This window comes from Durio zibethinus, chromosome 7, assembly GCF_047325235.1.
Source record: "Durio zibethinus cultivar Kanyao isolate XHJ-2024 chromosome 7, ASM4732523v1, whole genome shotgun sequence".
NCBI lineage: Eukaryota > Viridiplantae > Streptophyta > Magnoliopsida > Malvales > Malvaceae > Durio > Durio zibethinus.
Window position 1 is genome coordinate 17296944 of NC_143168.1, and position 62350 is coordinate 17359293.

The following is a 62350-nucleotide window of genomic DNA, read 5'->3' on the forward strand; positions in this document are numbered from 1 at the left end:
TTTTTAAAAATAATCTCCAATATGTTGGTAAAATTTTTTTTCAAAAAATATATTTCAATATGCTATTTTTATTTTTTATCATATGGTTTACTTATTAAGTTTTTTAATATAGATCTTGTTGAAATATTGAAACCACCTCCCTCTATGGTATAAGGTAGGTAATCGCATTTCAATATAAAAAAAAATAAAAATAAAAACCCAATAAAACTTAGTATGTTATTATTTTTTTATAAAGTATATAAATGAATATAGTTCTCCTTTTTTTTTTATAAAACATCATCTCATTTGAAAGTTTGAAAGGAAAAATTTCATTGTAAAATATGCTTTATGAATAAAATCTTAAAAATTAATTAGAAATTACTTTAGTAAAAATCTCATGTTACAAGTTCTAATGGTTGAGGAAAAAATATTTTAATTTTAAAATAACACTATTGTATGGTACAATTTTTTATATCTCATTAATTTTTTTTTAAATTAATAAAAATTTTAACATACAAAGATGAATTTTAATAAAAGAAGCTCTTATAGATCAATTGGTTACTGCACGCGTTTAATAAGTGAAATGTCTTGAATTTGACTCATTAATTCTGATCGATACTATTTTTTTTAATTCAATAAGTCTTTTTCTTTAAAACATTTACAATCTCAATCTTACCCCCCAACAACAAAAGAATCACGTAAAACACTTGATATATATTTTTTTGTTTAATCCTCAACGTGCACTCTCTTCTTCTTCTTCTTCTTCTTCTTCATGCCAATCCCATATCCATTCCAAGAAAATGATTCTTGCCCACCAAACTTCCCCTCTTTTTCTCCACAAATTCCATTCCAAAACTGCTTCTAAGTTAAGGTGTATGCCCAAGAAATTCACTGTTTCTGCTTCCCTTAACACCATAGCTGCTGCTGCTGCCTCTGGCCTTGGTGCCACTGTCCTTGGGACAGTCACTTCTGCTATTACCCAAGTGGCTGTTATTCAAGCATATCTAGTTGAAAATGAAGAAGAATTGCTAGCCGTTCTCATTACAAAGGATGATCAAAAGATTCATGTTTTAAAGTTGAACCTGATAAGTAAGATATGGAAACCAATACAAAGTTTGGGAAGGAACATGTTCATCAGTAAAGGTGCATCCTTCTCCAAAATTGTTGTCGTGAGAGGAACAAGTAACAAAATTTATGGTCCAAACTTTTGAGATAAAAATGGCTCATTTTGCTTCTACTCACTCACAACTGGAAAGTATCATTCTTTCTTTGATAATCCCTCTAGTAAAGATTCCTATAATGTTAAATTACTTCAACAAAGCTCTTGGTTTATATCTATGTAAGATTGTTTCACCTCCATATCTAATAGTTGTTTCTAATCTTTTAAAAGTATAAATAAATTATCTTGTACATTATATTAATCTTAATCTTTATAATATATTATCCAACTTAATTATTTTTTGTTCATAAAAAAATTACAACTTGAAGATAAGGAGAAATAATTACATGCCCTGAAATTTAATATGCATGTTGATTAATTATTAATTATTGTTATGTAAATGGTAAACTAATAGCAAGGCCATGGCAATATGCTTCTTCATATATTGAGTTCTAAACAGAAACCATGACATGAAGAAGATGAATGAGATTTAATATTAATATAGCCTAAAAATGGATGCATAATGAAATTTAGATTAACTAAATTCTATCTTACATCACTCTCGATTAGAGTTATCAAAGCAGATTTTAATTTGAAAAACTCGATCCAAATTCAACTCAATTCGATTTGTTAAAAAAAAAAAAAAGAAAGGTCTAACAATCCAAATCTAAAGAGAACTATGGCAAAGGGAGGGGGTTTGACTACATGTGGCTCTAACAACACGCACAACTATAATATTTTACAGCTAAGAAGCAAAGCATCCAAACGTTGATACACATACATTAAGTGTTACTCCTATCTTCCTGCACCTACAAGATATGACCAAACTAACAATAGTTGCTCTCACATGCACAGGAATTAAAACTAATAAATAAAACCAAAATAGTTTTATTAGAAATAAGCAACAGAAACTCATTATAAGTGAGAAAAACAAACGAAATTGATATGAACAGATCCCTCTCAAGTGCCTTCTTGCAAATAACAAGAGATGCCAGAGCAATTCCAGCATCCTGCACAACCTTCGGTTTTGGTTCCATCTCTGAACTTCTTCCAAGATTATTAAGAAACTATATTTTCTCCGATTAAATAAGATGTCAAAAGGAACCACTGCATCCAAAAGATCCTGCATGTATAAAACAACTGGAACTAGTTACTTAAATTTAATGTTTCTGTTGAATACTACATTTAAAACTCGTTTGTCTGCCTGCCGACCCAAAACCCTCTAACCCTTTTGTTCTTCAGCATATATACTTCCAGATATGCGCACCTATGTTGCCACAATTATTATAACATGGAGTAAAAAAGCTGGAATTATGTTTAGAGCTAATCAATGCATCTAACTGATAAGAAATTAAGACTGTCTGGTACTCTTCTGAAAAGGAAAATTCCTCAAAACTAATCTAATTTCATAATATAATATAATATGATATAATATAATGAAGACTGTTTGGTACTCTTTTGAAAAAGAAAATTCCTCAAAACTAATCTAATTTCATAATATAATATAATGAGAGTAAGGGGTGGATCCTACTCAGTTATGACCTTTTTGATTTGGAATTTCTTTCATTATTGTCCTATTATTTTCAAGAAGACAAAAGCACGAAAGCCAATTTGCTTCTTGAATTTTATTTGATGAAACAAAAGGTTTCAAAAATAGTCGAGGAAGAGCATGAACCTCTCCAAAATATACAGCAAAGCACAACCCAGAGCAATCTGACAGAAAATAACAGTAACTACAGATTGTAACCATCACATAGTATTCGACTAGCCTAGTTTGGATAGAAATTCATGACAACAGAATAAAGCTCTTGCACTAAATTCATCGACCAAATGTCTTTTACTAAAAAAATTGAAGCAAGCTATGCTGTTCAGTGGTCAAGATGCAGTCGTATATAATTACAATGTAAGTTGAGACATCTTCCAAGATCATGTGTTGAAGGTGCCCAATGACAGCATATTAAGTGTTTTTTATTAACACTATCCAAGGTTCACGAAGAAGAAAACTAGTATTTAGCATATCAAAGGCTAAAGCGACCTGTCTACCTGAAATTTTTCATCCTTTTCCAATTTTCTGGCAGGAAGACAGGATTTCTTAACATTATGCATTAAAACTTTCCGATGTAAGCATCTTATCATTAAAATTGGCAAAATCCTGATACATCAAAGCAAGCCTTAAACCAACCAAAAAGAAGATAACTAGAATATAGACACATCACCATTTCAGTCCTATATGCTTACCTTTATGCTAGCAATATCTTCATCACTCATAGAAGCTTCATCTTCATGCGTTGAACTGTTTTCCTGTATAGAGGACCCACTGGCTTTTGCAGACATTTGTCTAGGATATGCTCCTTTATTTCTGGGGCTCCACACTGAAGCCAGATAAGTTTGCAGCTTCCTAAATATTTGAGGCTGCACCAGTATCCTCAAAATTGAAACAAATGTGGTTACAAAATTTGTTTGACATACATAATCCAAAAGGATTCACATGTTTAGTTAGAAGCTATAGTATCTGTCAGAAAAGAATTTTGAGTCATGACATTGATTACCATAACACTATGGCATACAGGTTCCAACATAATCAAAGCTTGTCACTTTTTCTATATCTTTGACCATCATAAACATGCTATATGCAATATTTATAAGCTTAATGGCAAATTTTTCCGAAGTGTGCAGATAGCATGGACCTAAAAGTCAATGCAAAATATTGCTGTTCCTGCATGAATCTAAAAGGCAATAAAAGGCTATCTGATGCATAGCTGTCAAGAACTTTGTAACCACAGTTCATATAGCAATGCCCGATTATGAACATAGAACCCATAAAACCATACTCTAAGTGACCTTAAACTGCAAGTGTTAGGAACCAGAAGTAAATTTTTTTGGTACATTTGGAGAAAGAGAAATATATTTCTCATTGAACAAATCAAGTGAAAATTCCACAATTGATGTCCCAATTTAAAAACTCATGCACAATATCCCTCCCACTTTCCAATAAATTAGTTTAGGTACACAACTAAAAAAAAAAAAAAGAGAGAAGAAACAGAGAGAGAGAGAGAGAGAGAACAAGGGCTCTAGCATTTAGGGATTATGACTATAATACCACTAAATGCTCTAATATCATATTAAGCATTCCACTTAAATCCTCTTGACAATTAGTTGGGAAGACACAATACACCCTAAATTTAACTATAATACCACTGAAAAATAATACACCCTAAATTTAACTACAATACCACTTAAAAATAACATTACCAAACTCAATGGATAAAAGGTGCCTAAATGAAATATATGTCCCGATCAAATAGCATTAATAAAGCTCAAACTACATGATGAATAGAGTAAAGGACATACACAACTAATATCATTAATGATGTTATGATATATGCTCTTGCAACTTCCATGAACTCGAAACACACTCCTTTACCTGAAGAACAGCGAAGCAAAGATCTTCGAGGTTTGTTTTCAGTGCCCACAGACCCAATCTAGAAGCATGAACTCCAAATGCACTCATTTACCTGAAGAACAGTGAAGCAAAGATATTCCAGCTCTGCTTTCAGTGCCCACAAACCCAATCTAGAAGCTAGGGAACACCAAAAAAGTAACGTTTCTTGTGCAACAGCCTGAGACTTTGCTTGGGGCAGGGCATAACTGTAAAGAACGATCACACCTTCAAGTGCAATTCATACATCAATACCATAAAGATTAACCTTCAAACCATTGAACCATAAATTTTTAAGAATTATAGCACCACAGATTTTGTTATAAATTTCTCAGAGCTTGAAACACTGGAGCAATCTGTCCTTATACATATGTTCAAAGGATGGAGAAATATAGTGTGTCTATAATGCAAGATTCCTAAAGGGTTTAGAAATTTAGAATTCAAAAGATTCAATAAATGGAGTAATTATTTTTTCCATTTCAATGAATTAGTCATGTGATACATACAAGGAAGTCTAAGGGGGATAGTTAATCCAAACCTTGGACCTTGATCCTCTTATGGAGGGATCATAACAGCTAGGCCAAGCCTTGGGTGTCTATCCAATGAACTATGAAATAGAAAAACAAACAGAAATCTGTTTTCTGCATATATGATAATCTAATAAATAAATTTTGAGAGGCATTACAAGGTTCTCATATTCTGAATACAGTCTGCCAGCTTTATAAACACCACACATGCATCAACCATTCCCAAGAGCATGACTCGCAGATTATTTGCCTTAAAAGTAAAAGAAAAGAATATTAAATTAGAACACAACTACTTCTAATCAGTGTTCACATACGTACAATTAAACCTAATTAATTTATTTATCTATCCCCTATATTACAGTTTTCCACCCAGCTAGTTCTTTGAGAACATGTCATTCTCACCACCCATATGCATTGAGATAAATCTTGAAGATGACCACAAGAACAAGAAGAGTGCTTTGCACTATAGAACTTGACATGCCCTTAGGAAAGAATCAACACAAATGCTACCAAGACCCTTATATGATATCATAGTGACTTGTAACTACTATCACTTCAATCCCAGCAATATGCATTTCCTATATTTCTGTTTTTCCTTTCCTTTACGTATTAAAATTACATCTTGACCAATCCATTTTAAGTGTAAAACAATACGGATTTAAAAGTTAACTGCATGTCAGAGATTGCACTCAAAACCATTACAAATGACCTCCCAACCACAAGCACTAAAAAGAATTAATCATACATTGAATATACGATTTAATTATATCTTAAGGAACTATTCAATTGACATTTACCCTATGTAATGTGTACCCATATAAATCATGAAGTTTCACCTATTGTTTAGCTTACAAATTAGTTTCTAAATTACATCATCCACACCACATTTTTTTGTTGTAGTGCAAATTTTCTAACCATGTTCCTATTCATAACCAAGGGTACTCTGGTTAACATTTATCCTGCAATGTCTCTGTGGAGGCTACAAGACAATATATTAGATGAGTCACATGACAACATACAATATAGTGGGAGGGATTAAATATCACTATCAGAGGATCCAAAACTCCAGCACGATCATTGAAATTTAAAAAAATATTGTAAGACACAGGCATTCTAACAAGCTAACAAGGGTAACAACACCAAAGATGGCAAACATGACACCAAGATAGCATGAAAACCAATAAGAAGAAAGGGCAAGAATTTATAATTCCTACTTCTGACAGCAACATCATTATGGTTTCCCTATCATTGCCATCACTTGATGAGACAATATTTTTCCCACACAACATAATAGACATCAGAAGTAAAACCCTTTCTGTTTTTTTTTTCTTTTTTTTTGTAATAAGGGAAAAGAAATAAATAAGGATTACTTTAAAAACCTAAATCATAAGTTGTTTCTAGATATTTCTCTGAAGTTCGAAATTGAAATAAAAAAATCGATAGGAAGATAAACATGCCTAAGTGATATTTATGTTTTCTGGAGTTTTGAATATGGTGAACAAGTTGAATTACAAATCCTAGGAATTTCTCGTGAAAACCATCTCCAATTCCAGAAATAAAACAATTTTCCAAAAATTCATTCTTCAATGCAAGATGACTTATAACTGCAGAGTTGCTGGGCCTTTTCCAGCTCAATATAAGAATATTTCATTTAACAAAAGAAATTATATGCTATTTCCGTCAATATGAAACTTATTTTATTTACTTGTTTTGTTCTTTCTATGTTATTTTTTCTTTTACATTTTAAAACATGCGCAAATAACCAACTGTGGATTACACAACTGGAGTTAGCTTTCCCTAGACCAAGCATGTCACCAACGCAGGAAAAGGTGAAAGAAAAAAATCATCCTCCTTAAAGGGTTACAATACGAGTTAAACAAAATGTCGTTAAGCTTTCTGCTTACAAATATTTTTTTAATGAAAAACCAAGATTAAGGATGAGGACTCTACAGACAGAACCAATTAAAATGTAGACTTTACCTGATTTATATAACTTAATCTAGAAGCACCAGCTACCAACCTTACCACCTCATCACAAAACTCTGTTTCTATGCTGAGCAAACTTTCACATGTATCATCATCATGTCAATAGCCTACATCAAACTTTAAGACCTTAGTTAAAGAATTAACTGAAAGTGAAGCATGTTTTTGAGCAACACTGGCACTTTAGAGGGCTACCTTTTTTAGTAATAAGAAGATAGAATGCAATTGACTCAGCATAATATTACAAGAAAGTGAAAGAATGAACCAAGTTTCCAGACCATCAAGAATTGAGTTCAATTAACTATCTACCCATGTAAACATTGTTATCATAAGAACAAACCATTAACCATTACCATCAAAACACTAAAATGGCTACAGTTACTGTCTAAAACATCAAAATGTCTATTGCTTTTACTCTTAGATGTTTTCCTACCATATTATACGGCAATTATCCTTGTACCTGCATACTATCAGAATGGCTCACTAACTTCTATGAAAGATAGAAATAGTCATATTGTATAGGTCTACAAGTATAACCGAGACAGATTAAGAAAGTAAAACACTAGGCCAATATAGGAGCCCTACATGCAATTTGTGCACATGAGAAGCATCCACGGAAAAATAAATACTAGTAAGTTGTTAAAAAGATTATCAGAAGAACCAAGTATATAGACACAGCACAATGCAACAAACTTAATAGTTATACAGTTTCATACACTTAGGCCACTTGATGGAACCAACATAGCTAAGATTCTTCCTTCACAAATTCAGTGTTTTAGTGGCAGAATAGGACTACATGCAAGTTATGAGGCAACTAGAGATGGCAAACCTTTGCCTCGTAAAATATAGGATAGCCAGTCACACCTATTCCTTCCACTGTAAAAGAACCTGCACACATTGATTGACGTTGTTAACTTGAAAATTGAGAGCAGAAAGCACGAAGAAAATGATTCAGTAAGTATACAGTATATGGATTATTGATTGGACAAAGCAAGCAGTAGTTGTCATTATAAACTACAAAGAGCATAAATTATAGTCGCGCGCTTGCTAATGAGCTAACATCAAGAATTAATAATTGATGCAATAGGGAGGAACACAAGGTTTCTAATGAAAACTATATCCTTTTCATTATGTGTAACAATTATTCCATAATTTTGGGATCAAAAGCAGAGTCTTTTAGGCTCATAATACATAATACATCTGCGTGAGAGAGGGAGCTTCCACTAAGAAAGACACTGACTTTGGTTATTACAGGGCATGTAGCACAGGCTTCCATGGCATGGCATGCCATATGACCATCTAGAAAGCTCTTATTTTGTAATATATTTGTGCCATGTAAATGCTAATGTACTAAAGATAATGGATTTTAATGGTTTCCATCAAAATAAAGCTCATTTAAACAAAAATAACAATAGAAGGAAAGGGGCTTATTTAGGAAATTTGGAAAAGTAAAGTGCTTTTTTTTGGCATTTTAGCCTAAATGTTTTTGTTGTTGTATGCACTATTTTAAGAATTTGAAAACTGAAAAGCAGTGCCTGCAGAATAAAATGAACATCCAAAATAACTATACACCAATAAACAGGCTCGAAAATACGAATTAAATTTAAAACGAAAAAGATAACATAGTATGAGATTATGACGAGGATCTTAAAAGCCAGTCATGAACAAAGCACACATCTAGTATTCCCCTAATCTAGCACTGTAAAAATAACTCCTAGCGGGTTGCCTAAAACTGAATGTAACAAAACACTATTATTTCTATTTAAATTGTAAAAGTAAAAAATAGGCGAAAATTCCAATTCCAAAACAGCATAGAAATCCCAACAAATAAAAACCCGCAAAAGAAAAAGTTCCAAAAAAAAAAAAACAGAAACAAGTAACAAAAGGCACCTTGTTGCTCCTCGACTTTAGGCCACAAAAAGTCAACCTTAAGCAAAGGCCGTAACAGCCACTTGGGTAATAGCAGAAGTGACAGACCCATGGACAGTGGCACCAAAGCCAGAAGCAGTAGCAGCAACTATGGTGTTAAGGGAAGCAGAAACAATGAATTTCTTGGGAATACACCTCAACTTAGAAGCATTTTTGGGATGGAATTTGTGGAGAAAAAGAGGGCAAGTTTGGCGGGCAAGAAACATTTCTTGGAATGGATATGGGATTGGCAAGAAGAAGACGAATAAAACGAAAGTGCATGTTAAGGTTTAAACAAAAAAAAAAAAAATCAAATGCTTTACATGATTCTTTTGTTGTAGGACGGTAAGATTGAGATTGTAAATGTTTTAAAGAAAGAGATTTTGTATAAATTAAGAAAAACAGTGTCAACGAGAATCAATGAATCGAACTCAAGATATCACGCTTACTAAACATGTGCTACTATAACAGCTTGTTTTATTGAAATTCATCTTTTTACGTTAAAACTTTTACTAATTTTAAAAAGGTCAATAAGATATAAAAAAAAACTATACCGTTTCAATAGTGTTATTCTAAAATTAAAATATTTCCCCCCTCCCAACTATTATAACTTGTAACATGATTTTAAAGATAGTTTCTAATTTTTTTTTTTTTTTTGGGTTTAAAAGAGTGTAGCAGGAGATGACGAGGTTAGAATTCATGTTCATACGTCTTTTTTAAAGCCTTTTAACTACAAGACTAAGAGGTGAAAAATAAGATAATTTCTAATTAATTTTTAGAATTTTAATCATAAAACATATTTTATTGTAAAATTTTTCTATTCAAAGTTCTAATAAGATTATGTTTATAAAAAGAGATGAAAGAAGAACAATCTTCATTTATATGTTTTATCAAGAAATAATTATTGTAGACACCGGATTTTGTCCGGGTCTACATTTTTATAATCTAAAAAAAATTAATTAATTAAAAAAATTAATTAAAATTTTAAATCAAAAAATAAAAAAAAAAAGAAAAAGAAGACAAACAGAAAAGCCAAATAAAAGAAGAAACAAACTAAGGGCTGTTGCCAGTGGGTGCCGTGCACGGCACCGCTGGCCACCCACGCCTGCCACCACCTCAGCCATCATAACACCTCCTCGTCCAGTCTTTTCACTCCATTAACACACGCAACCACCGTTTCAACTATATAAAACACTAGCTTCTCCCTTATTTCAGAGGGAGCTAAAAAAAAAACTCTTGGATCCCCTCACCAGAACGGCAGAAAACACGCACCCCTACCAAAAATCTCTCAAACAAAAAAACTCACCCCCCCAAATACCTAAACAGATCTACGAAAATCAACAAAAAAAAATAAAACCATAAAACAAAACACAGTTCTCCCTGCAGGGAGGAACCCAGCGCCGAGCCACCTGTAACAAAAAGAAAGGTTATTAGTTTGAGTTAAAAAAAAGAAGAAAGAAAAGAACAAAAAACTTTAAACCCCGATCTACATCGATTGGGGTCGTTTCTGACGAAGAGGAGACCAGATCTGGATAGATCACGTCGAAAGCAGCTTCCTGGTAACTTTTGAGGTTTTCGACCATTGACGATGGTGGACCAGGCGGCGGTTGGTGCGGTGCTTCCGGCGGTCGGACGACGAGACGGTCGGAGAGAACCCAGAGCTCTAAGGAGATTTTTTTTGGAAGAAATGGTGAAATGAGCTGAAAAAAAAAAACCTGACTTTTATAGAAAATATAAAAGCAAAACCGACATCGTTTTGAGCATAGGCCCAAAACGACATCGTTTCAAGCGTAAGAAGGATCCACATGTGGACCAAACCCGACCTGAGATCCGTGCAAACCGACCCGTCGACCCGCCTCAGCCAACTTTTAGCCAGTTCAGACGAACCGCCAGCAAACTGATCAAATCGATCTGAACAGTTCCTCAACCGGCTCAACCAAACCGCGTGTCGAATCGACCCCTTTTCGGTCCAACCGAACTGTCGTTGACCGGATAGTTGACGGATCCGGTTCAGGTAAATTTTTTTTTTAAATTTTCTAATTTTTTTTATATATTTATATATTGGTATTTTAAGTATTTTTTTATATATTTATGCATGAAAAATGTTTAATTTTATTAGAATAAATATCTAATTGTTTTTAATAATAAAAAAATGAAAACAATATAGGATAATAATTAAACATATATATTAAAAATGCTTAAGATAATAATAATAATAATAGTAATAGAATAATTATTATTATTTTTCCTGCCTAGATGTTGGAGGGAATAAAAAAATATTTTCCTAAAGAAATAATTCCGTCTAGATGTTGGAGAATTATTATTAATAAATTTTCATAAAAATAAAAATATAAGAAATTTTTAATTAATTTTCAAAAATCATTAAAATCGAACTTGCTCCAAAAATCCACTTAGATGTTGGGGATTTTTAAAGATGTTCGTATTTTTTTAAAAACGAAATCTTAAACAATAATTCTTAATTTTCAAAATCTTAGGTTTCTAAAACCTTCTAAAATCCCCCTTAAAATCTAAAATCCCTAAAATCCAAAATCCCTAAAATTCAAACCCTTAAATCAAAACCTCAAACCACAAAACCCAAACCCTAAAATCTCTGAACTCTAAAATCAAAACCCTAAACCTTTCATATCCTAAGATTCAAGCTTTAAAACCCTCCAAACCTTAAAACCAAACCTTCAAAACCTCTACTTAAGCCCTTACTCAAAATATTTTCAAAATTTTAAGGATACGTGTAAAAATCTCATATGAAATGGTTTGTTCCCGAACGCTGCCTAAATGATGGGGTATTTAAGAAACTTCGTTCCATTAAGTTTTTCACACGAGTTCTTAATTCACATTAATAATAAAATTAATAAATAAAAAGTACAATAGTAAATTGTGATCTTAAATATAAACAGTCGCACCTAAGCTCTGCCTAGATGTTAGAGAGTCGGGGTGGTCTCATTATACTTAAAAGTCCAACTTTTAAATTGCATCTCATCCTACATAACATTCATTAGCGTACATACGTTAACATGTTATCATTGATAATTATCTGCATTATTCTCTCTTCAATTTACTGTTCGATGATAAAATTTTTATAATAAAAAAATAATAATACTTAAAAAAAAATTTTTTTTTTATAAAATAAAAATAACATTTAGAAAGAAATAATTCTTGGTACTCTGCCTAGATGTTGGAGAATCACTAATAATTATTTTCTATGAAGATTGTTATTTCATTTTAAGAATTATTGTGTTAAATCTTAAGCAAAAAGAGTTATTTTAAATTCTGCCTAGATATTGGAGAATTTTAAGATCATTCTTTAACTTAAAGATTTTCTCAATATTTCTAAATAAAAATTTTCAGCAAAATTTTATTTTTCCAAATGAAGGGAATTAGTGTTAAATTTTAAATTAAAACTATTTTTATCCAACATCGAAAATAGCGCGTAATTAAATGGTACCAATTTATAGGCGTTGTGGGGGTGCTAATCCTTCCCCACACGTAACTGATTCCCGGACCCAACCTGGTTTTTCGTAGACTAAAATTTATCTTTTTGATAAACTTTAAACCCGTTTTTATAGTTTTATTAAAAGGATAAACTTTTGGGTGGCCAATCACACCCTAACAAAGATTGGTGGCGACTCCCCTTCCATTTACTTTGATTTTAAAACTCATTTACGTCTGACGGTCCCAAAACCGTTACGACAGCTTGGCGACTCTGCTAGGGACTTTTGAGAGTCAGGCCAAATTTTAGTTATGCACTATTAATAGCTGTTGGATTTAATTAGTTTTATCTGATATTTAATCTAATTCTCTTTATTTTAATTTTTTAAAAATATATACATACAAGTTAATAAATAAAATAAATTACTTGTTAGCTATTACTTTATTTTGATTTTGTGTTTATGATTTATTCATGTTGTTTTGATTAATACATTACTTCGCATACACTTTGCATATTTACTCACATGCATGAGCTCTAGACCCGGGCTCTTTCCCTTTTAGGAGGAAGTGAAATAGCTACGCTCTCGTGAGGTGATAACCTCCACATTTACTAGCAAAATACTTTTACTCAGATTGAACCCTTTCCATTAGTAGCCTATAATGGCAGAGGATCGGGGAACCTTACTAGTCTATAATGGACGATAATGTGAGGAATAGTTTGGAAACCGTTAGACGCATAAACCTTAACCCAGCATATCGTGAGCCATATGAAGCTAGCCTAGGGTAGAACCTTGTCGATCTTTTTATAGAAATAACCAAAAATGGATGATAAAAGAAAAGCATTTTCTAAAAAAAAATAAATTTTCTCTTTACATGTAGTTTATTCATTTGGTAATTGTTCAAATTTTACAATTTTATAAAATATTTTAGAATAAAGTGATTTTTTTAAAGCATTATCCAACAAGCCAAAAAAAACAAAAAGGTTTTCAGAAAAATTAAAGATTTTTCTTAAACCCTTTGGCCCAATAAAAAAAAAATCAATTTTCATGTCCTAGTTATTTTGTTTTTCTCTCTAAAAAATTTTTTTTTTATATTTTGTTTCATCTTTTGCATTTCATACATCATAAAAAATAATACATGTATCCCATCTCATATACATCATAAAAGATAGTGTCAGTTTCACTAGGTTGGCGTAACACAAGCATTGCATTCCATGCAACATACATTTGATAGGTTCATGCATTCCATACAAGTTTGTTGTATAAGTCATAGGAATACATCTCATCATTCATGTAAATATGTCATTACATTTCATGCATATAAATTCATGAATGGTAGGGTCGTATGGAATAAACGTTGCATTTCATATCCCACTATCCCTGCAACATAACATTCCTTACATACACATTCATTATTGATAAAAATTTTTATTTGAGTCATTTGTACATATAAAAATTCATTGTCATAGGCATAGATGCATTTCATGACATTTTGTAGCCATCATATTCATGTATTCATACTTCGTGTGTCATTCTTTTTATGATATTCATTCAATAGGGCTAGTAATCTAGATTTTTTTGTCTAAGTCCTGGAATAAAATGTCTGTCTTGGTGGGAATCAGAATCACGAAAATGGGAGATCAATTGGAAGCAAGGATTAGTGCTTTGGAGTTAAATTAAGAGAAATTATGGCTTGAGCTTTGAGAGATGAAACGAAAAATGGCTCAATTGATAGAAATGGTTAAAAGTAGTGGTATGGTTGGGTTAGTTGCTCCTCAAAGACCGTTGTCACTTTCGTCAAGTCAAGGGTAATTGGCTCTCATTAGTTCCAACACTCTGCCAGAGCATGCTAAAGTATTGGGTGGTTTGAATAGTGACCAAGGTTTGGGTGAACTCAAGAGAGGAATTGGTGAACTAGCCATGCAAATAACTGAGCTCAAAAGTTTGATTTCCAAGAATGAGCCAGTTGGCTTTAAACAACCTTCACAAACTATCCCGAGTCTAAACTCGCACCCAAATCCTTCTTATGACCATTTTCAACCTCTTTCCTAAGCACCTAGGATTAGGCCCCCAAACTTCATGCAACCACAAAAAATTTCCCACTTGAATCTATATCCACTATCTCATATTTTACAATCACCTGTTCAGCATGCTATCCCGTCACTACCATTTGAACCCAATCTTCAACCCAAAGTTTCTCAATTCACCTCAAGACCAACTAAGCTATCATCTTTTCAGCAAAGCAAACCAACCATAGGACAGAAAAACTCTGACAACACCAAAGGAAAAATCCCTGTTGATCCAATACCTATGTCCTACATAGAGTTGTATCCATTACTTTTAGAAAACTATCTCATTGCCTCTATCCCCGCTGAACCTCGCAAACCACCTTTCCCCGAATGGTATAACCCCAATGCTTGATGTGAATACCATTTTGGCATCATTGGCCATTCTTTAAAAAATTGCACAGCTTTGAAACATAGGGTGCAAGGATTGATGAAAGCTGGATATCTGAGTTTTGATGCCAAGATGAAGTCAGTTATTCACGAGAACGCTTCTTTAACCCATGCCAGGATGGTAAGCAGTGCTGCAAGCAACAGTAGGGTTGGTCAGTATGATGAATAAAAAGCTTTTTAAGCAAAGAGTTGTCTTCCCTAGTAATCATAGTCATCTATTTTTTAGGAGAGACAAAGGGAAGTGGGAGCAGGTTTGGCACTTTTTGGCCCCAACCCTAGAATGGTTCATGATGTGTAAACTTGATGCTTTTAGAAATGAATGAAAACTTCTTTTAACCTAGATTTTTTATGAATTGATGCATCTGTTTATTTTATTGGTGTGCCTAAAAGAGTGTAAGAAAGAATGATGGTTGCAAGTATGTTTTCATCAAACTTTTGAGATAGAAGGGATATATCTAGATGACCCATTTTGAATATAGGATGGAATTCAAGTTTTCCCTCACCAAAGTAACAAACTTTGACTTCCATATCATGCATCATTTGCTTGAATTCATTGTTTTTCATGCCAGCTAAGGACAAGGAATGATAATTGTAAATATACTTTCATCAAACCTTCGAAGCAATTTTTTTTATATAATAAAATTCATGCCATGCATTTCTAACTTCTGGTAATTAATAAAAGGTTCAAGGATAGCTATTCTAGAAAACAAGGTCAGTTGAGTCTGCACACTTGTAGCACTCGATTCAGTACCAAAATCATGGAAAATGAAGATGCCAGTCCAATGGACAGAGTAAAAAAGGCTCAAGGAGAGATCAGTGAAACAGTTACAGGAATGCAACAAAATGTGAACAGACAATTGATAGAATTAAAACAAATGTTAGCAGAGTTGACAAAAGGAAAAAGAGTTATTGAAACACATGGGGCAAGAGAGGAAACAGCTGTTAAGACACCATTGTATCCATCTGGGTCCACATATGTTCAAGCGCTCATATGCCACAAGTACCTCCAACTACTCATCAACCTTTTACTGACATTTCTACCAAGATGCCATCAATTCAGACAAATATCGATCTCAAGTGCACTCTTAACGACTCTTCTGCTATGCCTAATGGGGATAATTTTAAAGAATCAAAAAAATTAAATAGTGTGCCAGATCCATCAAGAGATATGATAATGAAAGATAAATTTGATCTGTTGAAAGAGAGATTGAAGGTAATTGAATGCCATGACGTGTATGGGAATGTTGACGCCAATGAACTTAGTCTAGTGCCTGATCTCGTTATTTCATCAAGATTCAAAGCCTCAGATTTTGAAAAGTATAACGAAATTGGATGTCCTAAAATACATTTGGCCCAATACTGTCACAAAATGGTTGGGTACACTGGTGATAAAAAGCTGCTTATTCATGTATTTCAAGAAAGTTTGATTGGGGCAACAGCTAATTGGTATTATAGTCTGAAAAGCAGTTAAATTCATACTTAGAGGGATTTATCACGGGCATTCTTAAAGTAATACCAGTATATGTTGGAATTGGCTCCAGATCGATTAACCCTCCAAAATATGAGAAAGAACCCCAATGAGAGTTACAAAGAATATGCTGCTAGATGGCAGAATATGGCATCATAAGTACAACCACCTCTTACCAATAGGGAGTTGAATTTCCTGTTTGTGGATACCTTTCCTTCTCCCTATTATGATAAGTTGATCAGTAATACTTCATCAGAGTTTGTGAATTTATTGTTTGCTGTGGGTAGAATTAAAGATGGGATAAGAAAGGAAAGAATTATAAATACTGGTGATGAAAAAAAATGAGATATTTTTGAAACAATTGTTAAAGGGCAAAATGAGAGAAATCTCACCATGATGCAGGAAGATCCAACGGATGATTATTCACAATGGCTACCATATTGTCCCCAACCAATATTTTTTATCGATGATTTTCCTCAACCACTTCATCTGTGTGCTCAAATTTTTTCACCACGAATGGAACCAAAGATCAACTTAAGCTATTCACAGAGTCGTAAGAGAAAGAGAGCCAAAGTGTATCATTCACTTTCAATACCTTATGCTGAGCTCTTTACTTTACTGATAGAGAATTATATGATCTCTATTGTTCTTGCAAGACCCAGAAAGCCTTCGTTCCTGAAGTGGTATGATCCTAATGCTAAATGTGAATTTCATGATGGAGTTAAAGGGCATTTCATAAAAGATTGTACTGCCTTCAAGGATAAAGTTCAAGCTTTGATCGATGCAGATGATGCAAAGTTTAAAGAGCTAGTTGGTGATTTTGATGATTGATAGTAGTAAAGTTACAAGTTAGTGATGCTAAAACATCAAAGAGGGAAACTTTTGTTTATGTAACTTTGAATATCATCTTAAGAGTATGATCAAGACGATAAATTCTTTTTGGCCAAGTCTTAAGGTTTGATTGCATGAGTAAACATTGTGCATCATAGTGTTTTATTTCGTGTAAGTTTCGATATATAGTTGTTTTTTTTTAAATAAAAAAAAGAGAGAAGATTTAAATATGAATAAAGCCCCATGTGGTTAAGTACTGAGGCTAGAGAAATATCTTGAAAAAAAAAGTAAAAAAAAAAGAAAAAAAATGAAGTCTTGAGTCTAAGATGAATTGGCGATCGTTATTAGGAATTTTTCAAATACCTAAATGCCAATTTGCTCATTCAATTGACCCCATTTCATCAGTCATGACCCCTTGATAGCCTTGAATTCGAATTTGTGAACCTTATTTTCACCTGATATTGTTGGCAATATAATTTTCTAAGGCAATGAACAAATGAAACAGCCATTAAAAAATGTGTGGTTCCTAGAAAATCAAGTCTATATGACTTTTTGTTTTTTAGAATTCAAATGCGATAATTTAATATGATAAGATTATGCTGCAGTTCCAAAATTTTTAAATCCAAGTCTTGTAAAATGCACTCAAGCATACTACCTTTCAGCTTTTTGTCCTAAAATTGATTCGATCCTTTATCTTGAGGTATATTTGTCAGAAAAAGAATACCTCATTACCTCTAAGGCAATTTGAGTTGTGATTAACCTTTTTGTTGTCTTTTTGTGGAGTAACTTAGATTATTTGATACCTTAAACATGTTTACCCCACATAATTCTTTTCTCGTCCATTTCATTTAGCCATTCTCTTGTAATTACTTTAGGTGTGAGCTATAGGGGCAAAAAAAAAAAAAAACAACAACAAAAAAAAAAAAAAAAAAGATTGGTTATGACATCATGCACTAAAAAAAAAAACTTGAGCAAATCCAAAAAGGTCCTCACAAATTCAAGGTTTTGAAAAAAAGAGACAAAAAAAAAAGCCAAAAATTTTTTGAGATAAAAAAACCCTTTTTCCAAGTTCATTTTCCTGAAGAGTAGTCTTCAATTTAAGTGTTTATGCTTGAAATGACAAATGGCTATCTTTCATTATCTCTTCACAAAAATTTTTTTTTATCTCTTGTTACCCCTTTGAGCCTGATTGAATTCTTTCAAAATAAACCCTGAATAAGGATCACCTTCCACATTGAGGGCAAAAAACAAAAAGAATGCATTTGAAGGTTAAGAATGAGAATATCTAATGGAATCTCATGTGATAGGGGCACAAACCCAATATAAAAGTTCATAAAAGTTTTGAATCCACTCAGTGAAAGGATGCAAAAAAAAAATTTTAAAAGAAAAGGAAGAATAAAAAAAGAAAAAAAAAAGAAAGAAATGAATGGGTGGAAAGCATAAAATAGAATATACCTTAGAGTGTATCCTTCCAATGAAAAATGATCCTTAGTTTCAAATACCCTTAAATACTTGTTTTGGGCCTTTTTATCCTGTTCTTTGGCAACCATGAACCTTAACCTACATTACAACCTTTGAAAAGTCCATAATGGATCAGGTATGAAAGCTTAAACTTGAAGAGTTTCTCTTGAAAAAATGAACATGAATTTTTTTAGTTTTCCTTTTATTACCTAATCTCTTGTTTGAACCATTAAACCTTTTTGAAAAAAATTCTTTTCCTCTTTTGGATTAGATTTGAATTCTCAAGTGCATGGTGTGTAAAAAAAAAAAGAAAGAGAAATATAGAAAAAAATGGCTCTAGGGTGAAAACCCTTAAAAGGGCAATCTAGAGCCAACCCTGAAAGGTCACTCCTGATGCTAAATATGGTGGATGCTAAACAGAAGTCAAGCCAAACCTTTTTGAAAGATCTGAAATATCAAAGCCATAGAAGTCTGATATGGGTTGATTATTCCTAAATAACCCTTTAAAATCTCAAGCCCTTACAGCTGATCTTGACATATATCAAAATGTTGCATTTGGAGACTAAGAAAAATGTTGAATATGTTTGATTTTCAAGGAATTCACGCTTTTAGAAAAGCTTATGTTTCATTCGTGAGCTTGCATCCCTCTTTCACTCCCTTCAATGGTTGGAACCTTTTGAATAAACATCACTATCTACAAAACTATTACATTCATTTGGAAAGAAAATCCTCACCTTTTTCATTTTTGATAGGGATCGCCAAATTCTAAAAAAAATTAAGCCCATTTTATTTGGCCATTAATGAAGTTTTAAGCCTAGTTTATCTGGCCATCAATGACATTTAAGTTCAGTTTTATCTGGCCATCAATGAAGTTTTAAGCCTAGTTTATCTGTCTATTAATGAAGTTTTAAGCCCAGTTTCACGCCATCAATGAAACTTTAAGCCTAGTTTATCTGGCCATTAATAAAGTTTTAAGCCTAGTTTATCTGACCTCAAATGAAGTTTTAAACCCAGTTTATCTGGCCATTAATGAAGCTTTAAGCCTAGTTTATCTGGCCATCAATGAAATTTTAAGCCTAATTTATCTGGCCATCAATGACATTTAAGCCCAGTTTATCTGGCATCAAATCAAAATTTAAGCCCAGTTTAGCTGGCCTTCAATAAAATTTAAGCCTAGTTTATTTGACCCCAAAAGAAGTTTTAGAGTTTCAAAGTTCTATCCAGAATAAAAAAATTCTCGATGCATAACCTTTTGAAAGATCTTGCATTTTCATCACTTGTATCATGAGAAAGACATTTGACCTAAAAAAAAAGATATTCAAATTTGCATCGCTCATCTGTGCATTATGAAAGGGATATTTGTATTTGCATCGCTCATCTGTGCATCATGAAAGGGATATTTGTATTTGCATCGCTTACATCTGTACCCCAAGAGAGACATTTGCTTTTGCATCACTTACATTCGCACTTGCACAAGATATTTGCATTCGCACAATAAAAAAATTCGCATTTACACTACCATGGCATCCGCATCCTAAGAAAAGGTATTTGTAGGAGCATTTACATGAAAAGAACATTGTCATTGTCAAATATAGTTGCATCAAGCATTCGTATTTTTGCATTTGCATTAGCATCATTTGATCAAGATAGATATTTGTATCATTGATTGCATTCACTCTGATTGGGGAAAAGCCATTTTCAAAACAAAAATTTTTTTTTTTAATTTTTAAAGTTCTATTACCTCTGATTGAGAGGAGCATTTAAAGATCTTGATTTCTAAGACCTTCGGGTATAATTTCGATTCGTGGTATTATCCCAATCAATTCATTATTCTCGACTTGTGGTGTTGTCACAGTCAATTCTATAAGATCTCCGGGCATAATTTCGATTCGCGATATTATCCCAATCGATTCATTATTCTCGACTTGTGGTGTTGTCCCAGTCGATTTTGTAAGACTTCCGGGCATGATTTCTGTAAGACCTTCAAGCATGATTTCAATCCGTGGTGTTGTCCCAATTGATTTTTTATTTCTCGATTCAAGGTGTTATCCCGATCGATTCTTTACTTCTTGACTCGCGGTGTTATCCTGATCGTTTTTGTTTACGTCTCGACTTACAGTGTCGTCCCGATCGTTTTCTTTATCATTTAACTTGTAGTTTTTTTTAAAAAAAAGAAAAAAATTTTAAAAAAAATCCATGATTTGCTTCGGACAAAATCGTTGTCTTTATCTTTGCCCTATTATTGATTTTTAGTAATGTGCAAAGAGGTGCAGCTGTAGACACAAGATTTTCTCCTGGTCTACATTTTTATAATCTAAAAAAAAAATTAATTAAAGTTTTAAATCAAAAAATGAAAAAAAAAAGAAAAAAAGAAAAAGAAGACAAACAAAAAAGTCAAATAGAAGAAGAAACAAACTAAAGGCTGTTGCCAGCAGGTGCTGTGCATGGCACCGCTGGCCACCCATGCCTGCCACCACCCCAGCAATCATAATACCCTATCGTCTAGTCTTTTCACTCCATCAACATACACAACCACTGTTTTAGCCATATAAAACACTAGCTTCTCCTTTATTTTAGAGGGAGCTAAAAAAAAAACTATTGGATCCCCTCACCAGAACGGCAGAAGCACGCACCCCTACCAAAAATCTCTCAAACAAAAAACTCACCCCCCCAAATACCCAAACAGATCTACGAAAATCAACACAAAAAAAAAATAAAATCATAAAACAAAACACAGTTCTCCCCGCAGGGAGGAACCTAGCGTCGAGCCACCTGCAACAAAAAGAAAGGTTATTAGTTTGAGTTTAAAAAAAAAAAAGAATGAAAAGAACATAAAACTTTGAACCCTGATCTACATCGATCGGGGTCGTTTCCGACGAAGAGGAGACCAAATCTGGATAGATCACGTCGAAAGCAGCTTCCTGGTAACTTTTGAGGTTTTCAGCCACCGACGACGGTGGATCAAGCAGCGGCCGGTGCGGTGCTTCCGGCGGTCGAACGGTGAGACGGCCGAGAAAACCCAGAGCTCTGAGGAGATTTTTTTTGGAAGAAATGGTGAAATGAGCTGAAAAAAAACCTGACTTTTATAGAAAATATAAAAGCAAAAATGACGTCGTTTTGAGCATAGGCCCAAAATGACGTCGTTTCAAGTGTAAGAAGGATCCGCGCATGGATCGAACCTGACCCGAGATCCGTGCAAACCGACCCATCGACCCGCCTCAGCCAACTTTCAGTCGGTTCAGACGAACCGCCAGCGAACCGATCGAACCGTTCCTCAACCGGCTCAACCGAACCGCATGTCGAACCGATCCCTTTTCAGTCCAACTGAACTGTTGTTGACCGGACAGTTGATCGGTCCGGTTCAGGTAAAATTTTTTTTTGAATTTTCTAATTTTTTTATATATTTATATATTGTTATTTTAAGTATCTTTTTATATATGTATGCATGATAAATGTTTAATTTTATTAAAATAAATATCTAATTATTTTTAATAATAAAAAAATGAAAACAATATAGGATAATAATTAAACATATATATTAAAAATGCTTAAGATAATAATAATAATAGTAATAGAATAATTATTATTATTTTCCCTGCCTAGATGTTGGAGGGAATAAAAAAATATTTTCCTAAAGAAATAATTTCGCCTAGATGTTGGAGAATTATTATTAATAAATTTTCATAAAAATAAATATATAAGAAAATTTTAATTAATTTTCAAAAATCATTAAAATTGAACTTGCTCCGAAAATCCGCCTAGATGTTGGAGATTTTTAGAGATGTTCGTATTTTCTTAAAAACGAAATCTTAAACACTAATTCTTAATTTTCAAAATCTTAGGTTTCTAAAACCTCATAAAATCCCCCTTAAAATCTAAAATCCCTAAAATCCAAAATCTCTAAAATTCAAACCCTTAAATCAAAACCTCAAACCACAAAACCCAAACCCTAAAATCTCTAAACTCTAAAATCAAAACCTTAAACCTTCAATATCCTAAGATTCAACCTTTAAAACCCTCCAAACCTTAAAACTAAACCTTCAAAACCTCTACTTAAGCCCTTACTCAAAATATTTTCAAAACTTTAAGGATACGTATGAAAATCTCGCATGAAATGGTTTGTTCCCGAATGCTGTCTAAATGATGGGGTATTTAGGAAACTCCGTTTCATTAAGTTTTTCACACGAGTTCTTAATTCACATTAATAATAAAATTAATAAATAAAAAGTATAATAGTAAATTGGGATCTTAAATATAAACAGTCGCACCTAAGCTCTGCCTAGATGTTGGAAAGTCAGTGTAGTCTCATTATACTTAAGAGTCAAACTTTTAAATTGCATCTCATCCTACATAACATTCATTAGCGTACATACATTAGCATGTTATCATTGATAATTATCTGCATTATTCTCTCTTCAATTTACTGTTCGATGATAAAATATTTTATAATAAAAAAATAATAATACTTAAAAAAAATTTTTTTTATAAAATAAAAATAACATTCCGAAAGAAATAATTCTTGGTACTCTGCCTAGATGTTGGAGAATCACTAACAATTATTTTCTATGAAGATTGTTTTTTCATTTTAAGAATTTTTGTGTTAAATCTTAAGCGAAAAGAGTTATTTTAAATTCTGCCTAGATGTTGGAGAATTTTAAGATCATTCTTTAACTTAAAGATTTTTTCAATATTTCTAAATAAAAATTTTCAGCAAAATTTTATTTTTCCAAATGAAGGGAATTAGTGTTAAATTTCAAATTAAAACCATTTTTATCCAACATCGAAAATAATGCGTAATTAAATGGTACCAATTTATGGGCGTTGTAGGGGTGCTAATCCTTCCCCACACGTAACCGACTACCGGACCCAACCTGGTTTTTCGTAGACTGAAATTTATCTTTTTTATAAACTTTAAACCCGTTTTTATAGTTTTATTAAAAGGATAAACTTTTGGGTGATCAATCACACCTTAACAAAGAATGGTGGCGACTCCCCTTCCATTTACTTTGATTTTAAAACTCATTTACGTCTGACGGTCCTAAAACCATTACGACAATTACATATTATGTTTTATTGATTTTTTGTTATTTTTTGAGTATTGTAGAGCATTTGCTCCCTTTATACTATATAGGCTCGTGGTTTAAATATTTTAATAAAATCATTATGAAAAATTTAATAGGCAAATCATCTAATAAAAAATAAAATCATTAAATTCCAAACTTGCATTTTTAAGTCAAGTTAATTAAGAAATTCATACAAAAATTAAAACAACAACCAATGAGACAAACAATTTTTCTCAAGCCAAATTTTCTTTTCACTTTATAGTAACCAAAATTCTCAAGTAAATAGGTCAAGCTGACTCTCAATAATGTCCAAAGCTATTTCTAGTTTGTATTCGTATGTTGGATTTTGCTTTTTGCGATCAAATTTCTTACTGGAATTTAAGCAAGAATATAGTCCACTTTGAAAGATTTGAAGTGTATTAATGACACATCATCAAGCCTTGAGCAACCAAATAAAAGAAGCTCTTTTAAGAGACACCAATGAACCAATGGTACTTGGAAGTTTTCTTAGATTTTTGCAATCTTTAAGGCTTAAAATAATTTAGTGTTTTTATCTCACCAATAGATTGATCAACCTCAATCAACTTAATTTTTGTAATCATTGAGCATCAATTTCTCAAGGCTAAGGTGTCTTAAAAAGTTTGGAGTTTTGAGAAGGCATTGTGAATAATTGAGATTAATGATTTCACATTTAGAAGAAACTGGGAACTAAGAAGAAATTAGAAACAATTAGTTTTTCTTAAAACAAAATAATTAGCTTTTATAAATGTGATGTTGCTTCGTGAAAATGAAATGAAAATGACTATTTCCTAAATTGTTTTAGGTTAGTTTTGCTCATGTGAAGAACAGTTAGCATCAAAATATCTAAATTTATAAGAAGACATTCTAGAGGAAATCAATGCTGCCACATTGCCACATCACTAGCAATCAAATGGGTAGCCAACGTGACTAAAGCTAAAAAGTGGCTACAACCATACCGCATTGACATTCATTTAAATCTAAATGAAGCCTAAGTTTTTGTATTTTTGCAAATGTTTTAGTTTTCATATCTATCTCATTTAACATGAGAAATGGATTTACAACATATAGATTCACACTTGTCTTTCTAGAGTTCTAATAATCCTTATAGGTCAATGATCAAGTATTTAACAATTTTGGTACCCTATTGGAAGAAAGAATTTTTTTGAAAGAAAATTAAAAAATTACATATTTTGGATAAAACAAAAGTCATAAAAGATATAGATAGAAAATTTAAAATCTTTTACAATTTCTCTTATTGCATCAAATGCGTCATTAGCTTTTTTTTTTTTTTTTTCATTAACAATTAGGAAAGACTTGCTAATGAGATTTTCAATTTCAATTATTGTATAAAAATCACAACTATTTAGTATTGTATTTGTGTATGAAAGATAAAATCAGTCAAGATATATATTCAAATATAATCATATATACTTACTTGTTTAACAAAAATAGAAGCAAAAACTTGATTTGAATTATTAAACATTGAATAAGATCATAGTTTGGAAGTTGTTCCTTTTCATAACATATATCCTTCACATTGAGTGCAAAAATTTATTCACTGAGAGTTTTTGATTACAGTCTCTCTTTTATCCCTTTCTCTTTCTCTTTTTATTATGTTAGCAACTTATCTCTACTAATTTATCTTTTAATGGTTGTATTCCATACTATGAGACAGTGGGGCAACAATTTTTTTATTAATCATAAACTACTTAAAGTAGTTTTTATTCAAAAAAGTAAATTGCCTAATAACAATTACTTCATGCATGGGGATCAACCCACCTACTATTCTAGGTGGACATAAAAGTTTTTATCTTCACACTAAGTATAATACAAAATTTCTCTTTATATCAGATTCTTCAACTACTAGATAACATGAGCCGTAACATTGATTGCTAGGAAAATTGCACTATTTCCAATGCTTTTCATCTCAACCCATTCCATTTCACAAAAATCAAACCTAAAACTTCAAAATATGAAACCCATTTGCACAATGTTGGAGAGCAAATCTTGTAAACAAGTAGCATCTCTTAAAAAATTCAACCAAATATGTTTTGCATTGAATGGTAGAGTTAAATAGCTTTGATTCTTTTTTTATAGTCAATTTTATAAATCGAAGACTTATGAAATCTTGAAAACACATGCTTTTAAAAACAAGAATAAAAAATAGTTTGAGGTATCTTTTTATATATTAAACTATAAACACATTAGATTAACTTATAAAATAATTTTCAAGGATGTTTACTTAGTAAATAAGAAGTATTTATGCTTCTAAAAAGTAATTTAACATATACCAAAATTAAAAAAGGAAGATAACTAAACAAATGTTTGGAAAAAGAGAAAAAGAAATAAATAGGCCCTATTGATCCCAAGAAAACTAGCTATTTGTCAAGATTTGAAATGAAAAAAATATGTTACTAAAGTGAACTTCTAAGAAAAAAGACAAAAGGCATTAAGTCAAACTTCTTCAAAGTTATACCAGTAACCACAAAATGATAATCATTCTATCAAACAATTTAAGTGCATTGGAACTAAAGCTCATAATTCTATCTTTAAAAACACATCTCTTATCAAGTTAACAATAACTTAAGTAAAAGAAAACATGACATCTTTAGAAGCCAAGACCAGAAACCCCTATTATTGACAATAATGAATTGTTTGCCATTGGCAACATACTCTAATAATGAGATGATTCTCAACAACTAACAACGGGACAAGGTAAATAAGTTTAATATTTTGATCCTCCAAGTTATAGACATAAACGTTTCTATCTTCACAATAAGCATAGTAAATGGAGTTTCTTTTTATATTAGATTCTTTAGTTATTGAGTAACATGAGCCGTAGCATTTATCTATGAGGAAATAGTATTATTTCAAATGCTTTTCACCTTAATCCATTCCCTTTCATAAAAATTAAACCTAAAAACTTCAAAACATGAAGCCCATTGGCACAATGTTGGAGAGTAAATCTTGCAAACAAGTAAGATATCTCTAAAAAATTTAACCAAAAATGTTTTGCATTGAATGGTAAAGTTAAATGGTTTTTATTCCTTTTCGACGGTCAATTTTGTAAAACAAAAACTTAACCTTCAAACTCAATTGTAAGCAAACAATATTCCAAAGAAATGTAATAGTTTTTCCTCTAAATGTTATCACACTGATCACTATATTGTCTTTCAACTTTTGTTTTGATAATTCATAATCATCAGGAGAACAAAATATAAATTCATTATCTACAAGATTAAAGAATAGGATGTAGTAATTTGGATCACTTGGAGGTGTCATGAGAATGCACATAATGAAATCCATATTGAAAAGAGAAAGTTGAATTGTCTCAATTGAATCGAGATTTAAAAAGGAACAATCAAATGAGACAAGATCTAATAACATAAACCATCTAAAGGAAGAGCAACATATTTGTTTATTAAATATCTCATGAATGATTTTAGTGTAATATCGATATTGTGATACCTTGAAAAAGGTTTTCCCTTGATCCAACCGTCTATGAGATATAACAAGCTAAGGATAAGGTTGAGATATGTGTGGAGGAAGAGAATACGACGATCATTCATCATCAACCTCAACTATTGCTTCCATGTTCACAAAACCTAAACTATTTTCTTGCTTGAAAATATTACTGTATACATCAATAAGCATAACACAAATAAAACTCTTACGTTAACTAAATTGGAAGGAAATAAATTTCAGTAAAAAAAGACCCTAAGAAAATTGAAAATAAAACAAATCTAATTTTAAAAAAAAATCTGAAAATTTATAAAAGAATTCTTTAAAATTGTAAAAAAATTCTAAAAAATTAAAAATTTTTAGAAATATAAAATATTCTAAAAAATTATACAAAATAAAAAATTAAAAAAAAAACCTAATATTTTAATAGAAAATCGAAAAAATTTCACAAAATATACAAAAAAAGTGTAAGATTAAACAAATTAAAATTTTTCCTAAATTTTTAAAAAAAAAATTAAAGTTTTTAGAATTTTTTTGAAAAAATTATATATTTTTTATACACCTTTCTTGATAATTTTTAGTCTCATGTTTAAATTTATTGCAAGTGGTTTGGTTCAATTTTATGTAGGTAAATTTGGTTAGTTAATTTATTTTTTGATTTCTTTTGTGGATATAATATAATATATATATATGGGAGAAATCAAGTTATACACAAAAATTTTTTGCGTCTTTTTACATTTTTTTCTAATAATTAATTTTAATAAATAAAAAAGATGAGATAGATAAATTAAAAAGATAAAAAATGATTTAATTACATCTCTTGAATTTATTAAAATCAATAATTAACAAAAGTAAAAAGATGTAAAATTTTTTTTGGTATAAGTTGATTCCTCCCCTATATATATATATATATATATATATATATATATTATATCCACAAAAAAAAATAAATTAACTAACCAAATTTACCACCCTAAAATTAAACTAAACCACTTGCAATAAATTAAAAAAATCTGAAATATTCTAAACATTAAAAAATTTTTGAAAAATAAAACATCCAAAAACTTTAAAAAATTTTAAAGTTCATAAAATATATAAAAAATTAAATTTGTAAGGTTAAAAAAAATTAAAAATTTTCATAATTTTTTAAAAAAATTTTACAAATTTTTAATTTTTTAATTTTTTTCAAAAAATATTTTATTTTTTACACACTTTCTTACAACTTTTTAAATAAATTTTAGTCTCTTGTTTCAATTTATTACAAGTGGTTTAGTTCAATTTTATGTTGGCAAATTTGGTTAATTAATTTATTTTTTGATTTTTTTGTGGATATAATATTTGATATATATATATATGTATGTGTGTATATATATATATATATATATAAATATATATATATATATATATATGGGGGAAATCAAGTTATACAAAAAAATGTTTTACATCTTTTTACATTTTTTTCTAATAATTAATTTTAATAAATCGAAAAGATGAGATAGATAAATTAAAAAGATAAAAAATGATTTAATCACATCTCTTGAATTTATTAAAATCAATAATTAACAAAAGTAAAAAGATGTAAAATTTTTTTTGGTATAAGTTGATTCCTCCCCTATATATATATTTTATCCACAAAAAAAATTAAAAAATAAATTAACTAACCAAATTTACCACCATAAAATTAAACTAAAGCACATGCAATAAATTAAAAAAAATCTGAAATATTCTAAACATTAAAAAAATTTTGAAAAATAAAACATCCAAAAAATTTAAAAAATTTTAAAGTTCATAAAATATATAAAAAATTAAATTTTTAAGATTAAAAAAATTAAAAATTTTCATAATTTCAAAAAAATTTTACAAATTTTAATTTTTTTCAAAAAATATTTTATTTTTAACACACTTTCTTACAACTTTTTAAATAAGTTTTAGTCTCTTGTTTCAATTTATTACAAGTGGTTTAGTTCAATTTTATGTTGGCAAATTTGGTTAATTAATTTATTTTTTGATTTTTTTGTGGATATAATATTTGATATATATATATATATGTATGTGTGTATATATATATATATAAATTGTTTTATATAAGTTAATCCGTTTTCTATATATATATATATATATATATCAAATATTACATTTACAAAAAAATAAAAAAATAAAAAAATAAATAAATTAACCAAATTTACCACATAAAATTGAACTAAACCAGTTACAATAAATTTAAACATGAGACTAAAAGTTTCAACACCTTTGTTTTTCAAGGATTTATAAATATTTTTTCCTCGTATTTGATACCAACTATATATTTTTAAGGAAGCTGTTAGCCCATCGCATTCCATCGGCAACTTGCAGCAAATAGAAAACGTTTAGGCTTTTTATATTGCTCTTGGTTGGAGCCACTCTCTCTTCTATCTGTCAACTTATTGCTAATTTATTTTTGATGAGCCTTATCTTAATGGACTTTTTGTGTTAAAAAAAATGAAATTATCGTTTCAATGTGACTTATACCTGCTTTTTAATTTTATGATTATTTGAAGGAAAATGAAGATAGTCTTTCTTTTCTCTTCTTTTCTTTGATGGTTTTGGCTCTGGTGGAGAACAAATAGACTTATAAGCACTCAAAAAGAAGAGATGTCTCTAGGTCCTTGAGCTGAAAAATTCCTCCGTAATTTCTTTCATTTTCTCATTACTTTAAAAATAACTGAGAAAAAATTATTTCAAATTCTCCTTCATATATAATGCATTTCTTATCCTTTTTGCTAATGTCAAGAGTACAAATTCCCCTTTATATTTTTCTTAAATAATTCCCTTAACTTTTTCCAGTTCAAAAAAAAAATGATGAAAATAATTTTCTAGAATCTCATTTTTTTCCTAAAAATTTTCTTAAACAAGGACTAAGAATCATGCAGCCACATGGATTACATTAACATTTATAAGATTTTAAAATAACATGTAATTATCGTTAGAATGTGATTTCTACAACTTTTTGGAGGAAAAGATGACATTTTCGTTGAAATAGGGTTCTCATGCTATATATATTTTTTAATTTGGTATTAAGAGAATGAAATTCTCAATTAGACACTTAAACTTTATTTTTATTACATACTTTACCCTTTTTACTAATAGTGTTAGTTAATGGATTGACGTGACAAAATCAATTAGTAAAATCATGTTATGTGATTATTTTATTTTTGAAATAAAAATTAGAAGAATTTAAAAAAAAAGGAAAATTAGAAAAGAGAAAAAAAGATAGAATTGGGAGAGAGAAAATGAGGAAGGTGAGATGGGAAGAGATGTAAGGCAGGAGAGGGGTGGAGCTAACAGTGTGTTAGATTAAAGAGAGAGGAAAGAAAGGAAAATAAAGTAAATAAATGTAAAAGAAACAAAATTTTCATTCTTTATTTGGATAAATTTTTAATTTAAAAAAAAAAGAGGTGGAAACCAAATAACTTTTGGTTTTTCTTGTAAATTCAAATTTTTTAATACTCTAATTTGAAGGAAAAACTAAGGAAAAGAAAGTTAAAAATATTTTTTTTATAAAAAGACTATTATGTTCATCTTTTTATTAATATTCAAAATCTAATAAAAAAAATCTAAGCAAATTATAATCATTTTGTAATTTTTTCAAAGTCATCTTTTTTTTCAAGTAAGTTTCACATATTTCTTCTAATATAAAATTTTTTTATAATTTTTTGGTGATTTGATTTGGATGAATGATTAAATATAAATGATATATTTTTTAGGTTTATGAGATGACAAACTAGTTCAAAATTCATCAATGCATATTTGTAAAATATTAGTTTTACTTGATTAAAAACCATTAATATAGCAGCAATTATAAAGCCAAACAAGATAACAAATATATAATTGTCTAAGAATGCTCTAAAATTACACGTAATAAAATGTTATAATTAGAAACAATTATTATAATGAATCATTTCTTTTTTTTTTTTTTACTTTTTATTCAAAATAATGGTTGTTAGAATTTCTTTTTTTTTTTCCTTTTCTTTATTAATTTTAATTATCCAAACAAGAGTTACATATATTATTTCCTTTCCTTTCCTTTAAAAAACTTTCTTTTCCATTCTTTTTTTTTGTTATTAATATTTATCCAAACATAACGTAAATGTGTAATTAAGTAAAACCGAATTGATATAACGAAAATTTTATGCTCAATTTAAAACTCATCTTGAGTTCGATCAAGTTTTAATTTTAAAATTTGAGTTGATTTGAAATAAAAAATTAAACTACTTAAATTTGTTCATTTACCAAATAAAAAACGAATTCGATTTTCATATTCAATTTTAAGTTTAATTATTTATGTTTAAATTTAAACTCAAGATCGAATTAATATATATATAAATAAAATAATAGTTTTTTAATTAAAATAATAAAAATATATTAAAATAAAAAAATTGATTAAATTTATAAATTATTTTAATTAAATATTAAAATATTCAAACTCAACTTATTTAATAAATTAAATTATTCAAACTTACGGAGTTAGCTTTTAAAGTAATTTGATTTACTGAAGATAAATTTAAATATTTAATTGAAATTTTTTATTTTTAAATATAAAATGAAAAAAAATGCTATAATATAAAGATTTCTTTATATTAAGGCAAATAATGCTCTTGAGGGTCCAATCATTCTAAAATTTGTTTAATTTAATTACGTATTAGAATTAGGATTTATGGATGTAACATTTTTTTTCTAATTTTTTTTCTTTGCAATTTCTTTGCGTTTACTTTTCAAGACACTTCGATGGCCATCGCATCTACGCAAAAAAATTGAAACTTCCTTGCTTTGAGTCGCCTTTCTCAAATAAATTCTGGCTTTGCTCTGTTACAAAACTAAAAACAAAAATTATCCCTTTGCTGTGGGAGAATTAGTTGCTGAATCCTTCTCTTCTCAGTTCTAATTTTTGGACTCGTTACAAGCTTAGCGTGAAAGCTGAAAAGGAGGCGAAGGATGTTGCTAAGCTACTCGAGCAGGCCAAACTTGACAGGGTTTCTTTTCGTGCTGCTCCACAAGGTATTATTGCCCCATCAGTTGAAGGTTTCGAAGAATTCGAGTCAAGGACGTTGATTTTGAATGGAATCTTGGAGGCACTGAAAGATGCTAGTATCAACGTTAGAGGGGTGCACGGGATGGGTGGGATAGGAAAGACTACGCTAGTCAAAGAAGTTGCTAGACAGGTCAAGAAGGGCAAGTTATTTGATTCCGTGGTTATAGCAACCGTAACTCAGACCCTTGATGTTAAGGGAATTCAAGACCAAATTGCAGATTATTTGGGTTTAAGATTCGAGGAACAGAGTATGTTTGGAAGGGCACTTCGACTGCGAGAAAGATTGAACAAAGAGAAGAAGATTCTTGTTGTTTTGGATGATATATGGGCAAGATTAGATCTTGAGGAAGTTGGGATTCCCTTTCGGAATGAACATGCGGGATGCAAGATTCTGCTAACTTCTAGAGATCTCAATGTCTTATCAAGTGGGATGGATAGTCAGAAAGATTTTGCAGTTGACCTTTTAAATGAAAAAGAAGCCTGGAACCTGTTTAAGAAGACAGCTGGTGACTGTGTTGAAAGATGTGATTTGCAGGCTATAGTGCGGGGCTGCCATTCGCCATTACAACAGTTGCAAGGGCTTTGAGAAACAAAAGTTTGTTTGAATGGAAGAGTGCTTTGTGTGAACTAAAGAGGCCTTCATCAAGAAACTTTAAAGGGGTAACAGCAGGCGTATATTCATCTATAGAGTTGAGTTACAATTATTTAGAAAGCAAGGAAGTTAAGTTGACTTTCTTGCTTTGCAGTTTCTTAGGCCATAATGGGTTGATACAAGACTTGTTGAAATATAAAATCGGTCTGGGTTTGTTTCATGGCGTCCACACAATAGAGGAGGCAAGAAACAGAGTATTGACAGTGGTGAGTAACCTGAAAGCCTCTTGTCTGTTGCTTGATAGTTACAACAGTGAACGGTTTGATATCCATGACGTTGTTTGGTATGTTGCTACATCAATTGCAAATAGGGACCTCCGCATGTTTGCGTTAATAGATAGTGATGTGCTGAAACAGTGGCCTGAAAACGAGGCGATGAGAAATTGCAGTGCCATTAATTTACTTAATCCTAATATTAGTTCACTTCCTGAGGAGATGGAGTGTTCACTTCTTTCCTTTTTCCATATGGCCCATGAAGGTACAGTGAAAATTCCAGCCAACTTCTTTAGACGAACAGAAAGACTCAATGTCTTAGATTTCACTGGAATGCACTTTCCATCCCTACCAGTGTCAATGGAACTCCTCACAAACCTTCACGCGTTGTGTCTAAACCAATGTACACTAGATGACATAACCATCGTTGGCAAGCTCAAGAACTTAGAAATCCTTACAAGTTTTTATTTGGGAAATCGAGCTCTTGAATTTCCATCGTTAAAAGGCATTAGAATAGCTGACTGTCCAAAAATGACTACATTTTCAAGAGACAAGCAGGAAGGGACAACTGGCGATGGAAATGAAAGAAGGCTTGGTGAAGGGGACGTCTATATTACTGCAACCTTTTTCAGCCATAAGGTCAGTTTATTAGTGAATATTCATTTTTATATTTTTGCATGATTTTGTTTCATTTTTCTTTATGTCTATCTCCCATTTGAATACTAGTTGTACATGCATCTCTTTTTTTTTTTTTTTTTTTCAATTTGGAATGGCCAACTTTAATCGGATCATATGAGAGTCCATAGGGTTTTGGGTATGTTATGGTTTTGGTGGGTGTTAGAGATTTATATTTGATGCATTATTAGTATATTAAGTTCCAGACACAGTTAATGAATTATACAATAACACTTCATAAAAAAATAATTTAAAACATATTTTTAGAATTAAGTGAATATGCTTTTCAATTAGGCTTTTAAAATGTATTTTTTTTATAAAATGTCTTTGTATATATTTCACTAATAGTATAACACCTATAAATTACAGTATATCAAATATAAATTCATTAACTAATGGTGAGCAGGGTGTTTTCATATCCTCTTTGAGGGCACAAAACCGGTAGTTACATATTTGAGTAAGAAGCAGGTCTGTGAATTGGCCGTGATCTGTGTTTTGGAAGCATATGGAATGTTGTTTTCAAGGGTTGAGATCCTCTCCATTGGGTTAATGTGCTTAAGCAAATCAAATTTGATTAAACAAAAGCAATGGAGGGGAACAAAACCCACGTGATAAAGTTAATCTTAGTCTTGAGTTTTGATTATCATCATTCCTTATTATTATAACATGCCTATGCACTGAACTCATTGTTTAATTGTATTTTCTATCTAAAGAAAGAAGATTGATCTTACCATGAGAATTATGTCAGCAGGTTGTCCCTCCCAAATTGGGGAGGTTAGATTTGTCCTCAATTAACATTCAAAGGATATGGCACGAGCAACCACTCCCATCCTCGTTATATAGTGAGGAATTAAAATTCTTAATGGTGAAGAGCTGTCACAATTTGAAATATCTGTTTCCTTCTTTCATGGCAAAAGATTTTGTGCAACTCCAAAGCCTTAAAATTCTGGACTGTAAGATCATGGAAGAAGTAATCTTAATTGAAGGATTTACAGAAGAGGAAAGGATGAGCCAGATGTTGTTCCCTAAACTAGATATCCTGTCGCTCGAAGACCTTCCCAAACTCACAAGATTCTGCTTTGAACCTTACTTTAAATTCCCATGCTTGAGAATTTTAAGACTAACAAATTGTCCTTTACTGAAAACATTCGTCTCTAAATCTGTAACTGGAGATGAATCTTATATTCATCAAAATACAGAAGGAAGTAACTTGGAGGTTGACAACTCCGCTCTCTTCAATGAAAAGGTGATTCTTCTTTTTTTTTTTTTTCCTTTACCATTATTTTCTTTACAAATTATCCTTTTAATTTGTTGTGGCTTTTCTTTCATCTGTTAATTTCATAAACCTTGTTCAGTGTTCTTTTTTTTTTTTCTGAACATTTGATAAATTTGTTATTTTCATACGTATTTCAGTTATTAACCCAATCACATGAATTTATTAGGTGGTTTTCCCTAGTTTAGAGAGGTTGACAGTGAAAGGTATGAGGAACTGTAGAAAGATATGGCAGGACCAACGCAACATGGATTCATTTAGCAAACTAAAGAAAATACTGGTTAAAGGCTGTGAAACACTTTTAAATATTTTTCCCTTTAGCATGATGGAAAGACTTGAGGAACTAGACAAGTTGCAGATTGTGAATTGTGATTCGTTAGAAGAAATAATTGAACCACGAGGACTCATTGCTAATGAATCAAATGCAGTAACAGCTACGGAATCTATTGTAGGGGAAGCAGTGACTAAATTCGTATTTCCCAGAGTAACATACCTACGACTTGATGAATTGCCCAAATTGAAAAGTTTCTACTCTAGGATGCATGCTACAGAATGGCCATCATTGAAAAGAATGAAGCTGGTTTCTTGCCACAAAGTAGAGTTATTTGCTTCAGAATGTCTCGGCTTTGGAGAAACTCAAGCAGAGAGCCAGTTGGGTGAAATCTTAAATAAACAACCCCTGTTTTGGGTCAATGAGGTATGAACACAAACAAAATTTGAAAATTCTTAGCATGATATAACTTGCTCCAAATCTTCAGCACCAATTTTATAAAATTCATTTAGTGAGATTAGTTCTTAAATTTGTATTGTAGCAAGTTTCAGTTATGTTATTATATAGTACTAGCGGTTTGCACTTTGCACATAAAATGCCTATTGAAATAACTACTGTTCGCATCTTTTCTTAATTATAAGAAAGAAATTGGAAATGTTCATTACTAGTAGCACGGCATTGTTAGACCTTTTTGATGGTTCATCTAATTCTTACCAAGAGCGTTGCTGGATATTAAATTATCAGTTGCAAGAATACTTTTACAATCATTTACCAATTGAAACTATGTTGTTTAATGTAATACCCCAGCCCAAATAATAATTGGGCTAGACTAATACTAAAGCCCATAAGTTTATTAAGACATTATTTAGTAAAAGAAAAAGGGCTGAAGTATTATATGAAAGAAAACCTAACTATCCTGAAACAGAAAGGAAATAGAGTTCTTCTTCCTCATCTTTCTTAGGATTAGAGAATATGAAAAATCAAGTTGGAGATTCACAATCAGAGGCTACGATCAAGTTAATCCCTTAAAGGTGAGTACATACCCTCTTTTTATTTAAGAAGAAATATCAAGTTGATTGCTATTATTTGGAGTTGAAGTTTTGAGAGAAAAATCAAGAATAATCATGAAATCCTTCATTAATCTTGATGATCTTTTGGGTAAATTACTGGGCTTTGTTTATTTCATGTTCTTAAGATTTATTAATGATTATTGAATGGAGTTTGAAGGCTGAAAGTAAGGATTTGAGTTTTTAAAGATTGAAGGAGAAATTCTATTTTTGGATGATATGTTGTGATCTGTAATAATGAATTAAAATAGAATTTTGCATTCATGGATAGATTATTGCTGTGGTTATTATATATCATTGAAAAGCATGTTGAATCCAGTATCTAATGAAATAAACGAAAGTCAAATCCGAGTTTTCTATGAAGAGTTGTCTAATTTTTAACTTAAGGATATACAGGCTATAAGACAGCAGTATCAGGGTTAAATTACGAAATTTTTCTTAATTTGTATATAAGGATTTACAGATTAAGCCATATATTTTTGGAAAGCTTATTGAGTCTACTTTCCAATGAAATAAGCGGAATTGAATTTGGAGTTTCCTGTGAATAAATATATAATTTTTATTAGAAGGTATACAGTCTGTTTGACAGCAGTATATGACGAGGATTTCAAAAATTGTTATAACTAATCTACAATGAATTACGAGGTGTGCCATATATGGTTAGAAAGCTTATTAAGTCTAGTTTCTAATGCATTAAAGAGATCATAATTCCGATTTGGATATATTGAGATATAACTGTTTTAATGAAAAGAGGTCAGGCTGTCAGTATTAATTAGTTAAGTTAACTATTGTGTAACTTAGTTGATTTTTGTATAAATGATCTCAAAAAAGGTTGATTAAATTCTGATATGTTGAAATGATCTTGGATAGGCCATTAATTATTTTGGGGGAAAAACTAAGTGGTGGAATCGACTGGAGGTAAGTAGAATCTCACACACTTTGCTTGTTTTCGAATCTATGTATATATATATGTTTATAAATGAATGAATGTTTTATTTCATTATTTTCAGTGTATGAAAATAGGATCAAGCATATGATTCTTTTGTGTTTTTGCTATGTAAATGATGGATTATGATTATGAATAAAATGAGAAAATGATTTATGTTTAAAGAATGATTTTAAGATAGCTACATTTTTATATCCCTGGGAAATGGGATCATCGACACCAGAACTAGTTCTACGACCCTGGCTAACGGGTAATAGTAGTTAGCGTACGCCCTGGCCAACGGGTTATAATAGTTAGCAATGATCATGAGAATGAAATTGTCGATACGGCCAATGTCACGGGTTATAGCAGTAACCGTAGCTAACGATTTGAATGATAATGATGATTTGGTTTGATAATGATGATTTATGATGATTTTAATGATTGATCTATGATTTTGTTTGATTATGATATTTGAATGATAGTATATTTTACAATAATTTATGAAGTGACATATTTTGACATTGATTTATGAATTTATGATATATTTGACAAAACGATGATCTTGAAATGTTTTGATATTATGATTTGATGAATGTTTTGAATGATCTATATGATGTGTAAGAAAACGATGCTTGATTTGGTAAGGTGTGTGAGCCTATACTTACTGAGCTGTGGTTTGCTCATTCCCTTTTTACTTTTTCTTTACAGATGACTAAGTAATAAGTTTGGTTAGTTTTGTGTGAAGCTAGAAGATGAAATGGAAAAGATTACTTAGTCGTCGGAGAATATGTTGGCCAATGAGATCTTAAGAGATAGTTTTATATTTTATATGGTTTGTATTTGGATATATAAAGATGTATTATCAATTGGATTAAAGATATGAATTTTACTTGGTAGATTATTTTATTGAAGAATTTTAGAATGTTTAAGAAAGAAGACTTCGTATTACTTTGAGATTTTCTTCAAGGTAATATGGCCGTGTTGCGTCTTGATCTCGGGGCGTGACATTTAACACATTTGTTAATACACAAGATACTTTCCCTGTCTTACAAGAATTGACATGGAAGCGGAATGATATGTTGAAAGGGATATGGTATGCTCAATTCTCATTGGATTGTTTCAGAAAACTAAAAGTTATTAACCTCCAATGCTTTCCTGACGCATCAACTGCTCTTCCATATCGGTTCCCTCAGTCATTACCAAATCTTAAGAAATTTGTCATAAATGAAGCTGCCTTCTGTCAAATATTCCAGTTTGAAGGGATCAGCGATGAGGAAAGGCATACATCAGCACTCACTGAGGTAAAGGAATTGATGTTGTCTAAACTTCCAGAGTTGACACATCTCTGCAAGAAAGAATTCAATCCGAAAGCAACTTTATGTAACATAAGAACTCTTGAAGTGCTGGAATGTGGAAAATTAAAGACTTAAGTGCCATCATCGGTGTCTTTAAAAAATTTAAGAACTCTGGAAGTTTCAAGATGTCATGGATTCATCAATTTAATAGCATGCTCGACCGCTAAGAGCCTGTTGCTACTAGAAAGAATGAGCATAACTGATTGCAATATGATAGAGGAAATCATAGCTTGTGAGGGTGAAGAAATAAAAGGCGGCATTATTTTCACCAAGCTGAAGTATCGCGGCTAAGTTGTCTTCCAAGTCTAGCAAGCTTTTGCTTAGGGGATCACATCTTTGACTTCCCAGCCTTGAGAAAGGTAATTGTGAGAAAGTGCTCAAAAATGAAAATTTTCTTTGAAGCAGTTTTTAAGCACACCAAAGCTGCAACAAGTGCAATTGACAGAAGATGAAAATGAAGTAAGAGTGCGGTGGTAAGGCGATCTTAAAACTACTGTGAAAGAGCTGTTCGGGGAAATGGTATGTGTCAATTTAAAGAATTTTCCTATGTTTTTCTAGTTTTTATTTCTTTAATTTTTCAGCCACGTTTGCTTTTTCCCATCCTGCCAAAAGTACTCGTGCAGTGATCTATAAACATAACACTATAAACATAAACGAGCATAATCTAAAGCTATAAACATAAAGCTTTTAGTGTCTTCTTTTTAATAATTTAAATGATTGTAAAATGTTATTTGGTGCCTTTCCAGACATAACTAATTGATCAATTCTTGGTTTTACCTTTCCATGTTGTTGTTTCTTACAATCACAGAATGTCCGAAATTCTGAAGTGACTGAGGTGACCCTTCAGTTGGACAAGTTGGAATAAGGCAATATGTTTTGGTGCTTGTGAGACAATCTCATTTTCCTTTCAATTCAAATCCGATAGAAAGTAAGTACCTGTTCTATTCTCATAATTCTTCATTTGTCCACTTTATTTCCCTTCATCAAGGCGCAATTTCTTTAAAGAGTGACGTGGGAGATGCCTGCTGATCGTTGAATGTTGAATTGTTCTACTGAAGTTCGAGACTGCCGCTTTCCTTTGAACCTAAAAGCTTATTCCACTTTCTACGAATGTGCTGTTTGAACTATTGCATTTATATTGTAACTTCAATTCTCAGCTTGAATTTCAGGAGCATCATGCATGGCACTGCAAATTATAACATGTATTCTTTTACTTGCAAAGTCAATCAGCTTAAGACTACCGTGTTTCAATATTACCAAAATTTGTTCTTCAAGGTTGATGGATTTTCCAATATGTTATGGATATCACCAAGTCTCTCATCCTTCGTCCATTTCAACAACATTATGCGACAGAATAGTATATTCTTTTGCTGGTATTTTCTCTTTTCAATTCTTGACTTTGAACAATTCTGAGTTATTGGTTTCTTATGGTCGATCTGATAATTTATTATAGTTTATAGCTTTCTTATCATTGGAAATTTGACTTGGTTGGATTTGATGTTCTTAATTCCTTATCAAGTGGGATTTAGTTTCCTTATTTGACATCATAGAGAGCCAGAGTAGCTAGAGTATTATTTTAATTTCACTCCACACTCTTAATCTTTGAAATAAGTGAATCAATTTATTCTTCAGCATGATTTTTACTTATTATTATTATTATTATTACATAATCCGTGTCAAGAGAGGATGCCAAACATAAAGCAGGAGATTTTGCGTTTATGTGGTATGGTTATTCCCACCAATTAAAAATTGAAATTTGAAAGTGAATATTGCAAGCTCATATTCTTATAAAAGCAATGAAAACAGGTTTCATTAAAAAAAATGCCCTCCATTTCAACAATGACTTTTTTTAAAAATTTTTATAGAGAAATTTTTTTTTACAAAACAAAGAAAAAGATGGATCATTAAAATTCCTTATGCTTGGTGCTTTTTTTTTTTTTTTTTTTCATTTTGCTATTTGTCTCTTATTTTTAACATAACAATTTACATTCCCTAATCCTTGTTTCCATATCTGATGAAAATATTTGATTTATGACAAATCCAGAAGCAGAAATATGTGAATTTCTGTTCTTAGTTTTGGAATCTTTTCAGTATTTAATTATAAAACTGCTCATAACAAAATTATCAGATTGTGGTTTTTGAATAAGAAAAAGCTGTTTCAACTATTTACTGGAATGGTTTATTTAAGGATTAATGCTAAAATTAATACTAGATTTTGGATGGGCGTCTTTGTACTGATATGAAGCAAAAATGAGATCAAATTTGGCTCTTTGCCTGCGAGGCTCAGTGATAAAGATTGTTCTCCTCTGGTTGAGAAAATCACTAAGAGAATCAACAATTGGACGTCCAAGCACCTATCTTATGATGGGAGGCTTTAACTTGTCTAATCACTTCTCTTTGGTATGCAAAACCTCTAGTGTAGTCAATTCATTGTTCCCCAAAAAGTGATAAAATAAAGTGACTCAATTCTGTTTTGCTTTCTTTTGGAAGGGGATGGAAAATTCTACGATTATTAGTTGGGATTTCATTTGTCAAGGGGACATGATTTGAAAACTCTCAAGGAGTGGAATCAAGCATGTATCCTGAAGAACATCTGGATTCTCCTTACAAAGTATGTTTCCTTATGGGCTGCATGGGTTTCTACTTTGGTGCTTGGGGGGGGGGGGGGGGGGGGAGAGTTTCTTTATAAATCTAGTCTTCCAAGAAATAAAGAGATATTTTGTTAATTCTCTTTATTTGTATTGTTTCTCTCAGTAATGCTGTTTAGCAGAATTTTTCATCTGATAGCACTGCTTTATATAAAAGGAAATTTTTTATTTTTATCCTCAAAATTATATAATAAATAGATTTACTTTGTTTTTTATTAATATTTTACCTTAATTTGGATTTGGGGTCAAAATTATATAATAAATCGAATTGAGTTGTATCGAGAAAAAATTGAAAATTTCAAGTTTAGATCTCTTTTTAATGACTCTAATTGAGAATGATGCAAGGTTGGGTTTAGCTAATCTAAATTTCATTATGCATCTATTTTCAGGCCATATTGATATCAAATCTTATTCATCATATTCATGTCATGGTTACTGTTTAGCACTCGATATATGAACAAGCATTATATCATAGCCTAGCTGTTAGTTAGCCATGTACATAACAATAATTAATCAACATGTAGTACTACATCCTATCACCTATAATTTTTTTTTATTCTTTAAGTTACTGGCTATGGCCTCTCATGTATAAAAAAAAATCAAAACATAATTAAATTATGTTTGATAATATATTTATTATAAAGATTAATATAAGTATAATGTACAAGATAATTTATTTAAACCTTTGAAAGATTGGAAACAACCATTAGATATGGAGGTGAAATGATTTTACATAGATATAAACCAAGAGCTATGTTGAAGGAATTTAATATTATAGGAATCTTTACTTAAAAGATTATCAAAGAAAGAATGATACTTTCCGGTTGTAAGTGAATAGAAGCAAAACAAACCATTTTTGTCCCAAAAGTTTGGACCATAAATTTTGTTACTGGTTCCTCTCACGATAGCCATTTGGGAGAAGGATGCACCTTTACTTACGAACAACATATTCTTTCCCAAACTTCTTACTGGTTCCCATATCTTACTTGTCAGATTCAACTTTAAAACATGAATCTTTTGATCATCCTTTGTAATGAGAACAGCTAACAATTCTTCTTCATTTTCCACTAGAGATGCTTGAGCAATTGAATTGATACGGCCCGATGAAAAAGTCATTTTGTAGGTATCCCAACTATTTTCTATGTCTTTGAGATCAAATACTCCCAAGTTTCCCTTAGCATCCAAACAATAGTATAATCCTTTGTGTAAAACTGGATTGCAAATAGATAACCAAACTTTTTCGTTACATGGAAAATTATACATTTCCCAAGAACCTTCTCCTAGTTTATGGACAAAAATGGAGACTGAATAAAATCGCCCTTCGATTCCGAGAACCAAACAATTTGGGGAAGGTGGAGAAGTAAAGAACATCGAATGCACCCATTCGAGGGGAGGCAGCTCAGGAAGTTTAATAATCTCTTTTGTCAAAGGATTGAAGAGAAATGGATGTGCCTCATCTCGAGTCATTAGTAGCCAGCCATACTTTGAAAAGCGGATTTCAGCACCTAATACTTCTATTGGAAGGTCCAACTCGCAAGTGTAATTATATATGGGGTGAAAAAATTGGCCTCCGTCAGTGTTGCCTTTTAGGATTCGGAACAACCATGGAAATGGAGAATCCGCATCATGATCGAATGGAAAAGGAAGTGGATGTGGTGGAGCAATGGGGATTGATCGCCATGTTTTGCAAATTGCATGGAAAATCGCTTTGTCCCCTGCAAAGAGATTTGATGATACCAAACTTAAAAGCTCTGGTGGAAGGCTGCTCCACACATCTTGATCTTTGTTCACTTGGTGCTCTTCGGATGGTATCAAATCTTTGTTTTCCATAGTTACTGTGGTATTTACAAAGAAGTTAACAAAAAATTTGGTTACAATATAAAAATATAAATAAAGCCTATATTAAATATGGTGTTTAAGAGAACCACTAAATCCTAAATCCTTAGCGCATAATATATATATATATATATTTAGCACATAACCAAATATATATATACATACATATATACTAACAAAGAAAAAACTTGACTTCTTGGCCCAAAAAAACCTGCCTTGAGTTTAAGATTTCGAAAGCAATCAAAACTTGATTTTTTTTTCTTCCGAACAATATTAAAGCAACAGTGAGTAGTCAAATTTCAATAGGTAGCTTAAAACTTAAATATTTAGGTTTAGTAGAGTACTTCGCTAGATTTTTAGAAGTTTAGTTTTCTGATTCTTTGTTTGTTAGTTGCTATATTAGAAGAGGAAATAAATTAATTAAAGAGGTTTATGCCAAGTAATTTACATGTTGTCTCAAAAGTTGGATATACAGAAATTAATTGTCACAAAACCAGCTATGATCAGAAAGAGTTTGAAAACAAAGTCCTAATAGTGCCGACAACCCTTTGATCTGTTAATATAATGTTGAACTCTTAATTTTATTAATTATGATTCGATCTCAATTTGAAATATGAAAACAAAACCAAATAGTCGCAATAATGAAGAAAGCAAATTTTCATGAAACAGGTAGAGGTAATTAGTTAAGAATCAAAACTAAAGACTAAGAGGCATTTATAATAAGTTAGATTAATAATAAACAACAGCTTATCGGGATTTTAATGGAAGTTTTGCTTCTTGTTTAAATCAAGAAAGCTAGAAACAAACAAAGAGATTATAGTAAATAATTACATTGAACTAACCAAAGCACCAAAGCTGCAAATCAAGCTGTAGCATACGAAAAGAAAATTAGGGTTGATAGTAATACCTTGACAAGTCAGAAGATCGCTTGTTAGAAACAAAATTCCTCAATCTCTCCTTTGTTTCTTTCGAGAGAAATATGTTATTAACCCATCCATATATAGGAAAAATAGAATATAAGGCCTTTTTATTATTATTGTTTTTCCAAGGGAATATATACAAGGTTATTGGTATTTTTGCAGCCAAGAATTCTTTCCTAATTGGGAATGGAATTTAAATTTTTAATTACACTTGAGATTCTCCTTTTCATATTAGGATTATGACTATAATTTTTTTAAAATTTATGATTATAATTAATGCAATTATATTAGCTTGTGAAATTATTATATAGATTGATTTATTTGGGTGCTCTTTGAAAAGGGTTTTCATGCGTGTTTGATTTGGTGCTGCAATTGTGTAATGGGTGTGGTGTTGAGTTTTGGACTAAGAAATTTAATCACATAAATCTATGGTAAATCCAACGGTTAAGAATTGTTTAATTAATGTGTCTTAAGAAAACCCAATCCGAGAAAGGCTTGACTTTGATCAGAGTCCGTTCTTGTGTGGACTAAATCCAACTTGGAATACGAAGCTTAGAGAGTCCAAGTAACTAGGAAGTTATGACCCGAAAGATAATTGCTAGAGAAATTCCAGCACTATGGGCAGCTACGTGACTGAGCCAGAAGATATATATACAATACCAAGTTGTGACCCTTCAGTTAGATAGTCTCATTTTTCCTTCAATTCAAATTAGATGGTGATTGATAAGTACTTGTAATTCTACTTTCATGATTCTTCATTTGTCTACTTCATTCCAATTCATCAAGGCGCAATTTCTTTATAAAAGTGATAGTGAAGATGCCTTTTGATCATCGCATATTGAATTGTTCTACTGAAGTATGAGACCGCATCATTCATGGCACTGTAAACTACAAACATGTAGTCTTTTACTTGTGATAAGGTCAATCGGCTTAAGACTCCTCTGTTTCAATATTAACAAAATTTCTTCTTTAAGTTGAACGGATTTGCCTATATGCTATGTATATCATCAAATCTTTCATCCTTCTTATATTTCAACGACATTATACGTCAGATTGGCATATTCTTTTGCTGGTATTTTCACATTTCAATTCTAGATTTGACCAAGTTTGAGTTATTGTTTCCTCATGGTCTGATAATTTATTGTAGTTTATTGCTTTCTTAACATTGGGAATTTGACTTGTTGGATTTGATGTTCTTAATTCCTTATCAAAATGGGAACTAGTTTCGTCAACAACCATGTTGTTTGTGGATAGAGCGTTGAACTTTAAGTTCCTGTGATCAGGGTTTAAATCTTGATAATCTTAAATAAAAAAAATGGGAGTTAATTTCTTTATTTGACATTATGGAGCACCAGAGTGGCTAGAGTATTATTTTAGTTTCACTCCACACTCTTAATCTTTGAACTTAGTGAATCAATTTATTCTTCAGCATGATTTTTACTTTCAATTATTATTTCTACGTAATTCATCTCAATATGTTAGAGGATGCCAAACATAAAGCCAAACACTTTGAATTTTTGTGGTATGGTTATTTCCAGTGGTTGAAAATTGAAACTGAATATTGGAAGCTAAAATTTTTTTGCTTATGAAATCAATTAAAAGTTAAAACTGGTTACATAAAAAACTCCCTCCATTTCAACTTGACTTTCTTTAATCTCTATAGACAGAATGTTTATTACAAAATGAAGAAGAAAAAGATGGATTATTAATATTCCATAGTGCTTTTACTTTTTGCTATTTGTCTCTTATTTTTAGCATAACAATTTGCATTCCTTAATCCTTGTTTCCCTCTCTGATGCCAATTGATTTATGACTGAATCCAGAGGCAGAAATATATGTGAATATCTCTGTTCATAGTTTTTGAATCTTGCTTTTACTAATACTAAACTTTTTTGTCAGCATTTAATTGTAAAACTGCTCATAACAAAATTACCAGATTGTGGTTTTTGATTAAGAAAAAGCTGTTACAAGTTACAACTATATATTGGAATTTTTTTTTAGTTCTGGACTAATACTAGATTTTGAATAGGTGTCTATGTACAAATATGAAGAACAACTGGGATCAAACCTGGCACCTTGGCTTGTAAGGAGTCCCCCTCCTCACAGAGGGACTTAGTGACAAAGATTGTTCTCCTCTGGTTGAGAAATCAATAAGAGAATTAACAATCAAACCTCCAAGCGCCTATCTTATGTTGGCAAGCTTCAAATCATCCAATCACTTCTCTTTGGTATGCAAAAACTCTAGTGTAGTTAATTCCTTCTTCCCCAAAAATTGATAAAAAAAAAGTGTCTTGACTCTGTCCTGCTTTCTTTTGGAAGGGGAAGGAAAATTTTGCTCTAGGGGCTTGCATTATTAGTTGGGATTTCATTTGTCACAGAAAGTATGGGGGGGTCTTGGCTTGAAAAATCTTAAGGAGTAGAATCAAGCATGTAGCCTGAAGAATTTCTGGATTCTCCTTACAAAATCTGGTTCCTTAATGGGTTGCATGGGTTTCTATTATTTGCTTAGGGGGAGTTGGAGAAAGCTTTCATAGCTCAAAAGTTATGGCAAGAACTGTCTTAGGCCTCAGGTTCACTAAATTTCTGACTGGATCAGCATGGCTAAACTTTAGGAATAAACAAGCCAAAGTCAACTGGCAGAGGCTTGTTTGGCTTCCTACTCATGATCCTAGGCACTCCCTCATGGCTTGGATGGCTATTGTAAATAGATTTCCAATCACTTTCGGACTACAAAACTAGGGGATCTCTAAAACTAATAGGACCTGTTTCTTGTGCAATGCAGATATGGAGGGAAGGAATCATCTCTTTTTCTCTTGTGCCTTGTCCAAAGGATTTACGGCAGATGATTCTTTATAAATCTGTTCTTCCATGAAATGAAGATATATTTCGTTAATTCTCTTTGCTTGTTGTAGTTTTTTCCTTAGTACTGTTGTCTAAAAGAATTTATAATTTGATAGCACTGCTTCATACGAGTGGAAAATGTTGATTTCTTACAATCAAAATTAAATAATAAATAGATGTATTGTAGATTTTTTTGTTAAATAATTTATCTTAATATAAATTTAGGTAATTTTCAAATTTAAACAATTTCGAATTTAGTTTGGATTGTTGATTTTATTTAAATTAAATTGAGTCAAATTTGAATGGATTGAGTGAGTTATATAAGTTCGTATTAGTTTTGATAACTTTACTTGAGAGTGATGCAAGATTGAATTAGTTCATCTAAATTTCATTATCCATTCGTCTTCAGGCAATATTGATATTAAATCTCATTCATCAACTTCATGTCATGGTTACTATTTAGCACTCAATATTTGAATAAGCATATTAATTACATAGCAATAATTAATCAACACGTGGTACTGAATAACTAAAAAATAATTGAATTAAGTTTGATGATATATTATAAAGATTAAGATTACTATATATATAATCACTCCAAGAAAATGATGTTTTAACATAAAGACAGATGATTTGATGGAATTTAAATCAAGATGGAGATTGTTGATAATAGTGACAGATTCCATAAGAGATTTGTTTGGGATTGACCAGATATTACTTGATGGACAAGAAAACTTGAGAATTTTAAGATGAAGGAGATTCTTAATAGGCAAGTTTATATGCTTATAAATAGGTGAAGTCTCTGTAGGGTTAGGTATGAGAACAATATGTAGAACAGTTGTAGGGTTTTGTGGGATAGGAGTACTGGGGATTTATATCTTATGACTGTGTATGTTTGAATGTTTGGGAGTAGATTAGAGGAGATTGAGAAGGTCCACATAAGTATGATGAATAGGTATATATGGATATGTGTTTGTTTGTGTTAAAAGGGTACACATAGGATGTATTTGTTTGGGTTGAAAATACTCTATAGGACTAGAGGAGATTGAGAGGATCTATGGGAATTAGTGATGAGTGTTTGATTTGATTTGATATTTGTTTGTAATTCTCTATAACTAATGGATCTTGTTTCTTATCCGTGGACGTAAGTTGGTTGGATTAAACCATGTTAAATTGGTATCTCTTGCATGTTTGATTCGTTGTTTGATTATACTTCGGCTGACATGAATTGGATTGGGGCTTTTGGCCTAACAAATATAACTATAATTAATATTACAATTATGCAAGGAAGATGAAAAACTTGTGGTTTTCCCAATCACGATTTGAGCTAAAATAGATTGCTTTGTTTCGCAAAAGATGGAAGCAGTTGTCACAGGTGTCACAGAGCTGTGACCGAGAGTGCCTGGTGAATGGTTGTTTGCCTAAGTGAATTTCCCTATCGCATGAAAAACAGAGCTTGGTAGAGTCAGCTCTGCAATATAAAAGATCTTTAGATTGGCTACAATAATCAAAGAATCTCCTCTGTTTTTCGTTATTTTTCTAATCAGTCTTATGGTTGATGGGTTGGTTTATTTATTTATTTTTGGGGTTTAGTTTTTGTTTTTCTTGGGTATGGGAAGAATTTGTTAAGAAGTATAGAGAATAACATGGCAATGAAATAGAGCTTAGTTATATTTTGCTTATGTTGTTTATCCTATGGTTTCATATATTAAGGAACAGATTCTTCCAGTTCCTGCTTCTGTAAACCCTATTATCGCTGCATATATTAGGTCGAAGGGTATGACCATCTAGTATCTGGTAGGTTGTTGCTCCAAGCTAGGTTTCATAGATACAAGTTGTTCTAATTATAATGTTTGGAGCCTTGGTCGTTTCACTTTATCTTGACATTGATCCTCATTCCTTGATCTTATTTTAGTTTAAAACCAGAGTTTTAATTATATTAACAAAAGTTGTAATACAGTATCATGCAATACAGGTTGAAACTGGAGATGCAGTTGTTGTTCGTGCTGCAGCTGGTGGGATTGGATCTTTAATATGGCAGTGGGAAAATGCCTTTGATGCCACTGCCATCGAACTTTCTCACCCAAAGAGAAGGCAGGTTTAGCAAAGGAAAATGGATGTCACCATGTCATAATTTGTACGGAGAGGATTTTGTTGCCTGTCTAAATGAGATAACATCAGGCCAAGGGTTTATAATCATTATTTTCATAAACCAACGAATCAATTTTATTCTTTTAAACCATGTCGTCGTTAAAAGCTGAAGCTCAATTTGTGAGTAATGACTCGTGCAAAAAATTTGATTCCAGTAGTAGTGTTCAATTAAATTTTTATTTTGATTTGGTTGTATTTGATGTGAATGGTAAAATAGTTATTCAATTCGACTTTTATTTATAAAATAAAACTAAAAATTATCCGAGAATTGTATTTTTATTATTTTTTTATTATTTTTTTTAAAGTTTTAATAAAATAAAAAAGATTTTATTTATAAAATAATGTCAATACCTTTAAAGTAATTTAGAAAATAAAATATTTAAAATTTAAACAATGGAGAACTGAATTAATTTGAATCATTAATCTTCGGTTTGTATCAATTTGATAATTTTTTTTTTAAAAAAAAGTTTTTTTACATTTTATTAACAAATTAATAAATTAAAAGTGCCAACAATGATATGATTTGTTGATAAAATATTAAAATTTTAATTTTAATGATCATGGTTCAATCATTGATAATTTCAAGTCTAAAAAATAATAGATTTAAAGTTAATTATTAAAAATCAACAAACTATAATTTTATTAAACTAAATAACAAATTAAAGACCAAAAAGAAAAAAAAAAAGACTACATAATTTTTTTCTCAAAAAAAATTAAATCTTAAGAGTTATCTGCCATTGGCAACATACACCAATAATGAGATGATTTTCGACGACTGACAATGGGACAAGGCAAATATGTTGTAACACTTTGATCTTCCAAGTCATAGACATAAATATTTCTATCTTCACACTGAGTATAGTAAATGGAGTTTCCCTTTATATCAAATTCTTCAGCTACTGAATAACATGAGCCGTAACATTGATCTGCGAGGAAAATTGCATTATTTCCAATGCTTTTCACCTCAACCCATTCCCTTTCGCAGAAATCAAACCTAAAAACTTCAAAATATGAAGCCCATTCATACAATCTTAGAGAGTAAATCTTACAAACAAGTAGCAACTCTCCAGAAAATTCAACCAAATATTTTTTGCGTTGAATGGTAAAGTTAAACAGCTTTGATTCTGTTTTGACACTTAATTTTGTAAATCGAAGACTTGATCCTTCAAACTCAAGTGTAAGCAAACAATATTCTGAAGAAATGCAATAAGTCTTTCCTCCAAATGTTGTCACACTGATCACAACATTATCTTCCAACTTTTGTTTTGAAAATTCACAAGCACCAGGAAAACAAAATATAAACTCATCCTCTATGTAATTAAAGAAAAGGATGTGGCAATTTGGATCGCTTGGAGGTGCTGTGAGAATGCACGTATCAAATTTCATATTGAAAGGAGGAAGTTGAATTGTCTCCATCGAAATGAGATTTAAAAGAGAACAATCAGATGAGACAAGATCTAGTAACACTAACCATCCAAAGGAAGAGCAACATATTTGTTTATTACACATCTCAGGAATGATTTTAGTGTAATACCGATGTTGTGATATGTTGAAGAAGGTTTGCCTTTGAACAAACTCTCCATGAGATATAACAAGCCAAGGGTAAGGTTGAGATATGCGGGGAAGAAGAGAATATGACGGTCGTTCATCCTCGACCTTAACTGTTGCTTCCATATTCACAAAACCCAAACTATTTTCCTGCATGAAAATATAATGTACTTGAGCCCAAAAATTTTAAAGTCCTAAAAAAAATTAAAGTGTCCAAATATAAGAGAACCACTAAATCCTAAATCCTTAGCACAATATATATATATATAAATCCTTAGCACATAACCGAAAATATTACACATATACATGTATATTAACAAAGAAATAACCTGATTTCTTGGCCCAAAAAAAACTGCCTTGAGTTTAAGTGTTCGAAAGCAATCAAAACTTGATTTTTTTTTTCCTTCTGAACAAAATTAAAAGCAAAAGTGCATGGTCAAATTTCAATAGCTAGCTTAAAACTTAAATAGTTAGGTTCAGTAGAGTACTTCGCTAGATTTTTAGAAGTTTAGTTTTCTGATTCTTTATTTATTAGTTGCTATATTAGAAGAGGAAATAAATTAATTAGAGAGGTTTATGCCAAGTAATTTACATGTTGTCCCAAAAGTTGGATATACAGAAATTAATTGTCACAAAACCAGCTATGATCAGAAAGAGTTTGAAAACAAAGTCCTAATAGTGCCAACAACCCTTTGTTATGTTAATATAATGTTGAACTCTTAATTTTATTAATTAGGATTCAATCTCAATTTCAAATATCAAAACAAAACCAAATAGTCGCAATAATGAAGAAAGCAAATTTTCATGAAACAGGTAGAGGTAATTAGTTAAGAATCAAAACTAAAGACTAAGAGGCATATATACTAAATTAGATTAATAATTAACAACAGCTTGTCAGGATTTTAATGGAAGTTTTACTTCATGTTTAATTAAAGGAAGCTGGAAACAAACAAAGAGATTGTAGTAAATAATTACATTGAACTTACCAAAGCTGCAAATCAAGCTTTAGCATGCGAAAAGAAAATTAGGGTTGATAGTAATACCTTTACAAGTCAGATGATCGCTTGTTAGAAACAAAATTCCTCAATCTCTCCTTCGTTTCATTCGAGAGAAATATGTTATTAACCTATCCATATATAGGAAAGACAGAATATAAGGCCTTTTTATTATTATTGTTTTTCCAAGGGAATATATACAAGGTTATTGGTGTTTTTGCTGCCAAGAATTCTTTCCTAATTGGGAATGGCATTTAAAATTTTAATTACACTTGGAATATGTATTATTATAGTTGTAAGCCAAGATTCTCCTTTTCATATTAGGATTATGACTATAATTTTTTTAAAATTTATGATTATAATTAATGGAATTATATTAGCTTGTGAAATTATTATATAGATTGATTTATTTGGTTGCTCTTCAAAAACGGTTTTCGTGCGTGTTTGATTTGGTGGTGCAATTATGTGAACAGGTGTGGTGTCGAGTTTTGGACTAAGAAATTTAATCACATAAATTTATGGTAAATCCAACGGTTAAGAATTGTTTAATTAATGTGTCTTAAGAAAACCCAATCCGAGAAAGGCTCGACTTTGATCAGAATCCATTCTTGTGTGGACTAAATCCAACTTGGAATACGAAGCTTAGAGAGTCCAAGTAACTAGGAAGTTATGAGTCGAAAGATTATTGCTAGAGAAATTCCAGCACTATGGGCAGTTACGTGATTGAGCCAGAAGATAATATATATATATATATATATATATACATTACCAAGTTGTTACCCTTCAATTAGACAGTCTTATTTTCCCTTCAATTCAAATTAGATGGTGATTAACGAGTACTTGTAATTCTACTTTCATGATTCTTCATTTGTCCACTTATTTCCCTTCATCAAGGTGCAATTTCTTTATAAAGTGATAGTGAAGATGCCTTCTGATCATTGCATATTGAATTGTTCTACTGAAGTATGAGACCGCATCATGCATGGCACTGTAAACTACAAACATGTAGTCTTTTACGTGTAAGGTCAATCGGCTTAAGACTCCCCTGTTTCAATATTACCAAAATTTCTTCTTCAAGTTGAACGGATGTTATGTATATTATTAAATCTTTCATCCTTCTTATATTTCAACCACATTGTACATCAGATTGGCGTATTCTTTTGCTGGTATTTTCACAGTTCAATTCTAGATTTGACCAAGTTTGAGTTACTGTTTCCTCATTGATCGGTAATTTATTGTCAGCATTTATTTGTAAAACGGCTCATAACAAAATTACCAGATTGTGGTCTTTGAATAAGAAAAAACTGTTACAAGTTACAACTATATATTGGATTTTGTTTTTAGTCATGGGTTAATACTAGATTTTGTGTAGGTGCCTATGTACAAATATGAAGCACAACTGGGATCAAACTTGGCACCTTGCCTGTAAGGAGTCCCCCTCCTCACAAAGGGACTTAGTGACAAAGATTGTTCTCCTTTGGTTGAGAAAATAAATAAGAGAATTAAAAATTGGACCTCCAAGCACCTAACTTATGCTGGCAAGCTTCAAATTATCCAATCACTTCTCTTTGGTATGCAAAACCTCTACTGTAGTTAATTCATTCTTCCCAAAAATTGATAAAAAAAAAAAGGTGTCTCAACTCTGTCCTCATTTCTTTTGAAAGGGGAAGGAAAATTTTGCTCTAGGGGCTTGCATTATTAGTTGGGATTTCATTTGTCACAGAAAGTATGACGGGGTCTTGGCTTGAAAAATCTTAAGGAGTGGAATCAAGCATGTAGCCTGAAGAATTTCTGTTAAAAATCTGGTTCCTTATGGGTTGCATGGGTTTCTACTTATGTGCTTAGGGTGAGTTGGAGAAAGCTTTTACAGCTCAGAAGTTATGGCAAGGACCGTCTTAGGCCTCAGCTTCACTAAATTTCAGACTGGATCAGCATGGCTAAACTTTAGGAATAAACAAGCCAAAGTCAACGGGCAGAGGCTTGTTTGGCTTCCTACTCATGATCCTAGGCACTTCCTCATGGCTTGGATGGCTATTGTCAATAGGTTCTCAATCACTTTCGGACTACCAAACTAGGGGATCTCTAAAACTAATCGGACCCGTTTCTTGTGCAATGCAGATATGGAGGGAAGGAATCATCTCTTTTTCTCTTGTGCCTTGTCCAAAGGATTTATGGCAGATGATTCTTTATAAATCTGTTCTTCCATGAAATGAGGATATATTTTGTTAATTCTCTTTACTTCTTGTAGTGTTTTCCTTAGTACCATTGTCTAAAAGAATTTTGAATTTGATAGCACTGCTTCATACAAGTGGAAAATGCTCATTTCTATAATCAAAGTTAAATAATAAATGGATGTATTGTAGATTTTTTATTAAATAATTTATCTTAATATGAATTCCGGTAATTTTCAAATTTAAATAATTTCAAATTTAGTTCGGATTATTGATTTTTTTAAAATTGAATTGAGTCAAATTCAAATAGATTGAGTGAGTTTATAAGCTGTATCAGTTTTGACAATTCTACTTGAGAGTGATACAAGATTGAATTAGTTCATCTAAATTTCATTATCCATTTGTGTTCAGGCCATATTGATAATAAATCTCATTCATCAACTTCATGTAATGGTTACTATTTAGCACTCAATATTTGAAGAAGCATATTAATTACATAACAATAATTAATCAACACGTAGTACTGAATAACTAAAAAATAATTGAATTAAGTTTGATGATATATTATAAGGATTAAGATGACTATATATGTAATGTACAAGATAATTTATTTAAACCTTTGAAAGTTGGACACAACAATTAGATATGGAGGTGAAACAATATTCCATAAATATAAACCAAGAGCTATGTTGAAGGAATTTAATATTATAGGAATTCAATCCAACAGCAACTTTCTGTTACATAAGAATTCTTGAAGTGCTGGAATTTGCACAATTAAAGACTTTAGTGCCGTCGTTGGTGTCTTTCGAAAATTAAACAACGTTGGAAGCTTCAAGATGTCATGGATTCATCAATTTAATAGCATGCTCAACATGCAGCTAAGAGCCTACTGCTACTAGAAGGAATGAGCATAACTGATTGCAAGATGATAGAGGAAATCATAGCATGAGAGGTGAAGAAATAAAAGGTGGAATTTTTTTCACCAAACTGAAATATTAGCGGCTAAGTTGTCTACATAATCTTTGAAATAAGTAAATCAATTTATTCTTCAGCATAATTTTTACTTATTATTATTATTATTATTATTTCTACATAATCCGTTTGAAGAGAGGATGCCAAACATAAAGCAGGACACTTTGAGTTTATGTGGTATGGTTATTCCCACCAGTTAAAAATTGAAATTTGAAAGTGAATATTGCAAGCTCATATTCTTATGAAATCAATTAAAACTGGTTTCATAAAAAAAATGCCCTCCATTTCAATATTGACTTTTTTTTAAAAATTTGTATAGAGAATTTTTATCACAAAAACAAAGAAAAAGATGGATTATTAGCATTCCCTATGCTTGGTGCTTTTTTCTTATTTTGATATTTGTCTCTTATTTTTAACAAAACAATTTACATTCCTTAATCCTTGTTTCCTTATCTGATGAAAATATTTGATTTATGAAAAATCCAGAAGCAGAAATATGTGAATTTCTGTTCTTAGTTTTTGAATCTTGCTTTTACTTATACTAAACTCCTTTGTCAGTATTAAATAGTAGAACTGCTTATAACAATTATCAGATTGTGGTTTTCGAATAAGAAAAAACTGTTGCAACTATATATTGGAATGATTTATTTTAGTTAAGGATTAATATTGAAATTAATACCAGATTTTGGACGGGTGTCTATGTACATAAGAATTATAATTCTTTTTACTATAAATTCTAAATTTAAGATTTTTAACGATAAAATTTTTCACAAATTTTTAAATATTAAAAAAGCAATTTACAAAAAGAGCTCCTAGAGTCCTTATGTTAGAACCGTCAAGGCAAGTCATTCCGAGGCATTAGGTAAAGCCTTGGACCACCAATCAATATTATCTCCACTAATTAATGTTTTCACCAATTAATGTTATCACCACATGTTTTTATTTTGTATTTTTAATTCCAATAGCAGAGAAGAAGAAAAATAAATGTCTTCGATGGGCACCATCAGGAGTTCTCTAGATTTCGTCTTTGTTTATAATAAATTATAATGTAAACTCTAGAGAAATAGGCGATGAATCTAAATTTCTCTAGTTATAATATAACTGAATTTCTCTCGTTGGACACCATCAGTAGCAACAAAATAGGCAATGAATCTAAATTTCTCTAGTTAGCTAAATTTCTACTTTGTCAACTCCCTTATCTTTCTCTCTTGCGCAAAACAAAAAGGTAATGAATGTGACAAACAGAAACAAGTTTATTTATTGAATTTCTCCAAATCAGAAAGTCGTGCTCCATTATCCCAGAATTCTATTCCTTTCATATCTCTCTTTTGTATCAATAGTTAGCTAAATTTCTACTTAGTCAAGGTAATGAAAGCTATCTCAATTAAATTTGCATAATTAGTATCTTGATTTAGTTTTTTTTTTTTTTTTTTTTTGTTGCAAGGAAAGTAAAAACTGAGAAATTAACTAAGAAAGAGAAAAAAAATTAAAAACTATACCAAGCATAAACTTCTAAAGAAACATAAAAACGAGATATAACTTTTGTTTTCTTCTTTTATCAATTGAGATAAAAGAAGAATAACATTAATTCCACTTCCCAATATTGTAAATCAAGCACAAAAAGAAAATTAGGGTTGATAGTGATCATACCTAATAAATAAGAAGATATATTATAAATAGCTTTTCTTCTTAAAAATAGAATAGCCTCCATGTCTCCTTTGCTCTCTTAATTAATTCACTCATCAATATATAAAAAAATAGCAATAGGCATTATTAATATATATATATATATAAGGTTATACAAGTATGTAAGGTTATTATTGGAATTTTGACAGCTAATTAAAATTCTTTTTGGATTTAAATTTGTAATTACCATAGAAATAAGTATAAGGATAACACCTTTGTTTCTAGCTAGCTCCTCTAGTTGAAAAACTTCATAATTTTTTTTTCTGAAAAGAAAATTAAATCATAGGAGTTGTCTTCCATTTGTAACATACACCAATACTGACATGATTTTTTATGACTGACAATGGGATAAGACAAATATGTTATAACACTTCGATCTTTCAAATTATAGACATAAATGTTTTTATCTTCACACTTAGTATAGTAAATGAAATTTCTCTTTATATTAGATTCTTCAATTATTGGGTAACATGAGCCGTAACATTGATTTGCGAGAAAAATTGCATTATTTCCAATGTTTTTCATCTCAACCCATTCCCTTTCTCAGAAATCAAACCTAAAAGCTTCAAAATATGAAGTCCATTCATACAATCTTGGAGAGTAAATCTTACAAACAAGTAGCTTCTCTCCAAAAAATTCAACCAAATATTTTGTGCATTGAATAGTAAAGTTAAACAACTTTGATTCTGTTTTGAAAGTTAATTTTGTAAATTGAAGACTTGATCATTCAAACTCAATTGTAAGCAAACAATATTATGAAGAAATGCAATAAGTCTTTCCTCCAAATGTTGTCACACTGATTACAACATCGTCTTTCATCTTTTGTTTTGAAAATTCACGAGCATTGGGAATCAAAATATAAATTCATTCTCTAGATAATTAAAGAAAAGGATGCGGTAAGTTGGTTCACATGAAGGTGCTGTGAGAATGCACGTATCGAATTTCATATTGAAAGGAGGAAGTTGAATTGTCTCTATCAAAGCAAGATTTAAAAGTGATACAAGATACAATAACACTAACCATCCAAAAGAAGAACAACATGTTTGTTTATTACACGTTTCAAGAATGATTTTAGTGCAATACCAATGTTATGATATATTAAAGAATGTTTGCCTCTAATTAAACTCTCCTTGAGATATAACAAGCTAAGGGTAAAGTTGAGATTTGCGAGGAGGAAAAGAATACTGTGGTCGTTCATTATCAACCTCAACTATTACTTCCATGTTCACAAAACCCAACCTACTTTACTGCATGAAAATATAACATTGTATACATTAGCAAGTAGAACAAAAACAAATCTCTTAGGTTAACTGAATTGGAAGGAAATAAATTTCAGTTTAACCGCCTAAAAGAAGTAAAGAAACTCATGTCTAAGGTAATTAAGCCAAAACCAGAAATATAGTATTGGTAGAATGATTTAGTTTTCTTGCTTGTTTGCAAGGTACAAATCCAATTTCTATCCTTCAACTCTGAATATCTTCGATTAAAGTATCAAGTGAATAGAACTTGATATTAACTACTAAATTCAAATCAATATTCTAAAAACAAAAGGCAGAACTGCTTGCCAGGTGGAGGCAGCAAGTCAAAATATATAAAACTATATGCAATAATGAAGAATTAAAGCAAATTTACATAAAACAGGATTGGTGGTAATCAATTAAGATGCATAATCTTTAATTGTTAGTTATTAAGAATATAAATAATTGGTTACAAGGATTCGAATTAAAGTTTTGCATCTTGTTTGATTAAACAAAGCTATAACCAAATAATCCCAACACTGCAAATCAATCAATAGTAGGCATAAAAAAAATTATGAAAGTGATCATACCTAATTAGTAAGAAGATATATAATAAATCGCTTCTCTTCTTGAAAACAGAATACCTTCAATCTCTTCTTTACTCCCTTAATTAGTTTCACTTATCAATACAAAAAATAAAATAGAATATATATACATATACATACATATATATATATATAAGGTTATGTATGTATGTGAGATTATTATTGGGCTTTTGGCAGCTAATTACTTGGAATTCTTTTCGGATTTAAATTCGCAATTATAGTAGCAATATGTGTTATTAATTATAAATCAAAGATACTTCTTTCCATACTAGGATTATATAACTATAATTAATATTACAATTATATTTATTAGCTTTTGGAATTAATTATTACATTAAACAATCCTCTGATGTAGAAAAAAGGAGATGGGTGCATTTATCATTGGGTTGCATCTTCTGCCTTATTCATTATCAAAGCCATGTGTTTGAATGACAAACTATCTTCTATTTTATTCTCAACTTTATCTCACCTTCTTCAGTCCCCCATTTCCTGTTTCTTCCTTATTTTGATAAGTATGAAAATCTAGAAAGAGATAATCAAGTCTTTTGGACCCAACTTCTTCAAACAGGCCCTATTGATCCCAAGAAAATCAGTGGCTTGTCCAAATTTGAAATGAAAAATGTTACTAAAGTGAACTTATAGGAAAGAAAACAAAAAGCAGTAAGTCAAACTTCTTAAAGGCTATCTTAGAAACCATAAAATGTCAATCATTGTCAAACAATTTAAGTGCACTCGAACTAGCAGCAAAAATAAATGTAAATGACATTAATCTCTTTGAAATCAGCAGCAGAGAATTCATTCCGAACCAAAACAATGGATAAACCTCCCAAAACCAATTGGAATAATAATTTGGATTTTGCATGAATAAAATCCTTCTCAAAAAACATCTTCCCATCAGTTTTCAAACCTGAACACAACAAAAACACCCATCCACATAAATCACAAACTTGTCTATTTTCCTAGTACTACTAGGTTCTGAATTGCTTATTTATATCCCAAACCCATTCCCACTTGTTCCAAATCTATTAATCTGAACACATCTAGCATCAACTACCCTGATTGTTTGAACAAGGAGTTGATTTCAAAATTTATGGGATGATCACCCTGTTGTGAAAAAGCACATACCAACAAAGGTGCATGGACCAAAGAGGAAGACCAGTGCCTCATGCGTCCATGGTGAAGGTTGCGAGTGTTCACTCGCCAAAGCTGCGGGTAACTTCACTTACTAATTCTAAGATCTCTAATATTTCAAATGTTTCTTATTCTTATTCTTTTTTCATCTTGCTAATTATTAATTTGATTTCTTGAATTGTCTACAGGGCTGCTTAGATGTAGCAAGAGTTGTAGATTAAGATGGATAAACTACTTGAGGCCTGATCTCAAGAGAGGAAATTTCGTTGAAGAAGATGAACTTATCATTTAACTTCACAGTTTACTTGGAAACAAGTGAGTGTTTTGGAAGATCTGCATAAGGAAATAAATTTTTGAACATCTTTTTCATAATATCAGATAGATTTCTCATTCTTAAATCTATTGACAAATGGTCTTTAATTGGTGGAAGATTACGAGGAAGAAAAAATAATTAGATCGAGAACTACTGGAACACAGACATCAAAAGAAAGCTTATAAGTAGAGGAATTGATCCCCAAACTCATCGTCCCCATAAAAGATAAAACAAAATCCTACACACAGTATAAGAGGCATGACAAAAAACTATGAAGAAAAGAAGCAACATGCCTTTCATCTTTTGCAATTGAAATAAGTTTCCCTGAGTCCTACACACTCGGTTGATATACAAGGGCTTTTTTCTCCAACACATTCCCTGAAGGAACGCTTCTCAACCTATGCCATAGTAATACCAAATTGGACAAATTCATTAATACTTTACCATTTTATGTCAAGAGAAAAATAGGAAAGCAAAGGAAAAAGATAGTGGTAAGGGAAGGGAAGGAGTAATATACCTTGACACAATCTGATTCACTTGGACACTTTACCAAGTCCATGGCTAACCTTTGCAAGACTTTGACATTTTTCACTTTCTCAACTAATGAAAAAAACTGTCTTCAAATCCAACCAAAAAAAACATGGCAAGCAAGTTTGTTCATAGGTTTTCTCGTAAAAACTTGAAAATCCTAGAAAACTTGTTGCTAATGTCTGATGGGGTTTTAAGTAATGGTTTATAGAAAAAGATATTTAAAGTTTAGTGATAAGGTTTCTCAACTATTAGTAGGACATCGGCCAAAGTTTTAGGTGGTTTCAGTGACAAGGTTGACTTCAAGTGATACTCTTTGTCATTAAGTTCACTTGTCAATGCAACTACAATGACCGTTTGCTCTAGGTCTTTAACTTGCAAAGCTTCTGTGTTAAAACATGTGACATGGTTCTTCAAAGAATTATTGTGACCTTGGTGGTTCGACATCAGACTTAAAGTTGTCTCCTTCACTTTTTGACTACTTACAAATTAAGACATGAAAGAATGGTTGAACTCTTTGAATATCATAATTGAACTCAGTTCCAGGTTCCTGTACCAGTACCAAGCTATACCTTTCAGAGTGTAGCCAAACCTTTGCACATCAAGACTTCGTTTGTATCCTGCATCATCATATTAGTCCTATAAAGTTTCAAATAATTGAAAGGGTCGGATGTACCATCATATGTTTCTAAGGTTGGCATTTTGAACCCTTTGGAAGGCATGGCTCTATCAATCTCTTCAGTGAAAAGGAGGTCTCCAAGAACTTAAGCTTGTCCTCAAATGCCACTACTTTCATTTTCAAATCTTTCTCCATGGCCTGCATCCAAGCTTTCAAGTCCTTGTTTAATTGGGGTTCGTGGTTTGTTTGTTTGGATTTTTGGGTTATGGCATGTGTCAAGTTGTGGCTAGAGAAATGACAAACAAGAGTGTTATACACATCTTCTCTAAAGGCTGAGGAGGCTTTCAACTCCTCATAGCTTGGTTATCTTACTAAGGTTCCTTAGCTAGGAGTGATTAAGTCAGACACCTTCGAAGCTTGTGGTGGCGTTAAGGTTTGCAACACCTATTTAAGAGCCTGGATCTGTTCAATCAAGATTTGGAATTATTCTATGGTCGAGTCTATCTATGGTGGGGGAAATTGTTTTGAGTGCTAACTATTATGTGTTTTTGTTCCAGCTAGGATGGTCATCTTTTCTTTCCTCTAATGCTCTCTTTCTTGGTGGCATTATTTCATGCTTGGCTAGTGAATGAAAAGCTTCTTTACCTGGCATGCCAAATATTTGTGCCGAGCTCCTCTTTCAGGGTCAAATCTTGGAAAGACAGAAGAAAAAGGTAGTTAAAGGTAAAGGCAAAGGGTGTTATCTATGTTTCAACTCTAACCCATAAATTAGAACAGGTGAGGTCAGAAGGAGAGTAATATGGAGAAATAGGAGTAGTATGGACTTGACTTAATGGTGTCTGAACTTTCATATTTATAAATAAGTAATAAGGGACCTTTAGAAGACAACAAAGATAATGCCAAGTGGATATGGCACTGGATGTGTTTGACCAAACTAACATATCATGTGGGCATAAATGACAAAATTATTTTTGATTGTCTACTGAAAGCTTCTAACATGAAAAAAAAAAAAAACCACTAAACCCTTTTGACTACCAAATGCCCCTAATAGTGATCATTTCATATTCTAGCTGCATAATCGAAAAGATTATATATACTTGTTAGTGGGTCATGTGATCTATTGATAAAATATTAGACTTTTAATTCCAATAATCATTATTCAATCTCTATAACCTCATGCATAAAAAAAAAGCATGGATAAGGTTTAAAATAAGATAAATTCAAACAAAATAGGAGCATAATTAAAAGTTATACAAGAAAGGCTAAAACAACAAAAAAAAGTACATCAACTTGACCACATTACTTAGATAAATTCTTATATTTTTATTGTATCCAAATAAATTTTTAATTTTTAATTTATACTTAAATAAGCCCATAACATAATACATCATACATGTAAGACATTAGTTTCTCACGATCACAAATGTTAAAGTAAAACTTTTTC

At 31.2% G+C, this 62350-nt stretch overlaps 3 protein-coding genes and 2 pseudogenes across 4 annotated transcripts; 1 reads left to right on the forward strand and 4 right to left on the reverse strand.

The window, feature by feature from the left end:
* Positions 1-1847: 1847 nt before the first annotated feature.
* LOC111277716 (uncharacterized) lies at positions 1848-9309 on the reverse strand. 2 transcript variants are annotated; one of them, XM_089763675.1, is made up of 6 exons: positions 8978-9309; positions 7917-7975; positions 7085-7197; positions 4563-4786; positions 3377-3550; positions 1848-2261 (listed from the first exon to the last, which is right to left on the reverse strand). In XM_089763675.1, exons 4-6 carry the CDS (start codon positions 4647-4649, stop codon positions 1884-1886), a joined length of 639 nt encoding a protein of 212 aa, XP_089619801.1. In that variant the 5' UTR covers positions 4650-4786; positions 7085-7197; positions 7917-7975; positions 8978-9309; the 3' UTR covers positions 1848-1883. The 2 variants fall into 2 exon arrangements, with proteins under 2 accessions (XP_089619801.1, XP_022719865.2); XM_022864130.2 differs by lacking the exons at positions 7085-7197; positions 7917-7975; positions 8978-9309 and having other exon boundaries at positions 4563-4815.
* Positions 9310-15888: 6579 nt separating this feature from the next.
* LOC149518047 (disease resistance protein RPS5-like) lies at positions 15889-39262 on the forward strand (annotated as a pseudogene).
* Positions 39263-39273: 11 nt separating this feature from the next.
* LOC111278031 (F-box/kelch-repeat protein At1g57790-like) lies at positions 39274-43182 on the reverse strand. Its single transcript, XM_022864465.2, has 3 exons — positions 42204-43182; positions 39482-39545; positions 39274-39331 (listed from the first exon to the last, which is right to left on the reverse strand). The coding sequence occupies exons 1-3, from the start codon at positions 43180-43182 to the stop codon at positions 39274-39276; spliced, it is 1101 nt and encodes a 366-aa protein (XP_022720200.2).
* Positions 43183-49820: 6638 nt separating this feature from the next.
* On the reverse strand, positions 49821-50774 carry LOC111278024 (uncharacterized). The gene has a single exon (XM_022864460.2). The coding sequence runs from the start codon at positions 50772-50774 to the stop codon at positions 49821-49823; it is 954 nt and encodes a 317-aa protein (XP_022720195.2).
* Positions 50775-60055: 9281 nt separating this feature from the next.
* Positions 60056-60344, reverse strand: LOC149518048 (cytochrome c oxidase assembly factor 5-like; annotated as a pseudogene).
* Between the last annotated feature and the right edge of the window lie 2006 nt (positions 60345-62350).

Excerpts from the sequence above, each read along its gene's own strand:
- LOC111277716 (XM_089763675.1), bottom strand. The coding sequence starts at position 4,649 with ATGAGTGCATTTGGAGTTCATGCTTCTAGATTGGGTCTGTGGGCACTG. Across the intron at positions 3,551-4,562 it reads TTTGCTTCGCTGTTCTTCAG|CCTCAAATATTTAGGAAGCT; the intron begins GTAAAGGAGTGT and ends ATACTGGTGCAG. Across the intron at positions 2,262-3,376 it reads AAGATATTGCTAGCATAAAG|GATCTTTTGGATGCAGTGGT; the intron begins GTAAGCATATAG and ends TTATACATGCAG.
- LOC111278031 (XM_022864465.2), bottom strand. The coding sequence starts at position 43,182 with ATGGAAAACAAAGATTTGATACCATCCGAAGAGCACCAAGTGAACAAA. Across the intron at positions 39,546-42,203 it reads AAACTTTTGGGACAAAAATG|GGTCACCTCAGTCACTTCAG; the intron begins GTTTGTTTTGCT and ends GTCCAACTGAAG. Across the intron at positions 39,332-39,481 it reads AGAAACAACAACATGGAAAG|ATCACTGCACGAGTACTTTT; the intron begins GTAAAACCAAGA and ends TTATGTTTATAG.
- LOC111278024 (XM_022864460.2), bottom strand. The coding sequence starts at position 50,774 with ATGGAAGCAACAGTTAAGGTCGAGGATGAACGACCGTCATATTCTCTT.